At 48.0% G+C, this 72,089-nt stretch overlaps 1 protein-coding gene across 1 annotated transcript; it reads right to left on the bottom strand.

Moving 5' to 3' along the window:
• Positions 1-19,799: 19,799 nt before the first annotated feature.
• MAP6 (microtubule associated protein 6) lies at positions 19,800-67,356 on the bottom strand. Its single transcript, XM_054813315.1, has 4 exons — positions 66,565-67,356; positions 34,886-35,099; positions 33,040-33,236; positions 19,800-20,068 (listed from the first exon to the last, which is right to left on the bottom strand). The coding sequence occupies exons 1-4, from the start codon at positions 67,266-67,268 to the stop codon at positions 19,999-20,001; spliced, it is 1,185 nt and encodes a 394-aa protein (XP_054669290.1). The 5' UTR covers positions 67,269-67,356; the 3' UTR covers positions 19,800-19,998.
• Positions 67,357-72,089: the final 4,733 nt, after the last annotated feature.

Here is a 72,089-nt window from a genome sequence, read left to right as displayed (position 1 = left end):
TCAAACCCCACGTTCATTCTCATTTCCCAGACTGGAGTCACGGCGCGGGGCTGTGTCCATCTGCAGCAGGAGGCTTCATTAATGGTGGACTTGGCAGTGCTGGGTTAACGGTTGGACTTGATGATCTTAAAGGTCTTTTCCAACCAAAACTATTCTAGGATTCTGCGATTCTGTCTTGGCATGGACACGCAGCAGCAGGAAGGAGGCTGCAACCCACTCCCCGATGAACTTGGGCTTGGAGCAGTCTTGGGACAAACCCTGACCCTTCCTTGCTCGGTGCTCACATCTCCCTGTGACAGACATAAAGAAGGGAAGCCTCATTATCGCTTCGTCTTTAAACAATTTCTTAGTCTTTAAACATAGGAATCATAGAATCACAGACTGGTTTGGGTTGGAAGGGACCTCAAAGCCCACCTAGTTCCAACCCCTCTGCCATGGGCAGGGACACCCTCCACTAGCCCAGCTTGCCCAAAGCCCCATCCAACCTGGCCTTCAACACTGCCAGGGATGGGACATGTAGGCTGCTGGAGGAAATTTTGGCCCAGCATGCAGGACACCTGCTGTGCCCAAAGGCTGGGGCTGCAGGTCTGCAGAGGGGTTTTCCTCCATCTTCTCCTCCTCCATCCCATCCCCGGAGCGTGAGGGTATTTAACAGAATGAAGACATCCATCCCACTCGCTCACCAGGCATGATGTGCCCTTTGGGATGTCACCTCTCTGCACCCACCCACCTCCAGCAAAACCCTAAATACAAGGTGTGCTGGGCATCTCTGTGGAGCTGTGACACTGCTACAGCTGGGGTTTGGCCTCAGCATCTTCCCTCCGCACCCCATTAGCATCCCAAGGGACGGTGCATCGATTTGGAGAGGCACTGGCTGCAGGTCGAGCTGTTCAGCCCGGTAAGGTTAAGGCTGATGGTTTCTGAGCGGCAGCTCATGCTGGGTGACACATGGTGGTGTCAGATCCACCGGTGGAGAGAGAGAGACTGAGAAAATTGGAATGGATGACCCTTTCCAGAGTCTGCTTTTATTGCCTGCTGCTGCCTGTTCTTGGACAACTCACTGTTGCTGCATTTGAATTTAAAAGATGTTTTTTAAAATCATTAGGAAATGGCTAACTTGGCTTTGTTTTTTTTTTTTGTTTGTTTTGGGTTTTTTTTGTTTGTTTTGCTTTAAACAGAAGATATTAAATTTAGTTTGAATTTACCTGGCTCTCTGCAATCATTATCTGCTTTCCAGAACATGGCCGTGTTGCTAATGAGTATCAGGACCATCATTTTACTGATGGGGAAACTGAGGCACAGGCAGTGACTGTGACATTCCCCAGGGCATGGGAGAAGGTTTATTGCTGGGATCTTAAATCTCCCTGGCTGGTCCCTGTGCTGCAGCCCCAAGCCAGTTGCAGGGAAATTGCACTTCACAGATGCAGTCTTACTGATTGCCTTTGCACAATGCTCTGGAAATGGTTTTTATGAAGGCTAATTAGCATGGAAAAACAGTCACAGAAACCAGGAGGAGAGGTAATGATCCATGTGGCAAACCAGCACGCGCAGTGAATCTCGTTCTGACTGGTCGAGCAGAAACACAGCGCTTTTTGGACTGTTTTAGTAAGGGACCAGGCTGAAGGCATCAATCAAAATGTATGGATGTGGAAATCAGGAGGCTTTTCGGGAAAAGTCATGGAGAAATACATTTCCAGAGGCTCGAAACTGGAGTCAGAGGTGGCCAAACAAGGGTGGCCAGTTTTGCCCTGCAGAAGTCAGCAGGAAAAGTGAACAATGAGATGGCCAGATGTTACTCAGAAATTACCTGCCACAGAGCCCTTTCACATCCTTATGAGGTATTATTTTAGGGATGCGAGGTAGGACCAGTGATTCTTTTAGTGTTATTAGATACAGGAACAGCCTGAGGCTTGAATGGATAAGCTGAGGCATAGACAGTTTTGGTGACCTCCTCATGGCTGTAGAGACACTCTCTGCAAAGCCCTCACTAATGCTCTGCTCTCCACCATAACTGCAAGACCAACTTTCTGCCACCAGTCTGCAAAAGAAATCTCACGTGGGAATTAATTCACGTACTTCTTGCATCTGTGCCTTCCTACAGCCCGTACCTGTGTTTCAGCCTGTAGCGGGGCTGCTCTTGGGATTGAATTTAACTCAAGTCCTCACCGCTGTGGAAATGCAGGGCAAACTCTGCAGCAATGGAGCATACCCTCGAGCACATGCTGGTGGACATCTTAGGAGGCATCTGGACATCCTTCTCCAAAACCCAGCAAGCAGCAAGATGCTCTGACACCATCGCAAAGTGTCACAGATGAGAAATGTCCCCAGAGCAACACGAAGGTGTAGACTTGATGGCTGGGGTACATGGGACATCCAGGTCATCTCTGGCTCCAGAAAGGTTGAGAACAACTCCATCCTTTATTTTTTCAATCATCAGCCTGCCACATCAGTACACAAATGCAATCCAGTGCAGCAGAAATATTCTCAATGGCATCCAGCCACAGCAGAGTGATGTTGGTCTACTATAGTATACAATGGAGCAGAAATTAGTGTGTTGTCCTACTTCAGAGCGAGGTGTAACAAGGATTTGCCTCATTACTTTGCAGTTAGGGTGGCTATCTGTGATATAGTAACTCTATGCTTGCCCCTGCTGATGAGCTGGCCCCATGGTTGTGAGCTTTGGGTGCTCCTCACACATCTTGCTGCCCATGGCATGGACAAAAGCATCCACACTGTGCCCTGCAGGACCTGAGCTAATGCGTCTGCTGGCAGACTGCTCCAGATCAGCTCGTCCTGTAGCTCCTTCATCCAAAAAGGCTGCACAGTTATTGCATGTGTGAGGTGCTGCGTTGGGGGAAGGACAAATCTCCTTTATGGGGTACTAATTTAGCTAGACAAGTCCTTTTCAGAGAGCTCAGGGAGAGCTGGGATGGCATGGCATGGCATGGCATGGCATGGCATGGCATGGCATGGATGATTGGTTGTAATAAACCCAGAGCAAACCCCACCACACACTTATGCAGCTCCTGGGGTCCTTAAGTGCCTTCCCTCCCAGCCTATCTAAATCTTCTGTCTCCTTTCCAGTACTGAGCTCTGAAAGACAAGAGTGGCTCTGCCGTAATTAGAAGAGCATGGTCCAGTGAATTGGAAGGAGAAAGGCATCAGGCATAGCAGATGGCAACAGTGGGGTCTGCGCAAGTGAAGCATCTCCTTTAGGGAGTTCGGCTGTTCTCCAGGGTCACCTGAGTGGCTGGGAGGGTTGAGGGGCTTTTCAGATGTAGGCATCCTTCAGCTACTGCATGGACGTGTCTACTCCAATCCCCCCAAGAGCCCTCAGCTTTCAACAATAACTATGCACAATCAATTGTGAGCAACCCTATGGGCAAACATTCACATTTTGAGCATGGAGGAAGTTTGCAAATGCATCTGCACCAAAGACTCATGCAAATTAGGGTCAGAGAGATGAATGCATTCATTTGTGAAGTCAAGCCCAAGATTTGTCCTACAGGGATGAGTGGTAGATGCCTCTACCGGAGCTTAATAAATCTCGTAAATGAATAGGCTGAATGATCTAATAGCTCCTTTTTCATTTTGTAAGTACTGTGATTTTAGAGGATATTTAATGGCTTTGAATAATAAACAACAGCTCTCCAACTGGAAAAAAATTCTTATGCAAAATGGAAATGAAACCTCTTAAAATTTTTCATTGAAGGAAAAAGAGAGGAGAAGGAGAAGATCAGCTCGTCCTATATTTTTCCTCCCCATGAATAGCCACTTCTTACTAGATGGGAAGCATACCCAAAATGCTGGGTTCACATTGCTGCTGGACTCAGTAACTGAACCAGGAACTGATCGCACCCATCGGTATGGGTCTGAGAGGCTTCGATACTGCTTGGCCTTGGGCACATCCTTCTGGACTCTATAAAGGTGCTTTGGCTTTGGCGATGATTTTGAGGGCCTTTCTCTGTACCCCATTTTTGGTAGAAAAGTTGAGAATTTAGATGCCGGTGTGACTCCCTTTCCTGAATGGTGAAAGTCACCGTGACCCCAAAGCCTGTCCTAACCATTGCCGCAGAAGGTGCAATGGTGCCATTTTCAACCCACTCAGTCCTGTCTTATCTCCCACGTGACGTTGAGTTCACTCCATTGCACCTTAAGCTGCCTTTTCTCAGTGTGACATCACCGTGAGCTCACGGACCAGAGGTAAATTCCCATCTTTGTGCCAGCCGCCTGCAGCTCGTGGACATGGTGCAAAAGGGACAAAGCAGGCTCTAGATGGGCTAAGCTGTCCCCCCAAAACACCTCTGGAGGACACGTCCACCAGTCACAGTCCAGCCGTGCAGCCCCTTGCCCACCACGGGAAGAGCCATGGGCTGCCTCTTGCTTCCAGACGGGAGGCGAAGGAGAGGGAAGAGTTAACAGCCAGGCACTTTCTGCAGTAGATCACCTGCCTGCTGTGAATCAGCGAAACCTTCATCTCCATTCATCACAGCCAGAAAAGCTCCTGTCTGTCTGGCTCCGGCAATAGCCAAAAGGTTGAGCAGCTCGTTCTGCTCCACAGACAGGCTGGGTTGCCTCTTGTGCTTGTTCCATGCTTTAATTTTGATGAATAATTGCACAGTCCGTCTCCATCTCATCCCTGTCTCCTTACTGAGGTGTCATTCTGAGACCTTGTTTCCTAAAGCAAAGCTGGGTGGGAGCGGCCAAACTCTACAAAAGGCTCATGGGACAAAGGACCTCCGAACATCATTAGCCCAGCACTGGCTCGGAGCAGGATTAGCCCCAATGCTAGGCCAGGGCGGACATGTCTTTGTCTAGCCATGTCACTTGGTGGTGGTACCAAAAGGCAATGGACACCAACAGAAACACTCAAAATACCATTTAAACACAAGAAAAACCTTTTCCAGTGCATCAAACACTGGAATGGGTTGCCCAGAGAGTCTGGAGTTTCCATCCTTGGAGATATTTGAAATTCAATTGGACAATGACCTGATCAACCTTCTCCAGCTGACTCCGCTTTGAGCAGGAGGTTTGGACTAGATCATCTCCAGAGGTCCTGGCCCAACTCACCAATTTGGTGATTCTGTGATTTTTATGAAAGCTCACCCGTTTACAGTCTGGTGCTAAAAGTATTTGCCACGTGTGCTGGAAGAGGAAAAGTTCTTCTGGTTTTCAGGCATCTCAGAGTGATATATGGAACTGCCTACACTTCATAAGCTCTACGGAGAAATATGGGCTCCCTCAAATCTGAATCTCCCACAGCCGTGGTTTTATATGGCCCACTTTCCGGCAGCAATATTGGCTTAACATCATACCTCCTTCCTCTCCCAGCTGAGAAGAAGACTATGGAGGCCATCCACTTGTTTAACCTGACAGGGATTGGACTGTGAACTGGCAGAGTCAAGGGATGGGGACGATATTGCCACCGAAGACTTTGTGTTGCGGGACCTAAAGGACATTTAAACTTGGTGTCTCTTTGGGAGGGGGTGCAGGGTACATCTGTGGATGGGAAAGCAGGGCTTTTTGTCAGCAGCCTGGTGGGGGGGCTGGTGCTGCTGGCTAATTCCTGCAGCTGCATGCAATATTTTTTGTCATCATTTTAAATGAAATCTTCTCACAGACTCCAGGCAGCCTGATGCTGTGGTTTTCTCATGAATAACTCAGAATTATTATCAGTTTTAAACATTGACTAATCCTCATAACAACATCTCACAATAAAGGGGGGAAAAAAACCAAAGGAATTATGTATATGTATCACTATCGAAGTAAAATATCAGATAACACATCCAAGATGAGGCATGAAATGAATGGCAAAGCGAGGAACAGAGTTATGGGGTTTCTGGCTACCAGGTCATGCTTTGCATCATATTTATGGCATTGGTGTTTCTTCAGAGTTAGGGAAAAGAAAAAAAAAAAAAGTAGATTAATATGGGAGAAACAGAACTGCAAGAATAGGTGTTATTCTGGGAAGGAAGGGGGAAATGTAGAGAAGCCAGAGGAAGGGACCGTCTTCTGCATTTCTGGTCTGACTCGAGGCTGGAAGTGCTGGAAATATCACAGGTGGGCTCAGGCTGTGCCAGCATTTTCAGAAATCTGCTGCTACCTCAGGGACTGGGATCACAGAAGATTTTGGAAAAGAACCCAAATTATTATCAAATGAGACAGCTGACATTTTAGCCAAAAATGTCAAACCCACAATTTTCTGTTCCTTAATGGAGACAAATCTATTTCAGAGGGAAAAAAACAGTGTGCTTGATGGATAAGGGGGTGGTGAATGGAGGGAGAAAGACTCTGTTACCAATTCGAGAAATACAGTATTTTTTTAAAATCCTCTGTTCCTGGAGTCACGTGGGATGCCCATCTCCCATTTCTCATCATCCCACCCTGTGCACTTTTGTTTTTCGAGACAATCTTAAGCATTACATGGGAGGCTCCTGAAAGTTCCTATCAGCAACCCACACTTTCATGAGCAACAAAACCTCCAAAGCAGTAGTTTGTAAAGACAATGTCCTGACTCGGAGGGGACAAGGCTGTGCAGTTTTAGTTCATGACAAGCTGTTGGGAGGAGGAGACCAGGGCAGAGAGGAGGAAAGGATGGAGACCTGCTCCAGCATGGGGACGTGGGGATGTCTTGTCTGACCTGGCCAAGCGGGGTGCAGTGGGGACCTGCAGGCTGTCAGGAGCCAAACACTGGGAAGCTGTCCCTGTCCCTTTCCCTTGTGTCCTGGCAAAGACCCGCGGTGGGGAGATGTTCAGTGCCACTCCTTGGCAGTGATTCTGATGTCACCTCATTCCTTCACCCCCAGCCCGGACCTCTGGCAGAAAGCTTGTTTTCATAGAATCACAGACTGGTTTGGGTTGGAAGGGACCTCAAAGCCCATCTAGTTCCAGCCCCCTGCCATGGGCAGGGACACCCTCCACTAGCCCAGGTTGCCCAAAGCCCCATCCAACCTGGCCTTCAACACTGCCAGGGAGCCAGGGGCAGCCACAGCTTCTCGGGGCAACCTGTGCCAGGGCCTCAGCACCCTCACAGGGAAGAATTTCTGCCTCACATCTCATCTCCATCTCCCCTCCTGCAGCTTCAGGCCATTCCCCCTTGTCCTGTCCCTCCCTGCCCTTGTCACCAGCCCCTCTCCAGCTTTCCTGGAGCCCCTTTGGGGACTGGAAGGGGCTCTAAGGTCTCCCCGCAGCCTTCTCTTCTCCAGGCTGAACAAGCCCAACTCTCTCAGCCTGTCTCCATAGCAGAGGTGCTCCAGCCCTCGCATCATCTCCGTGGCCTCCTCTGGACTCGCTCCAACAGCTCCACGTCCTTCTTGTGCTGGGGACCCCTGAGCTGGATGCAGCACTGCAGGGGGGTCTCACCAGAGCGGAGTAGAGGGACAGAATCCCCTCCCTCGACCTGCTGGTCACGCTGCTGGTGATGCAGCCCAGGACACGGTTGGCTTTCTGGGCTGCAAGTGCACACTGCTGGTTCATGTCCAATTTTTCATCCACCAGTATCCCCAAGCCCTTCTCTGTTTTCACTTTTGTTTTGTTTTGTTTTGGTTTGGTTTGGTTTGGGTTGGGTTTTTTGCCAGCCTTCCCCTACTCTACATTTATAATCCAAACCTTTGCAGAAAAGAAACTTTCAGTGCAAAATTGCCTTTCCCCATATAGAAGGAAGAGGCAGGGAGACCATACAAGGGAGCATTTCTTGTGATTTAGAGCATTATTATAATAGTTTCACGTTTCCAAATGGACGCATCATTTGTGGCACGAGTAGGGTTGTTGTCTATTTAAAATGCTGCCCGAGGCAAAGGTGCATTTCTACGGCCATTTTTACAGAGCTCCTTGAAAGCACTGGAGACTGCACCAGCTGGTACCCACTCGTCCTGTGTTTGCTTCCATGATTAAATGTGGCAGGATGCTTTTTCCAAAGAGATCAGCCTCCATTGATTGCCTGATGTTTCAGAAGTGCCTGTGTCCCCACGACCTGTGTACTGGAAACAGCTCAGGAGCTAACCAGCTCTTCCAAAAATGAAGTCCTGTCTCCGTGAATGCACTCTTGGCTTGCTTCACATTAGCAATAAAGTGAAACCCAAACCACATCTTGTCGGGTGATTGAAGGACTCAGAGTTATAAATTGCAGCTCATATATTTTTAAGTACAGTAAGAACACTACATTCATCCTTCTGATTTCAAACAATTTGCCGCCTTTTTTTTTTTTTCCTTCTTGGCTTAGCAATGAATTGTTTGAGATGTTTCCTTCCTCTGCACAGAAAGAAAAGGCGGATGAGATGAACCAAGAGGGAAAATTCGGCCTGAGAAAACCCTTAGATGACATCTAGGAGCTTTTCAGAGAAAGCCAGTAAGATATCTAAAATATTTTGGTTTGTAACACAGAGGAAGACTACCCAGAGTCCACAATTAGAAATGCTAAAAAACAATGGCAAAAAGGAAAGCATGTAACTTCTATTATGCCTAGTGGAAAAGTAGCAGAAAAAAATGAGTAAGAGAAGCTGAAGGCTGCAAGGAAGAATACATGATGACTGGGGAAAAGATAGCAAAGAGGTGCTGCAATGGGAACCGAGGAAGCCTAGCAATGGGTGGGAGCTGTCACTAAACAGAGATAATCGAACTCTTAGAAATACATGTTGGATACTGTATTTCCCCAGCATGACAATGACCGAGTATTTCTATGTCATCAGCAACACCCAGAGATGTTAATCAATGATACAGGCACTCAACAGGTTTCAATCAGCAGATACCAGCTGGATGACATGGCTGGTTTGAAATCTGTGATTGCCTGTGGAGCTTTTGAGCAGAGATCCACAGAGAATGCTACAAGGCTTGATGCTCTTCAACATTTTCCTCAATGATCTGGAAATAAATATAAAATTATTGCTGACATAACTCACAGACAACACAAAGACAGCCAGCACAGAAAATGTGATGAGTCACACAGAGCAATCTGGATCGCTTGGGGCTGTACAACTAAAATGCATGTTAATAACACTAAAAGCTAAGCCAGAATCTGGGAAAATGCAGGAGGCTGTGGCTCGAGATCAGGAGATGATTTCTTGGGAAGAAGGGCTCTGAGTACGTTTTTGGGATCACTGAGAGCAGGCAGTCATTGTGATCTTTTGGGGAAAAAGGGCTAGTGCCATCCTTTGAAAGGGGAAAGCATTGCCATCGAGAGAAGCTCCTAGAGATTCAGTGGGGCTATTTGTTATCAGACATAATAAAGCAACGCATTTTTAAGCGTCAAGGGAGAAGACCTTAGTGAGGTAAGTGTTGGCTTCCCCAGCTCCTGGCGCATCAGATCAAGATGAGATGCCCTCCTGGACAAGAAGGATTAGCTCTGATCTCTGTTCAGAGGATAACTGGGAAGGGTGGAAAAGCCTTGGCTATCAATCTTGCCCAGAGAGGGACCATCTGGCCACACATGTGGATTGTAGGATCTTCCTATTCCTGCAAACCCACTAACCTACTTTTGGAAAGCCAAACCACAAGCACGGTTGCCCACACATCGCATTTCCTCCTTATGCAACTGTTCCAAAATCCAAGCTCCATTGCACAAAGCAAAGGAAGGCTTGCCTTCTCCTGCCAGATATGTCTCATACTACATATTGGGCAGGATGGAGGAGCTTTGCTTCTACTAGCCCAGAAAGGTGAGCTGAGGAACTGAACTGGTGTTAATTCAACTTTAATGAAGAAACTAAGACTTGGGGCTTTTTTGTTTTGTTTTGTTTTGTTTTTTGTTGTTGTTCTGTTTAATGGTTGGTCTGGGACACAACTGACATGGAGGCACATCAGCTATGTGGTGGCACCCATTTGCATAGAAGTGTGGACCATGCAGACCCCAGCTGGGTGTAAGGGCTTGCAGGACTGGGGCCTTCTGGATGACCGGACAGACAAGAAATGCTCCAAGACTGTTTGGAGGGGGGAATCCCTTCATGGGAGCCAATTCTAGCACTGAGGCTTTGCCGTTGTGGCCATTGCGCTTGCATCTAGGGGCTGTCATCTTGAGTGATGGAGTGCCACTACCTCAATGTCTCATTAGAGACAGTGGAAGACGCTAAGATGCTGTATTGGATAAAACTGGTCATCTCTCTAGTGTCCTGGTGCTAATGGGGCCAGCTCTGGAGGAATCAGAGGACAGGCAGCAAGAACAGTGAAAGAATAACAGCGACAACATAGGCTCACCGAACGCCTGGAGTTTCTTTCAGAGAATAACTATGTTGAACCCTTCCTCATCTTGTATTCTCCTACAGACAGGCTCAGTCTGTCCCTTAAGAAGGAATGTATGTCCATTTTCCTGCACTGCCAGCCAGTACGTCCTGCAGCAGAAGTCTGATCAGGTGACAGAAATGTGGGTCATGGTGGAGATAGAAAGCAAGTGGTATGTTTTAGTGTACTTAAGTCTCAGAATCAGCACAGCAGGGAGTTAATTCTGCATGTAGAGCAATTTTAATGATCTGGAGAAGGCCAGAACCTCAGGGTTCAAATTCAGTAATGGAGACACCAACTCAACCATAGACATTGGCAACTCAGCAGTGGCCAGGTGTGTTGGGTTTGCATGGCAAGGTTTTGGTAGCGGGGGGGGCTACAGGGGTGGCTTCTGTGAGAAGCTGCTAGAAGCTTCCCCTGTGTCTGACAGGGCCAATGCCAGCCGGCTCCAAGACGGGCCCGCCGCTGGCCAAGGCCAAGCCAATCAGCACCTCTGTGATAACATATTTAAGAAGAAGAAAACACTTAGAGAGAGCTTTTGCAGATGGAGAGAGGAGTGAGAAGATGTAAGAAACTCTGCAGACACCAAGGTCAGTGCAGATGGAGGGGCAGGAGGTGCTCCAGGCACCGGAGCAGAGATCCCCCTGCAGCCTGTGGTGAAGGCCATGGTGAAGCAGGCTGTCCCCCTGCAGCCCATGGAGGAAGGATGAGGGGGTGTAGAGATTCCACCTGCAGCCCGTGGAGGACCCCACGCCGGAGCAGGTGGAGGCACCTGAAGGAGGCTGCGGCCCGTGGGAAGCCCATGCTGGAGCAAGCTCCTGGCAGGACCTGTGGCCCCGTGGAGAGAGGAGCCCACGCCAGAGCAGGTTTGCTGGCAGGACTTGTGACCTCGTGGGGGACCCCACGCTGGAGCAGTTTGCTCCTGAAGGTCTGCACCCTGTGGAAGAGACCACGCTGGAGAAGTTGGTGAAGGACTGTCTCCCATGAGAGGGACTCCATGCTGGAGCAGGGGAACAATGAGAGGAGTCCTGCCCTTGAGGATGAAGCGGCAGAAACACCATGTGATGAACTGACCATAACCCCCATTCCCCGTCCCCCTGTGCCGCTGCGGGGGGAAGGTTTGAAGCCGGGAGTGAAGTCGAGCCTGGGAAGGTGGGAGGGGTGGGGGGAGGGGTTTTAAGAGTTGATTTTCTCATTCCTCTGCTCTGTTTTGCTTAGTAATAAATTAGATGAATTCCCTCTCTCAGTTCAGTCTGTTTTGCTCATGATGATAATTAGTGAGTGATCTCTCCCTGTCCTTATCTCGACCCATAAGCTTTTCGTTGTACTTTTCTCCCCTGTCTAGTGAAGGATGGACAGTGATAGAGCGGCTCTGGTGGGCACCTGGCCCCCCAGCCAGGGTCAACCCACCACACCAGGCCCATAACAAGCACTGCCTCACAGAAATGATTGATGAATGCACAAAGTTGGATGTCTGCACGAGTGCAGAGACATTATAAGGAGATAGATTTTTTTTTTTTTTTTTGCCAATGATGTTGCTCACTTTGCATGTATATCTGACATTATCTCACTACAGGAGAAAGCTGGGGAGACTCCTTCTACCGTGCATAACATGAAGTGACTCCAACATCTGAAGCATGCGAGTAGGATGCTCAAATGTTGTCGATGAGCAGGGCTCTGCTGAAATTCAAGTGAGCATGGACGAGGATCTTCTTCCCTCACCCTTTCAATCCAAAATCCAGACAACTACGCTGAGTATAAGGAAATTTATATGGATATAAACAACAGGCAGGTTGGTTATTTCCCCCCCACTGGAAATCTAGCATCCTATTTATCTTTTGTTTTTAAGTAAAAACTATGAGAGATTTCAGGCAGTTAGAAGTCCAGCAGTAAAGAACCGGATTTTTTACTCTGGAAGAGAAGGTATTGCCCCTACTGTGTGTTATAACACCCTTAATGATTGATGTCTGCTATTTCAGAGAAAACTGAAGGAAAACAGTCTAGAAGGAACATTTCCAGAATAGCCTATGGTGAGGGGAAGTGGCTTTCCAACTTCCATCCCAAAACCTTTAAACACGGTCTTTCCAAATAAAAAGCCTATCCTAATTAAAGTTAGAACACATATTTTTCACGTCCATACAGATATCTGTGAGGACTTCGAAGGTTTTGACCCCAAATTCAGCCTGGGAAAAGTGGTGGACATGGTGGAAAGGGTGGATAGATAAGGAGCACCAAGCTCTTCTCAAATCTCTCAGTGACGCTTTGAAGTACAGTTTCAGTTCAACCTTTTTCTTGCACTTTTCACTGGGAAATCCAGCACATCATTAGCATTATGCCATGCAAATTAAGACAAATGAAAATGTCACTGAAATAATTATGAATAATATGTGTGCATATAAACAGAAGCAGGAAATCCATTAGTAACCCATTTCTGAGCTGCTGGGTTGCTTTCAGGAGGGAGAAAACTGCACGTTTCTGAAGACAGTGCTTACAAAAAGTATTTCTTGAGATAAGACTAATGCTGGACTGACATTCGGAAACATGTTATAGTTGCACTCGACAGCTCGGGAAAGCGATTAAATTCTTTGCGCTTCAGTTTTTTACTTCCAAACAAGCCAAAAAAGTATTTTGCTTTTCTACAACATCAGGGCAGATGATCCAATATTGTATTAACAGCTGCAGTCCTAGCATTGTTTGAGGCCGGTGTGTGCATGAATTAAATTTAGACGCAAAGAATCCACACGGCTTTTTTCTCCATTTTTGTGCACTCATTGATGCAACACAAACTTCACATAGGATATTACCAGACTTTTGCGTGTGCTTCTCTGGGGCACAGGATGCCAAGATTGGAGATTCAATTCCCTGGACATCAGACATTTAAACATAAATTTAAATATTTGAGATGGTCATCCTTGGCTCGGCTCTCTGCAACGTGATTCATCCAAGCTATTTTTACCATTTCCCTTAGGATGAGATGTGTTGTCTCCTGGAGGTGCCTGTTTCTCTCCTTTGGCTGTGAAAGCAACTGGAGTGTGAACATCTCAGATGGTGAGGGCTCATGTGCTTGGATAAATCCCTCCTTGCAATTTCAAGTCTTCTGCCCTTCCCTTCTGCCGCCTGTTTCCCAGGTCACTGCCTGGACCAGTGCCTGCTGTGCTGTCTGTATGTCTTTCCACCTCCTCCTAGGAGAAAGCTGGATCAGTCTTCCTTTCAGGATGTCCCCAGTAATGCTAATTCCAAGTGAGGTTCAACAGAGGCATTTGCTGTAAACCTAGAAGAAGAATCTGAATAAAACATGGCTTTTGGTCATGCATCTACTCATGCATGGAGGATGGAGACCAAAGCCCGTGCATAAGTGGGGAAATGTGGTATAGAGGGTAGTGTGGATGGGAAAAAGGCCATTTAAACACTTCCCTGAGGATGATTTTCAAAACTTCTTTAGGAGCTTACATGCCCCAGAAAATAGTGGGATTAACACCTGAAGACCAATGGAGATTTTAGCTCTGTTCATATGACTTTGTCCCAGAAAAGACAATTTTGTGTCATACATGTCTCCCATGAAAACCCATGAGGATTGTTACAGTTAAGCCGGATTTCTGGAGAACCTCGTTCTCCTCCTAAAATGCACCCAGCCTAAACACCTCGCCATGAGTTTGCTAGCATTTTGCTAGTTTGCCTTGTTTTGAGAAGCTTTCTGTTTTGTTACTGCTTTGGGTTTTGTTTCCTGGGTGGAATAGCTGGTTTATCATATTTCTGCTCGATGTGAATGAATAACTGAGTTCTTCTGTAGTGATGCTAACTCCTACTGGACAATAACGGCTTTTGTCAGTGCCCTGTGAAACACATTAATGCTTAATACAAAAATAGCTCACCCTTCAAAAATGTGTTGTTCTGGGAGTTGTGACTGTGCAGATTCATAAATATATATTCATCTTTCTTCCCGAGGAAATATAAACAAGGAATAGTTAATCAGAAATGAGCTACACAGAGGACAGAGGAAAATCAATTATGTTTTCTTGAGCTGTTTTATTTAATGACTTCTGTGAAGTTTTATATATTCACACGATAAATACTGAGGAACCAGGCAAAAAATAATCGTTCCTTTCATGTTTACTTCCATGCAAAAAGATTCCTTTATGTTTTTCTCTTAGGGCAAGTTAGGAAATGATTTTTAAAGGAACATTTATTTTTGCAACTGCTAGATGCAGTTGGATTGGTAAATACCTCTGCTTCCATTGTTTTTTTTTTTAAAAAAATGATTACACAGAAAAGCTTAAAGCAATGACTGGAGAATAAAGGATTAAACCACAAAAAAATAAGCCAATATCAGCTTTAATTTAATTATTTTTTAATCACTTGTGAACTCTGCGTGCATGAGAGAAAATGTTTAAATACTTGGGGATTTGGTACTTTGAATGAGGGTCTCTTGAGGGTTGGGCTCCAGCTGCCCAGCCTGGATCCAAGGCTACGTTATTCCATTGGTCAGGAGCACTGGGATCTGGCAGTTTGGTTTTGCTGAATGTCAGGAAGGAACAGGCTGCATCCTTTGGATCCTAGGTTTGACATGCCCAGATCCTCTGCTGATTTAAGTCTTCTGCATTCCTCCAAAGCCAAAGTTCAAAGCAATGTAACGGTGCTGTTTTACACCAGGATTTGGCTCACGCACTTTCCTGTCATCTGAAAATTTAAGAGGATTTTGGTTGTACCTTTTAATTGATTATGCCTATTAAATACTGCACGTGTGCATTTGACTCCTTGATGAACCCATCTTAGGGCACTGCAAGGATCTGGACCAACAGCCTCAGCTCAACTTGGTGCAGCAGCTGTGGTCCTGAGAAAAATGTCCTCTCAAACCCTTGTTCCTCATCCAATAAAAGGTAACACAGTACCAACCTTGCCTCACAGGTATCCCTAGATCACCAGGACAGCAGCAGCTCTCCCACCACCATGAATTCATGATATGGTGAGGGACATAAGCCTCAGTTACATCTTGTGATCCATTTTGGACCAGCGTGGGGAAGTTTGCAGCTCAGGGAAGGTAAGTAATGGAGTGGTTTTGGCATCCCAAGATACGTGACTATGATTTTATGGGAAGAATATTTTGGGTCTTGCTATTTTTGGTGGTTTATCTCCATGCGGGTTAGCTCTGAGCCAAAGGCCACCAGTGAGACCATCACGATGGTTCATGTGACTCCTGACGTTTTGCGCTACAGGCAAAGTAAAGGCAGGTCCATTCCTTTCTTTTCTGATCCAGACCCCAAACAATAGCATCTTCTCAGCTATTTCAGCTTTCTCCTTCCCCTGAAACCTGTGGCTTGTCTTGCACCAAAATACCATCTGGGGATAGTACCTTCCAGCCCATCTCTGTTCCATTACCTCAACATGGAAAAGCCATTTCAGGATGGTGATTTCATTATACATCATTGATGGGGGAATAAATTATTGAAACAGATTCATAAAAAATGAAAGACATTTTACACAGAAAAGGAGTCCTGACAGTAACCTAGATATGTCACAAAAACTGATTGCCACCAAACAGGAAAGCCTGCCCCTTGCCAGAGCAAAGAGGGGTAAACTATGAAAGATGCATGAGGGTAGAAGGAGAAATGAAGTGACTGGAATGACAGAGTGGGAGATAAACACATCGAGGTAAAGGAAACAAAAGAGAAAAGACAATGGAGGAAAGGGGGAGTGAATAGAGGTTAAATAATTCAGGTCAGGATTTTTAAGAGCCTTGAAGAAACAAGAGAGCATAAGTTATTTAGGAATCATAGGCAGGGGGAAGGGACCCAACCAAGCCCAACATGTTAGTCACAGCATTAAATAAAGCTGCTGGATGTTCTGTGCTATTTGAACAGATCTTGGCTGATGTAAATCAGCAAGGAGTCAGTCCAGTTGGGGGTATTTACACCCTTCTGAGGAGGTGGCCCGTAAATCAGAAGGGCAAATCCAACAGATGCAATTCCAGCAGTTTTGGACACTTTACACCACGGATGCTGTTGGCCTCAAATCTGAATTGAATCCCCTCCCTGGTTCTGCCCTGGTCCTCAATGGATCTGTCTGGGAGGTCTCTGCAGCCACCGAGCTCCTTCGGTCACTGCCTCATTAAATGGAAATAACCATCAGATAAGGACTTCTGCAGCATTAATCCATGTTCATGCTGCCAGTGCCGCTGGTGGGCAAAGCATCTCCTGTGAACTTCACACATCTGCCCTGGGCAATGATTTTCCCTGAAAATCAGCAAAAGTCCTCAAAGCTGTGAAGCCCGGGACCTACAAAGGGTGAAATCCAGTCTGAAACACTCTCCTGAACATATTCCTTTTTTTCCAGTGCTGTTGCTCCTTTTCTCTAGGGGATACATCCTCCCTGAACCAGTTTTATTACCCAGTTCCTGGAGGGGGCAACAGAAAACTGCCTCCTACCCCTACATCCCTTCATTGTATTTAATTTCTGATTTGGAAATATTTCTTTCTTTCTTTGCTGTAATTTCTGGTCTCTTGTGTTGCTCCTATTTTAGCCTTGGCTTTGCTTGCTTGGGGGAATCCCTTCTCAAAGCCTTACAGATTTGTACCGCTGCTGATTCAAAGCACAGCCAAGGCTGTAAGGATGTACCAAGTACGCTACAGATAAAAGCAGTCATGCAAAATTCAGCTGCATTGAATTAATCTTGCTGGTGGGAGGATAATTCCTATTAATCACATCTATTACAGTAATACCTCAGGATAAGCGCAAGACAGGCAGACCACAAAATGAGGGAAACTCCCAGCCAGAAATACTTTGCAATCTAAAAAGAGAAGCATGATAGGAAATTATATAAGATGTGCTGGGTGGGCAATACAACAGTTGGTAACATGATTATTTTTGAGAGTGGGAGGAATCTGAGTGGGACATATTATGTAGGGGAAGAAAAGCCAAATGGAAAAAGAAGTGGAAAGAAGCAAGTCTGAGGATAGCAGTTGACAGCAGGAGGAAGGGGAGGGAAATATTAGCAATGGAGAACAGAATCTGTCAGGATATAGAAAATATTCGCGTTTCTCAACAAACAGTAAATATTCCAGCTTGTGGAAAAAAGAAAATTTCACGATGAGAAAGAGGAGATGCTGAGTTAAATCAGAACACTGCATTTCTATATGAAATTAAATTTGAATTTATTTTTTGGGGGGGGGGGTGGGGTTGGGGTGTCAGTCTGAAATATTGTGTCCAGTCTGGTGGAAAACAAAAAAAAAAGGTGGTTATTTAGGTTATTTATAAGCTACATAAATGTTTTCTAAAGTGGGCATCTTCTGCATTGATTTGGGTCATCATTTAAATCAATTCCACCATTTCCAAACCTACCTCTGTGAAATTTCATCTTCTTCCTTCGGACACACTTCCCCACAGTTTCCACTGGTGAAATGAAAATTGGTGGCCACTTGTTTCTGCTCACCCCTTGTGCTGAGCTGCTTCAGGGAGCTGATGTGGCAGAAAAGATGTCCATATTTTGGTGTATCTTAGGGTTGGATTTTCTGCCCCTCCAAGCCAGCTCCCTGAAGATCAGACACTGATGGGAGAACAAGCCTTTTTTTCTCATGTTTTTCCATATGGATGTCTGGGTTACTGCAAATAATACTGTACAGATAAGATGCTTGGCTGATGGGATCCATGGTGCCTTTTTTCCTTGGATGCATCTGACTCAGAGACAAGTGATGGGCCCCAAGACATCAGAGAGCAGCAGCCAGACTCCTGCAAAGTCCTGCTTCCCTGGGACGCCTGCAGCTCCAGGAAACTGGAGGAAAATCTCCTGCAGGCCACCAACGTCTGGTGCTGGAGCTTTGGACTGGGCTCCTTTCTAATAATTGTGCAATCGTGGTAATTATACACAAAAAAAGTTAATTATTTAATCATGTGTAACAAGGACCCTTCAGCTACTGAGGCACATGCTCAGCGCAATTATTCACAGGCATGTAATCTACTTCCCTTTGTATTGAATATTTCATTAGTTACTATTCACATCTTCTCAGAGGTGCTTTGCAATGGTTCAGTGATTGGATTTACTCTAATTTCTTCTTGGCTTGTACAAATGCTGTCGCTACAAACAGTCCTCTGTATTTTATCCCTTTAACAAGGAGGTTCTTTCCAACCTTCCTGTTGCCAAAGAGAACTCACCACGATGTGAACATCAGGAGCTTGAGGCAATTTTAGGTTTCTCCTCTGCCTTCAAGGTCCTTTGAGTGGATCCCCATTTGTCCTGTGTCTGTACAGCTCTTGGCATTTTGGCCATCACAGGGTGCCTCAGCAGTGGTACAATGTGAATAACAAACAGCAGTAGTAAACAAGAGTCTCTGCAAGTGAAGGAGATTGGATGTCCTAAAACATGCATTGATTTCAAAGTTCATAGAATCATAGACTCTTTAAGGTTGGAAAAGACCTCTAAGATCATCAAGTCCAACCATCAACCCAACACCACCATGTCTACTAAACCATGTCCCAAAGTGCCATATCTACAAGTTTTTTGAGCACCTCCAGGGATGGTGACTCCGCCACAGTTGATCCAGCCATGTCTGGAATCACTATTTACTCCTGCACAGAACAGGAGTCTGTATAGGAGGATTACTTATATAGAAAGAGGAGGAGGCGTATCATGGACTTCCATTTCTACTTTGAAATACTTGAATGACTTCTCCAAGCCCAAGGCAGTTTCCTTCTCAACTAGACCCAGCAAACCAGACCCTCTGGTTTGGACGGCTTTGGAGCTGCCATGCTCCATGGAAGCCGCCCAGCTCTCCCTGCCTCTGATGAAGCAGCTGCCTTGAATAATCAATTTGGAAAAGAAGAGCAGGCTTCTGCTTAAAGTTAGCACTTGCGGAAAGTAAAGCAAATCCCAGCTCTAACTGTTAGAACATTTCAGCCTAACCCTAGAAGTATTTATTGGAGTGTGCTGGGCCAGTACCTTGCTGGAACTGCAGTCTGGGTTCTTCATGCACTTAGCCATCTATAGGGGACAGGCTGTAGGGCTGGGCTACATCTCCCATCATGTGCTGAATGCATCTTATGGACATAGGGAGCTTCACCCAGAAAAGATGGGCATACAGAACAACCAGACCTGCTAATCTCATGAACCAGCTACATTTCTCCTACAACATCAGCAGTTTGTACTTTACAATTTTTCGATGAAACATTTGTGGAAAATATGCTGAGAAGAAATACTAATTTGCCAGCAAGTTTTGGTGTCTTGTCCAGCATTTGCCCTAAATGGCAAATTGAACAAATCAAATGTTAACAGCCACAGAAGAAGGTCTGAGATGTTCTTGGCTACAACACAACAACAAGGGGATCTGGCTGATGTCGCACAAGGCGTGCTTCACCTGGCGATATCTGGCAGGTCCTCTTGTTATTATGAGTTCTTGACAGCGGTTAAGAATTTATGGTGCATTAAATCTTCCAAGGATATTTGAAAAGAAGATCTGAAATCCAGTACGATACTTCCATGAGCTATGGATGTGAATCTGATCTCTCTGTTGCCCACGTAAACTAGAGACACCATTGAAACCAGTGCTGTTTCACAGCTATGAATAAAGGGAGAATTGGACCCATTTTTCTTTCTCTGACTTTACTGAATATAAATCAAGGCACAGACATGCTAACTGCATTACACAGATCCTGGTGACAGTAACTTCTCAGTGTCTGAGAGACAAGAGAAATTGTCATTCAACTCTGATCATCAGCTTTATTGTATGCCAGCCAGACGATACACATTTCATGCAGACTATACGTTTGCTCCAGTTGCCGCTTAGAAGAAAGCGCTCGACTTCATGTGCATTGGTCCTGCACTAAGGTACTTGGTTCTTGATCCGTAGCACCAGGTTTTTTTTCAGGAGTCCTGGAAGCAGAGAAAGAGCATCATTGCAAAGCTGTCAGAGCAATCAGCTGGTGCGTGACAACAAAACACCACCCCTGAGTTGGAATTTGCCTTGTGACAAGTGGCTCTGCAGAGTGCTCCCCAAACGGCCCGCACGTGTTTGGTATGTCCTCAGGTTGGTTGGTGAGCCTGGTCCTGGTCCCTACAAGGAATTGGTCCAAAACCCATAGATGTCCACAAAATTGGGACAGCTGGAGCTCTTGACTTTTTGACCAGCCCCTGGTTCAACTGTGACCAGGATCAGGCCCACCCGCCAGCTATGAAAAATGCTTGCCAATTGATTATAACCTGCATTGAACGAGCACCTCACTGTAAAATTGTCTCACAAAGAAGCAGTTTCCCTCAAGGCAGATGGTGAAAGCCCTGTAACACACGGGAGATGAGCTCCTGCGCTGCGCAGGAAGCACCCGGTGCCTGTTAAAACCACTGACAGGAAAGCAAGCCCTGCTAACACATGATTTGAGAGGACCTGTCCTCCTCAGTGTCCCAAGGAGACACCAGGAGGTGATGGTGGCTCCAAGGTGTTGGATGCCTGTTAGGATCAGCTCCGGGGCCAGCTCTATACCTGGGGTAGTCTTGGGTGGGAGCATAAGAAAACCAAGCCTGGGAGTTAGGGTAGATACTGTCAGGAGAAGCTCTGGACGGGTGCTGGAGGGAAGGTCAGGTCTTGTTGAAGTGCCGAGGGAGAGATGGGGAGGGAAAGACCTCTAGGGAATGAGGGAATCAATCTTCATTAGGACAGAGGAAGAGAAGGAGGATCTCCAGGGATGAGGACAGATGTGTGATGGATAGGAAGGGATCTGTGAGGCTGCAGAAAGTAGATGGAGAGTCAGGAGAAACCTGCTTAGCTTTAAAGTGGGCAGCTTTGCATGTCAGTTGCATTAAGGGACTGTGGAGATCCCCCTTTGTCCACCAGCCTGACGTTGGCTTTGTGTAGGGAACGGTTCCAGCCTGTAGGTTAAAGGAGGGAAGGAGAGGGCCAGGAGAACAAGTGCTAGTTACCACCTCCTCGGCCCATGAAACCAGCCCAACCTGGACACGTGAGACTAACCATCCCTGCGTGAGCGGCTCACGGGGCAGAACCACGTGGAGATGCCTGGCAGGACAGCTCTGGCTCAAATACTCACCCTCATCCTGCCCTTCGTGCTTACAGTGCAGAGACATTTGCCACCAGAGGCTGTTGGCAGAGGTCGGCATGGCCTTTCCCCTGCGTCCCCAGCGTAGGAAAACTGCTGAGTCCTTCCAGTTTACCAGTTCCTACGGGAATGAGGTGAGCCCAGTGTCGTAAGTCCAGGGATTAGGGGAAAACGCAGGGCAGCTCCCCTTTGGAAAGCTGCCCCACTGTCAGGACAGACCACAGACATCTGCTAGGACAGGACACACTGCCTGGTCTTTGGAGAAGGCTGGAGATGCCCGCACATACTTGCCAGTGGAGAGTGTGCCCAAGGGCACTTGCGCGTGCAAGCTGGGTGGGTTGAAGGCTGCCAGCAGCTACTCCAGATGCCAAGCACATCTGAGCACATCTTCAGACCTGATCTAGTAAGGGACGATGTAGTAACTGGGGTTCCTGTGCCACTGAGTATGTGATGATCCAGGTTGTAGGTTGGTCAACACCAGACTAATCCCACCTCTTCCTTGATGTCCAACCCCACTCTTACTGCTACCCTGAATTTCAGAATAGAGCTTGAAAGCCAAACGTCAGCTCTCCCTGAAGCAACATAAATTCCATCAACATTTCCCTTAGCCCCTGCTACAGTCACCAGGGGAGTTTACCCTTCTCAGGAGCCTTGATGTGGCACCTATCTGATGAGGCAAGCACAGAAAGCTGGTGCATGCAGTGCATGTCTGTATGGAGGATACTTCTCCATTTTAATCTGTTGGCTCTTTTCTCATGAGTGTGTGCATCCTTTGGCCATGTACCACAGGCTGGCTAAGACCCAACCTCCTGGAGCAGAAAGAGGCTGTGTCCCATCCCCATGCCCTGGCTTCCTCTTTGTTTGCATCGAATACAGATAATTGTGTGACTGTCCTTCCCAGTAAAGCTCATTCAGAACCTGTTTTAAATTGGAAGGGGTGCGGGGGGAGGGCAGGTAATTACATTATTTTCCTCAGGGACTGGTATCCAGGGTCAACACAGCATTGCACAGCCTCTCGCCAGGAGGAGAACAGCCCTGGTTGCTCTCTGGGGGGATGCACAGCGAGGTCTGGCCTGGGTTAGCAGCTTTGGGAAGAGTGAGCAGGGAGGATGCAAATTGGAGGGTTGACAGGAAAGCCTGATCCTGAAAAGTGACGAGACCTAACACACACGCAGAAACACTTATGAATGATCTTTGTCTTAGCCAAGCAAGGAAAGAGTTTGGAGATCTTTGCTGTCATGAGGGCTGCCGGTGGCAAACCATTGTCTGGTGAAATCCTTGCGTGTAGGAGAGGTTAATTATGTGACGTGACAAGGTGAGAAATGGAGAGGACACAGATTGGAGGTGACAGATCATTACTCAGGTTATGGCTGAGAGAAAGATGCAGAAAGAGTACGAAATTCAGCAGGGGTTCATTTCCAGAGGCAGCACCTGGTGTCTGGAAAAAAACAATGGGTGACCACCACGAGCACACGTAGCACGGTCTCCTTTTCGCTTGTTCTGGTCTAAAAGCAGGGAACACACCAGGATCACCAGCCAGTTCAGCGCAGTGACGATGCAAGGACTTTGCTCTTGTGACTTGGGATCTAAACTTGCCTCTGACGGTGACGGGCTCTGGCAGCATTATCCTGTTCTTCACAGAAGTGGAGCACCTGGACATGGTTTGCCTCTGTTCCTCTGTGCATTCAGGTCTTGGTGTTTTGGTGGCCTCGTATCAAAACAAAGCTGATGACGTTTTTCCTCCTCTGCAAAATTATCTTCATGGAAAGCAGTTGAACTGTCTGGGAGCTGTTATGAGTCTGTATAGAGAGCGCCAACTCCAGGCACATGGAAAATTAAAAGCTGACTTCAAGAGCAACTAGAAGCACCAGGAATCCTCTCCTGGTGGCTCAGGAACAGCAACACAACCCCAGGCACATACAGCTGTGAAGTTTGGCACCGAAGAGCTATTTTTTCCAAGGAACCATGAAATATGGTCTGTGTTTCCCAATATTTCAGGTGATGTGACAGCTCTTCCCTGTGGAGGAACTTTTGGTTAAAGATCTCACCCAGGAAGACAGTGGCAGGTTCATGTTCCTCAGAAAATACAAAGGCGTAGATTCCTTGGGCAAATGCAATTAACAACTAGGTTATAGGATATGGCGAGTCACTTCTCTCTTCTGAATGCTTTATGGCCCTTTGAGCACTGAAGTTTGCTGTCTGCGATACCAGCGACAAAAATTCAAGTCGTCTTTGTCTTGGAAAATGGTCTTAACATTGTACTCGATATCTGGTCTCGGCTACATTCCTTGGAAAAGGCAACAGCATCAAATAGTGAGGCTAAAGCTTTAAGTCACAGCAGGGAAACGACAAATTTCAGCCTGGGTCTGTATCTAAGCAAGCAGAGGGGCTGCTATCGCTTGCACGGGTTGGGTGTGCCCTGGAAACGTGCACCAGTTTGGGGTCAGCAAGGGCTGAAGGAGAAGAAGGGTCTGGCTGTGAAATCTGACCTGATGTCGGTGTGACATGAGCAACAAGGAGCTCAGCACTTCAGAGTTTAAACAACTGTCCACCTGCAAAGCAGCAGATACACAAACACTCACAAAGCTCTGCTGGCAGGAACTGAGATGTTAGAGGACTTCAGTGTGCCCCCAAGGTCAGATAGGGACCTCAGTGGCATGCAGGAATATTGTCCTAAATACCATTCAGTCCCTAAAACTGTGCAGCTGAGGTTTTTGGCTGCTGTTTTAGGGTGTTCTAGATCTTTTTCACTCTTGTAGTCTAGAGTTTGGAGGAGGAGGTGGCAGCACTGTGAAAGCATGGCAGGTGGGCCATGGCGACACACGGGAAAGGATGCAGGGCATTACCTACACCAAGGGATCCTCTTTCCCACTGCCTCTTTCCAGTATCTACATGGAAATCCCTAGAGCCTGGAGATGTCAAGCACAACCCAGCTGCGGGTCTTGCTTGTCCTAGATGAAATCTCCAGGCTCCTCACTGAGGAGGATTGGACCTCTCCACATTTAACCTCTTCTGTCTGCTCTTGCATAGCATCACTGAGGGAAACCCAGCAGACTGAGCACTGCTTGATCCTTCTCCCATCCATGTCCACCAACCAGCTTCAGTTTGGCCTTGAGTTAGGTCTGCACACCTAACTTCAGCAGACGGCCCATGACGCCAGTCTGATGACCATGCTGCAAGCTCACCTCCTCATTCAGCACAATAAGCACTCTCCTTTGCTTTCTTGCAGGGTGGTGTCACGCTACCAGCAATGAAAGTCACAGTAAGGGTAGAGGAACTGAGCTGCTCCTGCATCTTTCCACGTGTGTGGAGCAGCTAGGAAGAAGCACCATCTCCACTTGCACTGATAGCTCCAGCCAGCATAGACCAAACGAGCATGTTCAGGCAATAAGTTAGGACAAGGAGGGAGCAAGGAGCCACCTGGGACTTAGTCACAATTGGGTCCCTGCTGTACTCACAGGTTGAAGGCACCACGGGCAGGTCTAGTCCTAGCCTGGAATGGAGGAAGCAGATGGTCAGGGCACCTTCTGAACCATAAGAAGCCTCCTGGGCATCCATCTCTGAAACACGTCCTGCTGCTAAGCCAGCTTCTGCTTCTTCCCCTGAGAGGTGCATCTGCTTGGATTTCCACTGACACAGTTCTGCCCACTGTTTTCTGTAATGCGCTGGGAAATGCAGATCCTTTAACATTGGCTGCTTCTGCTCTGGGCTACAAGATTTCTCCTTCATTCTCCTCAGTTGCTGCATTTGTCGAGCCACCTGCCAGCCTAGGACATCTCTGCACAAAGCTGGAGAAAGGCCAACCTCTTTATCAGATGCAGCAGAATTGCAAAGGACAGAAGGTCATGCAGCTCTGAATATGCTGGGCTCCAAGACAGGCAACAAAGCTTGTCTCTGTGGCTGTAAAAAAGAAAGGAAGGTACCGGGGAACAAAAACACGAGCAGAGCCATCCCAAAAGACTATGGATAGAGCTGTGGTAGCAAGACTGACTGCTGAACTGGCCACGAGGACAGACACACACTGCATTTACAGACACATCTACTGAAGCCACACCAAGAAACGAGAGAGAGAAAGGGCAGTCGGTAGGTGAGGTATCGTTTATTCTAAGCAGTGAGTGTTATCACACAGTACAGGCAAAGAAAAAAGTTTACAGTCCAAGAGAGACAAGACCGGACATGAGACAGTAACTCGGGGAGGATGAGGAGGAGAAGGTCCCTGGTAGAGTTGGGTATTTAGGATGACCTGGAGGAAAAAGGTGCTGGAGGGGGAGAGGTGGGAGAAAGCAAAGGGTTGGAGAAGCAGCTGTAGGAAAGACACTGGAAAGTTGGCGGGGAAGACAGAGGGAAAAAGATTTTGAAGGCAAGAAGGAATAGCAGTGTGGCGGGTAGATGGGGTCTGGTGGGGTGGTGAGGGCATTGAAGACTGCATGGGAAGGAGCCAACAGGGACCGAGAAATCTGATCAGCAAAGAGACTTGGGGAGAGGGGAGGGAGCAGGGGCAACGGAGGCAAGGACATCCACTGCCCTGCGACTCCAAAGCACTATCTATTTCATTAAATTAGAAGAGCCTTGCTGGCTCATGTCCCTGCTGATACATCTCTTGGCTCCAAACAAGGTGGCCACAGCTGAACTGGTCCTCAGTTGGGTACTAAATCCTGAACCAGGCCAAGGAGCAGGTCAGTCCAATGACCCAGGATTTCCCTATCTTGACCATCGAGTAATGGCACCATCAAGTGCTCCTAGGTACTGTTTAGTGGAATGAGGACAGACCCATCCACCACAGCCGTTGTGTGGTGAGCCCCCCTCCACCATGCACTGTGGAGGGTGCTCCTCACCCTCTGCTGTGACCCAGCTCTCCAGACCTCTCTCAGAGCGGGGCAGGGCATGCAGGTCTCTGGTTCCCCAAGACAGAAGACTCAGCTTTGCTCAGGGGCTTGAGGCTTGCATGTCTCAGGCTAGGTTAGGGTGGGAGGCGGGCAGATGACAACAAGGGGGTTTCAGAAACGTTTCCCCCTTTCCATCTCTCACACCATTGAACTGCCGACATTGACGGAACGGCTTTTATTGCTCAGTGCTCTCACGTATCCCTAAGATCTGTCACTACTCCTCATCCATCATTTTTCTGGCGGCTGGTCCTTGCTGTTCGTTTCCGTGGAGCAGACTCCCTGCAGGGAAAGCTGGCATTTTAGAAAGCATAAAGATGCCTTCAATCCATTAGCAGGCTTTTCTTTTATCCTTGGCCTCACATCTCCTCCACGTGACAGCCATGATTAGGGAGCTGTTTCCAAGGCACCCTGCAACAGAAATTAAGACTGTTTACAAGCAATCCATAGTTCATGATAAACCACCAGTCCTGAAGTACTCAGAGCTGTGTTACCCCTCACCGTAGACCTCTGAGCTTGTGAGTAGACCCAGTGGCATTAGCGGAATTGCTCTCAAACCAGAAAGCTCACGTGAATAAGGGCAAATAGAAGTGGGCTGCCAAATCCCCGACTGGATCAAACTTACCATGACACTGCTGGAAACAGGGAGAGCTGAAGCCCATGTCTGAACACCACATTATTTTCCGACTGTGCAAAAGATCCCGTTCTTAGTGCTGAGCATGGCCATGTCATCACGTGCATTCTAGGGAATTTCTTCTTCCTGTACAGCTCCTCTTCTTTATTTGATGTTGGTGTTGCTGTTGGGGATGGTGGTTATTCCTTGGATGTTGGGAGGTACCGGCTATGACAAAGACATCTTCTTAAAAAGTCCCTTTCTCTCCTGCACTGGCACATCTCTAAATAAACCCTAAATCCAAAGGATATTGTGACACAAGAGGCTGCATTTGTATAAGGGCTGACAAGTCAGCTGATGAAATATCCGTACTCATCCTTCGACCTTGCTTTACCAGTCAGGGATGTAATAGTGATAACTGAGGTTTTCAAAGGAAGCTCAGAGATTTGCAAGTGGTAAAATCAGTAAATCTCAGTCCTGTGCCCAAGGCACTTAAGCTCCTGACTGATGCAGAGAACGAGATGGAGGGATGGAGAGTATCTGGCAGGAACCTCTCCATCCACCCATGCACAAGTCTTCGCGGGTGTGTGCTGAATAAAGCCCTCAGCACACTATTTGAAAGCAACTGATTAGAATTGGAAACATGCCGGCCATCCCTCCTGGGGCTGCTCACACCCTGTGCAGTAAAACGACATCTCTGCAAAGCTGCACTCCGTTATTCAGTGTGAGAAGCAGACTTGACTCTTTAAATTCAACATGACAATATTTTCTCTTTCCTTGTCCCCTCACCGGACACCAATGCTGACAATTAGGACTATTTTTACTCCAGCCAGCACCTCCACACTAAATGCTCTTACAAGACAAAAGCATTTAATTTTTAGTAACCTGCCTCCAGTGCTTTGCACAGACATCGTTTCCACCCCTGGAGAAAGGTGGGCAGTGCCAGCCACTAATGACTTGGCAAAGATTAAGGAGTGAGTCAGCATCAGCGGGTTCAGTGATGGCTAAAGACCAGAGAGCCCAGGTCCCCGTGCCTATCATCAGCCCAGTATATCCTACTGTCTCTTAGAAACGCATCCTGCCCCTTTGGGTGTTCAGGCTTTGCAATGCTGAGCAAGTTCAGAGAGCAATAGGACAGCAAGGGCATGTTTTCCAGCACTGAGTGTAAGCAGCTGGGTGGGATCAGAGGGATCGTCCATCCATGGTGCAGCATGGAACAGACCCCATAGCTTTGTGTCACGAGAGAAACATTTTGTTGGCCAACATGGATTGTCACAGATAAGCCCCATCAACGACCGGTCCTTTAACAATGAGCATTTTCTCCAAAACCAGCTGTGGAGGGGTGAAATGATAAATCTCTGGACCTACAGCTCAGCTGAAACACTTTAAAGATCATATAGTTATGCGTGATCGATGAATGGATGAAGCTGGTGGGGAAGGGAGAGGGAAGGCAGGGTGACATGGCAGGACGTGAGAAAGCAGCGCTGTTATTAGCATGTAGTCACAGATGGGATAAATTCAGAAAGTGATTTGTAAACCAGGCAGGGATGAGAAATAGCACCCTGAAACGGTAAGGCAGAAAGGGTCGGTGCTCCATGGAAGTCAGCAGAGCTACGTTGGAGGAGAGATTTCAAAATAAAACCCCAGTCCAGGGGCTGGGGATGGTATTGGAATATCCATTAAAAGAGAAAACATGATTAAAAATAAAAATTGCAGGTAGGGGTTTACAGTCTAATTAAAAAAAAAAAAAAGAGATGGAAGTAAGATGAGGGTTCACCATTTAAAATAAAATGATGCCCTCAGCCCTGCTTTCTTCTCAACCATCATTTTCTCCAGATAGCAAATGCTTTCATTAACAGAAAAATCAGTGCTTTGCACTGCCACAGACACTGCCAAATGCCAGTTCAACAGTGGCTAGGCTTGCAGCACGCTGAAAGCGCTCAACCCAAGAATTTTCCACCTCCTTCCAATGAGGATTTATAACCTCATGGGCTTTTCAGGTGGTTTTGGGCCAAAGCAAAAGCTGTAGGCCGTCGAAAAAGGGTATGTAATCAAGCGACCTCATCCACAGCACCTCCCCTCCCTCCAGCTCTTGACGGGGCTGGGTTTCTGCTCCCTCATCCAGCGCAACGTGGACAGGAGCTCACCGCACCACCCCTCTGCTCAAGGCGCTTGCGTACGTAGGAAACAAAAGCAAACTACCTGCTCCGTCCACATGACTTCACTGTCCGTCTTCACATTTGCAAACGCTTAGCTCTCACGTCAGGCTAGTCTGAGGTCGGCAGCCGTCTAAAGGGAGTCAGACTGCGACAGCTCAGTTGTCCCTACGGCAGGCATGGAAGTGGCGGCTCTAAGCAACACAAACCTGATTACGGTTGGAAGGGTGCTTCTTTCACTTAACTGTGCTTCTTATCGAGAAAACAAGATCAAGGAGGTGGTATTCGTCTTTAGCATTTATTTATCATTGGAAAAAAAACCCCTTTGAGCAAGCAAAGATCACAAGCACGTCACAATCAATTGGCTATACATTAATTCGTGTGTGTGTCTGTGTTTGTGTGTGTCATTCTCATTAGAACAGCAAGAATGAAAAAGCACCACGAGGAGGTGTGCTTAACACATTACAAGAGACAATTTGTGATACGCAACCAAACCCAGGCCACAAAATATTAATTAGACACTTCTTATCTGCCTCCAAGAGGCAAGAGTTTGTGGAATTCATGGGAGCCATGTTTTTACACCGGACGCGTTGCAAATGAAGAAGCAGGTGATCGGTGTGCAAAGCAGTCAGAAAACAGGAGCTCAGTCAGCAATTAGCACCATTTTGCAGAAAGGAGTAACAGTACAATACAGTGAAAATGAGAAAGCAAGCAATAGACAGCATAGGAACTTTCACAGGGTAAAAAGCAAAACATTTTTTTTTTTCTTTTTACAAGGAAAGCAAAACATATTAAAAATTAGCGGTGAAACAGAATCAGCATTGTGGTAGCTGGAAACACAGAACAGCAGAGCACTCTTTCCCAGTGGGATCGACAAGCTCAGAGTCCAAAGTGAACTTGAAACGGCAGAGATTTGGTCTCCTTTCTGATAAACCTGAGTGGGTCAGATGGGCATAAAGTCTGCGGAAGGTAGAGCAATGCAGGATTTCACCCTGAGGCCTGACTCTGCTGCAGTTCCTGGCATTCAATGCAATGCTAAACTGTGTGCTTGGATGTATGCTGAGGACCTGGTGCACATGGAGCAAAGGCCAGGACATAGGATTTATATCCCTATTTTGCTGCTGTCTGAGAGGGAGGTCCCCAGGCCCTACCAGTCTCCCAAGATCTTTTTGCAAAGGTTGAAACCTTCCAAGGATCATTCATCCCACCCAAAGAGAGGTGTCCAAAATAGGTAGCTCAATGACCCTGGGAAAGTTCCTTCACTAGAGAGGGAATTTAGACCACTGGCTAGCACTTATACCTAGCTTTGTAGTTAGATGCTGCCAAAAACTTTGTGTATTAAGGAAACATAAGGCCATATTCTGACCACTCACTGTGCATGTTTCATTCAAACACCGTGATGGATGCTCTTCATTGAGAAGAAGCAACCCTGAAGCCCTGGATGATGAGCGGTTGATCCACAGTCATGGAGATGCTTGGATTAGGTGGTCTGAGCATCTTAATGATGTTCCTTGGGCAAAATTTGGTTACCCTTGAAGTCAAGGGCCAAAGTCTCATCGAATTCAAGGTGAAATGGAGGCAAGTGTGCTGTCTCTTTGAATGTGAAGCTTCGGGCCAAAGCATAATTGGGAGAATCGTTTGGCATGGTCTTTCCTTATGTACAGTGAGATCGGTGTGTTGGGGGCTATTGGTAACTGTCTACGTGCCTTCCTGACATATTCTGCCTGCTGTGACACGTCATCTTCACGCTGTTGCTATATCCTGTGATAGGAAAGGACGTTACTGAGGAGTGTGAAGATGGACGAAGCATCTAAATGCCAAGGAATCACACCAAGTCTCGGAAGCTCAGGCTTCTCTGGCCAGTTGTCCCTTGTGCGATGGGGTGGGAAGAGCTGTGAGTGGCACTTCTCTCCACCTGCTCCATGCAAGCCTTTCGCTGAGCTGCTCTGGAGACAGAGCTGAGCTTTGCACTCGAGCGGTGCTGCAGGGGCTTCTGAGCACTCAGAAAAGCAATGGTCAATATGGACAGGTCAGCGTCTCCATGGAGCATGCACATCAAAAATGTACTACATTCGCAAAGATTTCCACAGTTTTACTTCCTGGAGGATTTCCCTGGTTTCCTCCTAAACATCGGAGGTTTAAATATATATATTTCTATATATGAATATATATTTTCCACATACACAACCTGACTAGCTCATAGCACACAGTTCTAACACAGCTAAGCTTGGAAATACACCACTGAATTCAGAACACTACACTTACTTATACTCAAAGCTTTAGGCTGTTAGCACAAGGCAAACAGGACACATCACACAATACACTGAACTTGGCATTTATTCATTACTAAGGCCAGCAAATGTCACTATCTGTATACCACAGAGCTGTCCTCCTCTTTGGAAACGTTCTCTCAGCCTTGTAGCCCACCACTGATGTATGTTTCCAAAAAACCCAACTCTAATGGGGTGAGACACCAAAAACGGGACTCCTCACCCTCCCGGCCCATCCCTTTTTCTGTTAAATAGTTTCACATCTCTAAAATACCCTAGCAGCAAGACTTTCCTCAGTCACACACCTCTACAGCAACACAGTTCTGATACTCTCCTCTTACACCATCTCCTTACTCTATTTCCCATCTCTCCCTCTTCGTTCTTCCCAATTGTCTGTTCTCTGAAAGTCTCAAGCTGGACCGCGTGTTAGGATAGAAATATTGAGCTGCAAAAATAAAGAAGAACCCTGCATCTCGCCTTGCAGCTACTCTGCTACAGGAGAGTTTCACAGCTCAGTTTGGTGGGGTCAAGATTAACCCTTACGTATTTAGGACCCAATCCAGGAGTCAGGCACGTAAATTTGGATTGGGACCATACCTCTCCCAGCTCTCATCATTGACTCAACAACCCAAATTTTGGGGTATGCAATGCCAGTCTGTTGGGCCAGTTCATACTCGCTGACAAATGGTCCCGCTGTGTTTACAGCTTCCAAACTGGTCTTGCTGGGCACGGGGATTTTCTAGAGTAAGAGCACAGTAAATAGGATTGAAACCCTGAGATCTTCCCTGGAGGGAGTCTGGGGATCCCAGCAACTGGTTTATGGCCCTCTTAGGATGCTTACAAGCCAACATGAACGCCAACAGCTGGTAGAGTCAAAACAACGGGGGCTGACAGCTCTAGCCAACCTTGGTGACTTATTTCTACCCCTTGGAAGGCCACGTCTGCAAACTAAACCTCTTTCTGAAATCTAGCTCTGGCACCCCAGAAGTGAAGAAAGCAGACCAAGATTCAAAACAAACCAGGAATAACTAAAAAGATCCATAATCAAGGGAAAACAATAGGGAAGAACAGCCTGCCGATAACCTAGTCTGACCTGCCACATGCTTGGGAAGTCTTCACTGCTCTCTGCGCCTTCCCTCACTCCTTATTATTTATTTTTTTTTAAATCAAGTCTTTTGAGTGGTGTTGGTGGGTGAAGCTGCCTTGATGCAGCTAGAACTATCCCCCAGCTATTCTGGGGGGAAGATTTGGCCCTTTATTTGCACAGGATCTCCTTCCCTGTTGCTTCTTGGAGTAAAATTCTCACCAGTGTCACCAGGGGAAATTGCTCTTGGCCACACCAATGGCAGATCCATGGCACCACGAATGAACCTCTGATCCTCCCTGCCTCCAAAACCTTTCACCTGCTGACACCAGTGGGAGATGACCAAACAACGGCCAACCCCAAAAGGGCCTTCACGGGATGAGAGCACAGGCCCTCCATGGCTCAATGGGCACTTCCACGCCGTCAAAGCGTTGAAGGACCAAGCCCGAGGAAAGAGACAGGCTGTTGGACGCAATCACGGTTGATCCATCACCTTCATCTCCTACGACCCCGCTTGTGCATTCCTACGTCCCTCACTCTGTGCAGAGCCGTGTTGTGCAGGCAAAGCAGAACAACCTGATCTCAGAAACAAGGATTCCCTAATCCTCCTTGGAAATAAACCAGAAAAGCTTCTAATACAATCAGAACAAAAAGCAGATTAGAAGCCTCTAATTAATTTTGTGGCCTTTATTTAATCAAAGGAAAAAAAAAGGAAGGAAGGAAGAAAAGAAAGAAAGAAAGAAAAGGGGGGAAAAAAAGGAGAAAGAAAGGAAAGTGCAGTGACATTTACTCTTTTGCCTCAGCCAGTTTATTGTTCATCTCTTTACTTTTCTCCTTGTCCTCTGGCTTTGCTGTGTTGGAGGTCTCGGCGCTCTTTTTCTTGGCAGCCCGGCCAGATGTAATCTGCTTGTCTTTGGCCTTTTTCAGGGGTTTATGGCTTGTTGCGGTCTTTTTTGGTTTGGAAGGCTTTACGCTAGGCTTTTCCACCTGCATGGAGGGCAACATGCAAAATGACAACACAGAGATGGAGAGAGAGAGAGAGAGAGAAGGACAGGTGGGAAACAGGATTTAGATCAGAAACAGCATGAATGTTACTTATCTACTCAGCTATGCCCTGCCATCTGACTTCAAGAGGGGTTTTGCAAGCCCAGAGGGGATTGTTTCTGGATTTGAAGCAAAGAAATGATGCTCAGGACAACGAGGCTGGTACGAATCCCCACATTTCTTGCAGGACATGATTCCTCAGTCTGCTTGTCCCCCATGGATTGCTACAATAGATTGCTTGGGGTAGCTGGGGCACAGGACACTGAGTTGCACCTCAGCAAAGTCCACAACAGTGCCTTGCGTACACCTAGTTTCTACAGCCCCCAAAGTAGGGAAGGTAGCTTCAAAATTAAGGAGGAACAGCAGTCTTCAGCTCCTCCATGCTGGCCCTGCTATCCCTTTGAGACCTCACAAATCTAAGGGCTTACAAACTCTGGGAAGGTCTAAAACTCCACAGATTGACTCCATTTTATATGCAGATCTTCCACTGCTCCTACAAAACAAGGTTGGAAGACATTTCAGCCCAGGTCCTTCTCGGCACATGTCCTCCATCCGAGCAAAGCCAAAAGCGCTTACTGTCAAAATCTGTGGAGCACACTGAATTAATTGCAGATGAAGATCTGGCTCTTATCATGTATAAATGTTGTATCATGTAATGTTGGGTGCCTATAGTTTTGAAGGGAGAAAGAGAAAGCTGTCTAGGTAATACCTGGGAAATGACAACACAAAAACCTTTTCATCTGGGCCCTACGCTCACTTCTTTACAGTTTGACATAGGGCAGTATTGTCTCCAAAATGCATCAACCTGTACTAGAGCCTATAGAATCATAGAATGGTTTGGGTTGGAAGGGACCTTAAAGATCATCTAGTTCCACCCTCCACTAGCCCAGCTTGCCCAAAGCCCCATCCAACCCGGCCTTCAACACTGCCAGGGAGCCAGGGGCAGCCACAGCTTCTCGGGGCAACCTGGGCCAGGGCCTCAGCACCCTCACAGGGAAGGATTTCTGCCTCACATCTCATCTCCATCTCCCCTCCTGCAGCTTCAGGCCATTCCCCTTGGCCTGTCACTCCCTGCCCTTGTCACCAGCCCCTCTTCAGCTTTCCTGGAGCCCCTTTGGGGACCGGAAGGGGCTCTAAGGTCTCCCCGCAGCCTTCTCTTCTCCAGGCTGAACAAGCCCAACCCTCTCAGCCTGTCTCCAGAGCAGAGGTGCTCCAGCCCTCGCATCATCTCCGTGGCCTCCTCTGGACTCGCTCCAACAGCTCCATGTCCTTCTTGTGCTGGGGACCCCCGAGCTGGACGCAGCACTGCAGGGGGGTCTCACCAGAGCGCAGTAGAGGGGCAGAATCCCCTCCCTCGACCTGCTGGTCACACTGCTGGGGGTGCAGCCCAGGACATGGTGGGTTTCTGGGCTGCAAGCACACTTGCTGGGTCATACTCGGTTTTTCATCCACCAGTATCTCCAAGGTGGTTGGAAATGAAGATGCCGCATAGAGGGAATGACAGCAGGCAATGTTCAGCCCAGCCTTACTGTGTTGGACATGTCCCACCAGGAGCAGTGATGGCCCTGGGTCCCTTCCACCACATTTCTCACCTTTGGCGGTTCTTTGTAGGGTTCACTGTAGAGAGTGCGTATCCTTCTGCGCTCCAGGAATTTGTTATCGGCTGGAGCAGGCTTACTGGTTTCCCCCTTGAATTGAGCGCTGTAACTGGTTTCATGGGTCATTTTCTCCTCTGGTGGCTTGTACTGGGCCTTCGCTTTTATAGCTTTCACAGGCTTGACATCTACCCAGGGTCTGAACTCGTTTCTGAAGATCAAAAAAGAAAGGCGTTCAGGAATTAAACCAACAGGTGGTAATGTAGGAATGAAATCCCTCATTTCTCAGTGAGGTCTACTTGGAAAGAGTTTTGCCTCTATCCAGTCAGGTTTAGAAAGAAACTGACTCCCAACAGCTAATTTTGACCTCATCAAAACCCACTGACACATTAAGAGAAGCTGAAATGAAATTTGGTCTATTAAAATCAGGCAGTCCTGGGAACCAGAGAACTTGCTACTTGTGTGACAATGGTCAGGTACCCTCTGAAAAGCTGCCCTCAGACATGGCTGTGATCCCTTTTTGAAAACATAGATGCTTTTTTGTCTCTACAGCTTCACCTCTGCACTGACGCTACCTGCAAGCAGCTCCTGACTCTTGCAGTTAGGGTGGAAAAGAACATTTAGAAAGGAACATCAAAACTCATGTTCTGCAACTCAACACAGGAGACACACTTCTCAGCAAACTTCCCTGCAAACAAGCTAGCTGGGTGATTCAGAAATGTAAGGAGCCAAGATTTTCTATAGATGTCCCTTACCCATGCCTGTAAGTAGCGAGTTGTATCATTTTGCCTATATCGCACCAAATTATGCACAACGGCTTTTGTTAATTCCATAAAGGAATAGTTCAAGATAAAGCTGTCTTAGATGTAAAGTCAAGCAGAGTAGGAAACGCACAGTTTATCAGGTATTGTGAGCTATGGCTTCTCTTTATTAGCTGATGGGGAATTTCCGAGTTACTTGAAAAAATAACACTATCTTTCATTTCTTTTGAACGGAGCTGTGACTTTTTGAGAGAAAAACCCAAACACATTTCAAAGATATTTTAGCATCTGCTGCACACATTCTGGTTCCCATCCACAGCCTCCTTCTCATGCATTTTTTAGTTCTTCCCAATGGAGCACCAACATCTTTCTAATTTTGAAGCAAACCATTTCATTTTCTCTCTAAAAATTGCCATTCATCTGAGAAGGGGGGTGGAGAATCCCCAAGTATGTTGCTACCTTAGATGGGTCGTGCTCAGACACAGTCCCAGGCAGTGTTTAGATCCTTAAGACTCCAGTGCAAGCCAGGAGCTCTCCTAACGGTGGTGATACAAGCCCTCCGCAAAGGGGTGAATCTTCCTTGGAAATCAAAGCCCTCGGCTTAATTTCGGGACCTCTGAGGCAATGGTACCTCAAAGTTGCAGACCCTGTCCCTCCTGCCCTGTTCCACTCAACCATCTTTGGGTTGTGTTATTTGTTTTCAGCCTGGTTTATTAGGGAAATGAACTCTGTGTGGGCATTGCCAGTCAATCCCTTCCCATAATAGCTTTGAATATCTTAATCAGCTTCAACCAAATTTGACAAATGGTCATGGAGATATACAGCTTTTACTTTTATGAAGATAAGCAGTTGGACAGAGGCTCAGGAAAGCTTCAGTATGGACATGCACACTTCATCGGTCATCAGAGGACCCACTTAGACAGGGATCAGTGCAGCTCCCTGCCCACCCAATACTACATTTCCCATTCACATAATCCCACTGCAAAACCAGAAAAAACCCTTCTCTTCCAAGATAACTACTGGTGGCAATAATCTCCTAGGTGTGTTTCTCCTCCTAGGACACCTATGTTAAGGTCTCACCACATCTGCAGGGTGACTGTGTCCTTGTTGCAGATGATGCAGACTGGTCAACACAGCCAGTAGAGCCCTTCCCTATACCAAAGATGGGTGACTGCTGTAGGATGAGCTGAATGCCTCTTGGGGATCTGTCAACTGACTAGATCTCCACTGATGGGAGAGCACATCTAGCACACATGAAGACACTCACACATACACCCCTAAGTGTAGGTATCTTCATCTATGAGCCAAATCCCATCTCCAACTCTCCATTCTTTCTTAGTGTTGATTCTACCTACATCTACTTTTTACTTTCCCTGTATTTCTTCATTTCCCTCCCCCTCTTTTACTATTCAGCCCTCCTTGTGCTTGGATAATACTGCCAAAGGCCCAGGGATGCTGCCTGTTTGAAGGATGCTATTCTTCATGATACTGTTTCACTGAACGAGCAATATATGAATGGGCTCATCTGTGTCTCCTTTGTTCCTGTTCAGCGAACGTCACCCATTTGTCCACAGATATTTCTCTGCAGACGACTGCTAAAATATCCCTTCTGCATGAAGACATGAGACAAAGGAAGAGGAAGAATCTTTAAAGAACTGGATTAAAGATGTGAATGCATTACTGACAAACTCAAAGTTCATCCTAAATTCCTCAGAAGAGGCTTCATCCTAGGATCCACTTTTGGTCCATAAGTAGACTCTATGTTTTTAACTGCTTTCCAGAGGAAACAAAATCATGCACTAATTCTCTCTGTCCATGTCTGTCTGTCACTCAGATCCCTCCCTAGCAACTTCTGAACCCATTATCTACTTTCTATCATATTTGTGGCAGATGTAGAAGTCTCAGAGGTGAAAATTACAAGGTTTCCTCAAAATCTGTGAGTGGGCAAAGAAGGAACATCCAAACGGTGTTCTTCAACTGAGGCAAAGACAAGTAAAGTTCATTTTCTTACTTATTGTAAGGCCAGCTGGCCAACGAGCCCACATGGGCCACCAGGTCAATCAGCAAACCTAAGCACAGCTTGCATCTACAGAACCAGAGACAAAGGATGGAGGCTGTAGTAGCATGCACGCAGGGGCTGGACTTTAAAGATGGAACACAAACCAGGATTTATTCACTCTGCTGCTCATAAAATGCTGGTTAACATGGAGGTGAGCTTTGAAGCAGCGTGATTGTATTTGTTACCACAGTGCCTGGCAACCTCATTATGCACTGCATTACGCAAACACGTATAAAGAGATGGGCTGCTCCCTGAAAAGCCTGTGATCTCTGTAGACAAGACAGACTCAGGAGGTGGGGAAAAGGGAGAGAAAAGCCTCGTGCTGCCTGTGGGTTGGCAGGGAATGCATTTCTGTACTCCCATGTGCTGGTTGCTGAAATGCTAAAGCAAGAGATCATGCAATAAAGCTGGGCTGTTGATGCAAAACCCAATCATCTCATCTGACTGTTAAAAATGAGCATGAATTCCTCCACCCTTCTTCATCCTTGCTTTGCTGGTCTTAAGGCAGATCTAACACCAGCTCTGCTGAATTTGGTGGCGAGACCTTTGACTACCCTACATCTCCTAAGATGAGCCTGGGTTTGCAGGCAAAGGATAGACCAATAGCTGTTCTTAGGTGGATGCATGCTGATGGACTATGTCCCCCAGCTCTGAAATAGCTCAGCCAGGATCTTCTCTGGAAGTGGAGGATAGAAGGCTATTGATCTTGAAATATTTTACAGCGTTTACAAAGAAGTTGTAAACACCAGGTATGTCAGATGGATTCAGTGCACATCTAAAAATAACAGCTTACCCAGAGAGGAGGTAGATGCCTCATCCCTGGAAACATTCAAGGCCAAGTTGGACAGGGCTCTGAGCAACCTAGTCTAGTCAAAGATGTCCTTGGTCATTGTAGGGGAGTTGGACTAGAGGACCTTTAAAGGTCCCTTCCAACCCAAACAATTCTGAGATTCTATGATTCTATTCTAAATCATTTTCAGCCAACTGTGCATGATTTCACATCACCAGCTATTACACTACAGCCGGTCCCTTCAGGCATGAGAGAGAGCAGGGGTCACGTTTGTATGGAGTCCTACCACACCTGGGATGGACCTGCTACTCCCTGCTGTGACCATGCTCAAGCACCCAGTGTGCCCAATTCTGCACATCCGCTATCCAGAACTTGCAGAGGCAGTGGAAGGAGGAAAGAAACTCAGAGCATTTACTCTGGTAAATTTACGCCTGGTGCAGCAAGCTGATCTCAGTGCCTATTTTTGATATTCCGGCAACACATAAACTGTAAAAAAGTGTTACTAGAATAGACACAGGCTATTCTGTGCTGGTTGCGTCAGTGCCCAGAAACTCAGCTTACCACGGTTAATTATCACAGAAATACAAATTCCTAAATCTCTCTGTCTCCATCACAGATGAGTGAGGGAAAACAGCCCGTGGGGAACTGCCCTTGGAATATGCCAGCTCCTGAACCCAGCCCAACAATTGCTTGGAAAAGTACTAGTTACCCTGGGCCAAAACCGTAGGCAGGGGTGTGTTAGCAACTTCACAGCCAGGATCACCACTTTTTAGTGCCAGGCACAATGAATTTACTAATGTAAAGGTACGAATGAGGAGACAGGTGCCCTGCTTGGGGTCTGCATCTCTACCGCTTGTAGGGATGGGGGGACGTCTCAGGAAGGTGACCTAAATCTCCTCTCTAGGTCTGGTGACTTTCCATCAAATGTCTGTCTGATACGGTCCTATGTCACCATGAGCTCATAGTGTCCAAACAGCGCACGGCACAGCTACAACCTCTTAGGGCAGTTGCACTCTGTTATCTGGAACTGGCCTGATGCTCCAGGATATTTACGTCACTCGGAGATGCTTTCTGAATTTATATACTCCTTATATGCAGCAAATAAGTGAGAGGAAAAGCAGCAGCTTGGAAGAGTTGATTTTTTTTTTTTTTTTTGTATTCTGGGAATAGTAAATATACCTGTTCTCTTAGGTATCGTATCGGTTGCTCATGTAACACTAAAATTAACCCTGACCTGGGGAAAGCCCCTGCAGTTCTGAGACCTCCTTCATTACTATTTAACATCCCAAGGTCAATTTGAGGGGAAGGTGCCCAAAAGTTACAAATTCCAGCTGAAATCTGAAATGAGTCCTGAAAATGTTATTTCTCCCTGCTTTGAGAACAGCCGGTCATAGTGGCGTCTGGACCACCACAGACCGCTCCCCACAAAATTAACTCTGGAAGTATTTCAGGAGCATGCTAGACCTCATCCTAAAAGAGCTCAGCCTGAAAGCTCACCTAAAACCTGACCAAAAGCCTTCGCTCACGCTGCACGAATGAGTCACGAGCACAGATTAGCACCAATATGGACATATCAAACAGGCACAGCTTAGTCCAGCTCTGTAATTCTTCATCTGAGGTGTTTTCATTGCTCCTACTTTTGCTGAGGAAGATTTTAAGAATTGCTAGCTTGGCGCAAAAGGGAGGGCTTGAACTGAAATAGCAAATTACATGTCTCCTAATTTTCTGCCTAGCTCTGGTCCCAGCCTTACAAAGAATAAATAGAATCAATTGGGAATCCAACGCTGACCTGCAACAGAAATCGAAATGAAACTCAACAAAAAGGAGTATACGAGGCATCAGACGACGTTTTGCAAGCCAAGTCCAATAGGAAAAATTCCCAGTGAAGATAAAGGGAGTTTAGCTGTATACAGACCTGATGAGAACACAGGGCTGCATAGGATGGGGCAGACATCTTGCAAATTAATAGGCAGCAAATCTTCTTATAAGATGACAATAGCCTGGGGACATGGTGGCCTGATCTAAATCCATTAAAGCCAAGAGTTGCTCTCCACGTACATCAGTGGATACCTCACTGCTCTTGCATGGGGCTTCAACCACCCTAGTTATTTTATTTTAATTGCATTTTCCTCTTGGCTGACGATTGCTAAAGGTGGTTGCATGTGAAGGTGACCTCAACATCTTCCTCCACCCCAGCCAGGGGACATGGGGTTGATGTGAACTATGGCATGCAGTCATCTCTGGAGATGCTCACCAATGCTCATGTAGGCATTGAATGCCTTTGTCTGTTGATGCCAGAGCAAAACCAAGAGGAGGAAGAAGGGGAAGATGGGGCCAGGTTTAACCACTTCAAAGCTTCCACCTACTTTGAAGGACTTTAAAGAGAGGTTACGTTTGTTCAGAATCAGCACAGGATGTTAAATGTATTCTGCTGACAGCAGTTTTACCAGCACTGAGCCAGCCCAATTCCCTCATCCTGATGTGCACGTATGAAATAATGAATGGTGCAGGAAAGGGAGACTGGGAACTTCATGGTGGAGTGCTGCACTGAAGGGATATTCCTTGCTTAATTTGAAAAACTATGGCTCAACCAAAAATGAAAAATATTCAGATTTTTCACTGGGGAAGAAAAAAGTTCTTTACAAAATGTTTGGCCTGAAATGTTTCATGCATTCTGAAAATAAAATTTAACTTTCCTTTTCAGTTTCCTTAATTCTTTTCCATCTCATTTTTTTCCCTTATTCTACTCAGGACAACACGAAAGGACTATGAATCCCCTTATGAAGCAAAACATCAAACCGCTTCACAAGGAATATTTCAGAACATCACATTTCTCCTTAATATTCCTCTAAACAAAGCAGCAATGAAAAAATATACATTTTTGCCAAACTAAGTAGCAAATTTGCCTGAGATTTTCAAGTCATTTTGCCTTTCTGGTATAGAGTATCATTTGCTCCCAAATATTCTTCAGCTCCCTGTTCCTTCTTAATGCAGGAAAAGAGATGTTCAGTGAAATGAAACAGTGGGAAACCCAAAATCAATGATAATGCCTAGTCGAACTCTGCAACTCAATGCCAAAGGAGGTCACTGAATTCCACCATTTAATAAGATTTTAATTAAACTATGTCTGTTTAGATGGATTTTGAGAGTATTGAGAGTTACCCATGGAAATTTCAGCAACACATCCTCGAGATGATCATTAAAACCACTCTTCAGCATTTACCTGTCCTCTACAAACTCTGGGCTGAAGCAGGAGCTCTTCCATGCTCTATGAACCTTCTCTAATCTCCCTCCATTGTCTGGTCCTGGCCACAATCAGCCAGGAGATACAGGACTAGCTGGAGTGCAAGCAAATACTGCTCGCAAAGTATTGCTCATATGAGGAGCGTGCATCCTCAAGCTGTATTCTTTTCTAATGCGAACAGAAAAATTCCATTTGGGCTGAATATAAACAGGCTGTGTGTCCTCCTGCAAACACAATTAATTTTGAAGATAAGCCTGATCAATGGTTACCGTTCTGCAAGAGCCAAAACATGACTGCTAACACATTTTCAGCAATGAAGGGACACTGCCCCATGCTGAGGTCCCTCATGCAATGGTAAACAGCGCAACATGTTCTTGCCTCCCAGAGAAACAAGTCTAAAATCCCTGACCTGGATGATTCCTTGGTGCTTCTGACAGCCTGACACATTACTGCAACACAGTGTGCCCTCTGCACACCAAGATGCTGACTTCAACCATTTCATCCCGTCTCCCATCCCAGCCCCCTTCGGTTTAAAGGTCATTTCCAACCAACTCCTGGTCTTGTCAACATAGAAAATTTGCCACTGCAAGTGCAAGAACTACCCCCTCGTTGTGTGCTGCATCAAGTGCCCTGTCTCCACCTCTGACGTGGATGCTTAATGACAGCTTTATCCTCTGATGCCCATGCTATTATCTTGCACACAATAATTTACTGTAAAGCTGCACTGAGACTGTGAATGGTATAATGAAGCTCCTGGTGCCTAAGATTTTTTTTTTCCCCAAACATTAATAATCAACCTCTATGACATGCACACACACACACATATATATAGATGTACACAGAGCAAGTCAGTTTGGACAAGCCAATATCTAATTGTGCAGAAAGACTAAAACAATGTGATATATTAATGTATGAATTTGAAACTTGGACAATGCACAATGGAGTAAGTGTGAGCGGGCTGGGAAGGACCGGTATCTGTGGACATCCCTGGTGTAGGGTCTGTCAAGTAGAGCACTGGCATAGAAGAGGAGGAAAGTGCTGAGACTTCAACAGGGCAACTTTAGCACTGGCTGAAGCAGGCTATAAGCAAGATATGAGTAATGTACTGGAAAGGATGAAGTCAAGTTATTTGGCAGAGCAGAATGATGCTGCGATCCGTTTATAAAAGTTGCTTGAGTCAGCAGCCCGCAAATCATGGATATTGCATTGCCCGAGGGCCACGGAGCATGGCCTTCCAAGGAGGCAGAATTATTGCCCGTGCTGCCATGTCTACAACATCACAAATAGAGGACTGATGGTGATGGTGAACACTGCAGAGGGCCAAGGAGCTGAGAGAGCAATGTAGTTGTGGGAGAGTAACTCCAAGAGTAACAGCCCTGCCATGGCTCACGTCTCAGCACAGAGAAATAGGAGAGTTGAGGACCATCCATGAGGAACAGCCAGCCACTGGGATACTAGCAGCGTGGAGAGGTCCACGTATGATAGGAAAGGGTGAGATAAACCCCCACACTCAGACTAGGTGGCACATCTGGGCACCTTTGACACACAACATCCACTTTGTGGACCTCAAGGTAAACACCAGCACCCCATGATCATCTCCTTCCTTCCAATGCTGCCTTCACCGTAGCTCCGCTCCTCAGGCTGCAGCATTCACCCAAGCCCCTGTGCTCAGCCAGCCATGGGGAAAGCAGAGTCCGAGCCAGATAAAGAATATCCATCAGCATCTGCTACAGCCCAGCAGCCCAAGGCCCTCCTGGGAGCTAAACACTCACCAAAAGGTAAAATGTGGACTCTTGGGAAGATAACACCAGGAGATCCCACTGCAGAAATGCCAGAAATCATGGAAATGTCCATCTGGAGATCTGGAGAGAGGTTAAACCCAACGACAGTGAGACCTCAGGAAACCTCCTGGTGTGAATCACAACCCCGTGGAGATTTGCCAGTTTATACCTCTCTGAATGTCCCTTGCTGCTTTAAGCTCATGTGGCCTGCTGAGGAAGGGACACGTTGGCCATTCCATACAGGAGCTGCTGTGCTGTCTTCGTACGTACTCAAGTCTGTGAAGTTGGTGAGTTCAGTGCTGGTGTCACCCGTGAAGCCAGCCAATGCAGCCTGCTAGGAAAGCTCCCAGGGTGATCGCAGCCTGACATTTCTGAGCTTGCTTGCAGAAACAACCCATCTGTAAATGTCATGTTCACCCCTGGAAAATGGGTCAGGGTCAGGTCAAAGCTCTGCTTACATCCCATTTAATGGCCTACATGTCTATTCTCCAGTTGGCTGGAGCAAGAGCAATGTCTCATCCCTCTTGTCCTCCAAATGGGCAGATGACTAAAATTTGCCACAAGGTTAAACAAACAAAGCAGCTCATGGCACAGATGCTTTGACACCAAAGCATCTTTATTGACAGCGTGCTGTAGCAAGATTAGGATTAAGAAAAGTGTTGCCACAGGCAGATCTGGATGGGCTGCAGAAACCTGAACGGGGCTAGGAGAGCCAAAGTGCTCCTGTGAGAGTTTGCTGGGTCAAAGAGCATCACGTGTCTGACTCCCTCGCAAGACAACGTGCACAACCACACGGCTACCGTCAAGGTATGGACACATGCATTAAGAAGGTTCACCCTTGGTAAGGTCCCAGAGGAAAAAAAAAAAAAACTTGAGAAGAAACCTTCAGATTAGGAAAAGCGGAAAAACTTGCAAAGACATCACAGCATTGCAAATTCTGCTCTTCTTCAAGTGCAAAGATTTTTCAGTGTAATTCATGCTGAGTGCGATGAACTCATTCAAATATCTGATGGGACACAGAGAAACCGGCAGCTGCCTGCGGCGACACTGCACGCTGGGTCTGTCTCCAGCTAAAGCCTGTCTGCCTCTGCCCATCCCTGTGCAAACTGGCACACCGAAGCTGTGCTCACGTGGTGGCCTCGTGAGCCTTTGGCTCCAGTGGGATTCTTGGTGGAGAGACATTTTCAGCACCTCGTTTCAAGTGTCTGAAGACACAAACAAGAGACAAATTAAAAATGCAGTATTTCAGTGCAGCAAAACACTTTGGCACATGCACAGTGGCTCTCAGCTGCTCCTTACATGTAAGTATGGACATAACTGACTTTCTGAAACAGAGCTTGCTGGACCACACTGCAAAAGCTCTATGTGAATCCACGATGTGACTTGTAAGAGGGGGATCTGGTGTAGCAAGGCGTGCTAAGGAAGGCTGGGGAAAATTAAGCTTTGTAGGTCAAATGAAGCAATTACATTTCACAAACTCATAGTATGATCAGGCCACCCCAGAGATCCAGGGTGGGGAGGGAATCCAAAGGCATCACCTTTCAGCAACGACAGGCCAGGCTCTTACAGAAATGAAGAGCTGCTGCCCAAGGAGATGAAGGACAGTGCATCTCACTGACCAACGCTGCCGACAACAGCTCTGCTCCAAAATTGCTCCATTCACGCTGCTGTAGTAGCGGAGGTTTTCATGAAGACCCTCATAGTGCTGGGCAGGGACTGCAACAGAAAACCACCCGTCCTGACTTTCCTGAAAGCTCTGGTGTGAAGCTGCTTGAGCTCATCGCCAGCTCCTGTTCCCTAGATCCTGGCTCTCTTCCAGCCTGGGGATGCTCTAGTGATACCGCAGTTCAGCTGCATAGAAGACGCAAGGTTTGCCCTTGAGGTAAAAGATGGAGATGGGTGGTGCTGAGGACGACAGGTAAGATTTTGTCTGAATTTGTTCAAATTATCCAAATCACAGATGCAGAAGGATGGGTCTCTCCAAAGGAAGGTCAGGAAATAGCTATTAGACATGAAACAGAAGCTCTTCTGTGTTATTCGACTAGCTGTATTTTTCTGCTCCCTTCAGGGAATCATTACTTCCCTTCTTTCTGTGTTTCTAATGCAGGTCAAAATTAGCGTTGCTCTTTGATTTAATTTCTAGTCTGCATGACAGTGTAATCGCTCATCCTGGCACGGGAGTAGAAATACATTCAGCAGTAAAGGGGGTGAAGGAGGGGGATGGAGAAACTTAAGTCACAGCTATTGTTTTGCCACTGCATTGATGACTCGGGGCATTATTATTTGCTCCTCACCATAGCAGTTACTACATGACTGTATCTGAATACCCTTCGTAGGCTGATTGGGCACCAGGTGTCCTAAAACTTAATCGTACACGTGAAAAATGAAGAAACTAGTTAGTCACAGTCTGAGTTTCAGTTAATATATGAAAGCAATTCTGGTGTGGGCTTTAATAGAAGACCTAGTCACCTGATTTCAAAAGGTTTACATGTCCAAGATGGCAACAAGGCAAATGTTAGGAAAAGGGAGATCATGGATCAGGATCTCCATGAACATTCATGGAGGATGCATTGAGGAACACGGACCTTGACCACTAAGTAGAAGAGCAGTAAACCAAGCCCCATGGCAAATTTAGTGCCCAGAATATGTGGTATGCAAGTTTTTCCTTGCACTGGGCTGGAGCAGTAACATGCTGCTGAAAGCCCAATGCAAAGAAAATCATGAATAACACATATTTCTTCTGTACATACTGCCCATGGCAGGTAAACACAGGGTCTAACGCTATCGTCTCCTGGCAGCATCCCCCTTCTCCCTTCAATGCTTCTGCATTCAGGTACCACGCTGATGGAATGCTGATGCAAGGTCACAGCCTCAGTTGCTGCTCACACCCATGGATACACCTCCTAGATGCCTGCAAGACAGAGCAGCCTGCAGGCCAGCTTAGAGACCAAGCTGTAACCAGGGTGGCCTCTTATCTTCTGTTAGACCACTGAAATCTGAGTGTAGGTACAGCCAAATACCTCCTAAGAGATCTTACACTTCAACAACTCAGAGCCTCCAAGCTAAAATACCGTCTGCGAAAGCAAAGCACACACATATGCTTAGGCTCCAAAGACACCCAATTTTATCCTATTTTAGTCTACAGAGTAAAATATGGAAAATAACATGTAATCCAAATGTCCTATATACATGCTTTGGATGCATAATATCTTATTCTCAGAAAAGGAAAGAGAATTCATACCCACGACCTTTTATACATCATCCATCCGCAAGGCATTCCTGCGAGTGGCATCCCCACCGCACACAGGTTTGTGGTTTCCCACTGACCGGCGCAGATATTTTTTGCAAGAACTACTCTGGCAGAAATCCCTTGAATCCATCAGCTGGGGTACCAGATCCAACACGATGAATATTTCACAGCAAACGGCTCTGTAGCTTGATGAGCCACATTTCCACCGTGCCCCAAGCGTGTAACACAAGCAGGTGAAGTCAGGCATAGGGAGACGTGCTACACATGACATATGCAGTGTGACAACCACACAGCCTCGAATAATGCAATACAGAACGTGGATGAATGCAAGATTAACCCACATTTGGTCCGATCACCTGCCTCTGCTGTGCCTATGTGTGTGCATGCGTTTGAGCTTGTGCTATTTCTTTACAAGATTTTATATATATACGTAACGAATCTAAAGTACTTTTCTAGCACACAGAAGTGACTAGCCAACGGCTGGCTTTGACATAGAGGGCTGAATTCTGCCTTCCATTTTACGCCTTCCTCTGCAATGTACACATCGAATATTTCTTTAATTGAAATTAAGAGGTCATAATTCTTTTTAACTGGAAGAATCATCATAGAGCTGGGTGTGAACTAAGCAGATGAAACAAGAGAGCTGAGGCTTGAGCGAGGATCTTAAGACAAAGGATTACTGAGCTAAGGGAAATCAATGAAGAGCTGAGTCGGATTTTCCTCCCGTCTTTACCCTTAATACTGTTTTATTTCAGGGGCTGCAAAATCTAGATGTAAACTTGATTTGTGCTGTGGACGGTAAGGTGCAGAGCTCCTGCTCCAGAGTTTGCACGAGCTACCTAGAACTACCACGGAGGAAACACGAGGAGATTACACTGAAATTGCTGTGGGGAAGGTTGCTTTCAAAGCACCATGGAAAGTCTAAACTGGGCTCAGCCAGGGGCAGACAGGTGAGGGGACAGCATGGGAGCACTAGGAAGGCTTCTTTGGGAAGAGGACAAAGCTTAATACACCCATGCATTTTTTTTTTTTTTTAGGAAACCATAAAACAACCACTGCAAGTCACTGGGACCGCATGGGTGTAACGGGGAGCAGAATTAGGTGCATTAAAGAGTATCACTTCTAGCAGTGTAATACTCAAGTCCATGCTGCTTCGAGTTGACCTGTCTTTCTTTAGAAGCTATCCCTGCCTGCAGGAAGCACAAAAGTAGATGAATTGTAGGAAATGAGAAAATGAGTGTAGAAAACGCTCTCCGTTCCCCCACACTCCCCTCTGCAAGCTTGGGAAACCATCAGCATCACTTGTGCATCAATAACGACGTAACGGGGAGGACCCGATGACTCCAGCTCCCCAACAACTGGATTAGTCCCGTGGTACCGAATCAGTAAATATTGGGACCATCGCAGCTCTCTTGGGGGAGTCTGGGAAGGAGACAGCACAAGGCACTGGAGCAGATGGCTGTATTGTGAAATCTCCTCCTAATTGGGTAAAACAAGGACTGATGCGAGTGCACGAAGCAATTACTGGTCACTGTTGGTACCACGCTGCACGCTCGAAAGCTGTCAGGAAATAAAAGAGGATAAGGACGACTGTCGGAAAGCTCTATATGGGAAATGGTGAGAAAGTAGGTTCTGGAAGAAGGTTATTTTATAATTAATTGGGTGTTTTCAAGGACTTTTCCAGTGTTTGCAAGGAGTGGAAAGCCCTGAAAGCGAAGCACAGACAAAATGGGTTGTGTCTTTACTCGAAGGTGCTCACATTCAGAGGCTCCTCTCAGCGCTTAATCAAAAACGTCGCTCCGAGCACACTGAAACAACCGGGGAAACACACCGTTCACGCGCACGTGACGATGGCCCCGTGCTACCAAGGCTGGTGCTCTGCTCCGAAGGAGAGGCGTGAAGCCAAAAGGAGCCCTGAAATCAGTGTCTGGAAACGAGAGGCATGGTACTCAGCAATAAGCAGCAAGCCGAGTGTAGGATTTATTCCCTTCGGAGGAAAAAGTGGAGACGTGGTTTTCTGTTTCCAGACGCAAGGAGCCTGTGTGTAATGTGCTCTGGGGAGCTAAAACCAAGAAGAGATGAAAGAAAATCCCAGGGCATGTGCATGGCTGCCTGTGCCAGCAAAGGGGGATTTAGAAATGCTGCGTGCAGAAAACAAAGCCTGAAGAGCTGCACAGGCTGGGACAAAACCCCAGAAAACTGGGAGACTCAGAGACCATTCCCATTTTCAGGAGCATCTTGCATCAGCACGGTTTGGGAAGCCGATGCGATGTTACCAGCCAGGGGTGTGATGTCCTGGGGTCTTTTGGCACCTCCAGACCCAGCCTGGAGCATCTGGAGAAGGTTGCAAACAGGCCACTTGCTTTGACACAAGCGCTGCAAGATGCTCATGTGTCCAGAGACGCCCGATGCCATCGTAATGCGGCCGTGCAGCTCCCAGAACCGCCCGGTCTCATGTCCGCTTGGTTAAGATAACCTTAAAAATACATTTGGATCATGGAAAGCCGCTTCCCAAAAAGGATATTGTTAATGTGGGACTGAATATAAAAACATCCCCTGCCACTGCACGCTCTCTGCATGCATCTGCAACCACAGACCTACCTGCCAAAACCCAAACCCAGCTGCCGGCGCACCCAAGTGTGCGCTGCGATCCCTTTCCTAAAACAAAAAAACCAAACCAAACCAAAGAAACAAAAAAACCAACCAACCAAAACAAAAAAACAAAAAACAACCCCCCAAAAAAAGGTCCCAGGCAGTAAATTTGGGAACTAAAAATTAAAAGCACCAGTTTTATGACTCTCCTGCAAAGAACTGGAAGTCACGTTATTACTAAGCACTTTTGTGCACGCAGTGAAAGTTTACAGCCCGAGCCATTTGTATCTATTGGGTAAATAATATGCATTTGGAAATGAAACAATCCGCAAATACTTCTTCTTTTGGAGCTGTTCCAAGCTTAATTGAGAAATAAAACATGCTAGAGACAAATGTATTAAGCAGGTACTTAATTGAGAGATGAGACGGGAGAAGGCGGCACTGTTCTTGTCTCCCAGGCAGAGCACGCATGTTTTAAACACGCTCCTAGATTGATATTTATTGCAACTGACAGAGCAGAAAGGCTCAGAAAAAGCACTCCTTCCCCTCCCATAAATAATTCACCCCTTGTAACAGTTCATAAAATGTTTATATTAAGTAATAATTAAATATTGCATTAGAAAAAATAACTAACATTCCAGCCAAGAGAAAAATCAACCCGAAGGAGGGCAGGGAAAATGATTGCCTTGTAGCTGTCGCGTTGGGTTTTCTCTGCTAGAGAGCGAAGCTAAAGCGGTTAAAAGGGACGATTCCTGGCTTCGCTTGATGCTGCCTCTGCTCTCTCAGATCAACTCCTGATCCTGCCCTGAATGACAGGGCTTTTTCCATCGATCTCGGTGATATCCACACGGAGCCTGCTCTGATGCCCATGCGAGCTCTCGCCACGCGGCAGCTTTCAGGCAGGGCAGGGTCGGCAGTCCCATATTAACCTCCGCCATCGAGCAACGATGCTTTTGACTTCAAATCACCAGCTATGCACGCGTGTTAGGAGGCTTTGAGCCCGCTAACGGGTTGTTGGGTCTCGGTCGCAAAGACACACAAACTTCAATATGGGATGAGACTCCAACAGTCGGATCCCAACGTGGGGGAAAGGTCTGGGAGCATGGCAGGGAGGAGAGAGGGTAGTGGGGTAATGATTGAGGATTAGCAGAAGCCATCAAGATAATATGAATCAAATGTCATCACGCATACAGCCAGGCACCTTTTATTAAAACTATAATTGCTTGATCCAACCTGTGCCCTGGGGAGCATAAAGAAAAGCAAGCAGCACCAAGGTCACCGCAGACAGAAAATCAATGCAGGGAATGAATGGTAATGACTTTTTTTTTTCCTGGTTTCAAAGAGAGGGACTGTGGAGATATCCTGCTGGCATCTCCAGAGATGCACAATATCCCTCGGACTTGCTCCAGCAAAGCACTTAGTATATTTTTAACTTTCATCATCCAAGTCTTGCTCCTCTTGACTGTGACTACAGCGGGTCCGAGCATCCCCATGGACCATTATATTTCATGTATGCAAAGACAATTATCCATTTCTCTGTGGTGCTCTATTCTCTATCCAAACCCATTCAACACTTTCCAGCTTTCTGCAATGACCACATCTTCTGCGCTCCTGACCTCTCTAATGGGCATCCTCAGGACTTTCTCTGGTCCACAGTTATGCTGAAGTATATAATAAAAGTCTACCTGAGGCTTTACTAATGTGGAATGATGTCACATCTTACACATCAAATTCCTCTACATACGTCTCAGTACATTACTTGCCCAGAAGTCTTTTTTTTTAAATTTTGAGTACTGCTGATGATTTCTACCTCACCTCTCCTGAACTGCTTCTTATTTATTTCAGGCTATTACTCCAATATGTCAAGATCTCTTTGAATTCCAATTCCAGCACGCAAAACGATTTAGCCAAACACAAGCGAAGGACTCGGCACAAGATTACATGGATGAAATACGGCGCTGTACAGGCACTCAGACGGGATGGTCCTAACATCCCTTTCTGCCCTTAAAAATCTCTCGCCTGCAATAAGGTATCAGTTACAACTACGGGAGGACAGTAGTGCTGTGAATTTATATTGCCTGTGGGATATTTAAGGCAGGTTGCGTCCTATATAGAAGGGATGAAAGAGCTCCTTCTCTCCACTGTGCTGCGAGCTTGGGCAGACCTCAGCCCTTCTCCGACGTGGCAATGCTGGGTCCATGTGATGTAGGAGTGAGTAGCATTGCTAGCTGAAACTGTGATGTTCATGCAGAAAGGAATCCATGCTCCAAGCTGTGTATAGGGTAGGTTTGGTTTTTTTCCACTGACTCCCCTGAGATTTGGATCAAGCTCCTGGGAGAGTTCTAGAGCTGCAGAGAGCCCTATCGAGGCTGATGCTGAGATTAGTAACCCCTAAGTGATGTAAAACATCTCTCCAAAAATGAGTTTGTAGTCACCAGCGAAGAAAAAGCCAAGAGGTTAAATGAGAACTCAAAGGCTGGTGTCCCTTAGCTATGTGCTGCCCATCAGTGATCCTGGCCAGACCACCTGATCATGGACATCTCGGTACCTGTGAGTATGAGGTGAGTGTAAATGAATGAAATCTGTGAAAGAAAGGGGAAAAAAAAACTTATTTATATATTTTGTAAATAAATATCTTCTCCTTCCATATGGTCTTACACTGAACATTATATACTAATTTCCTATGGTAATGTATTTTGTGAGTGTATGATCACCTGGGCATGTTTCAAGCCACATGGTTGCAGCACAACAACTCTTCTTTTGCCCCGTGGTGCAGTGAGGCGTGTTTATTTGTCTCTGCAGAAGCTCTGAACACATCTGCAGCACCTCTGCATCTTCCTGAGGAACGTCTCCACATCTGCAAACGCAGCAGAGGGATGGAACGTGCACAGCAATCAGAGCCACGGTGATTCCCCTCATTTCCCCTTCTCTATAACACATCCATGCAGCTTCTATACCAGGGGCAGAGCCCCAAACCTGGACACTACCAGACTCTTGCACTGACCAATACTCATATGGGCTGGAACATGGTGTCTGCTGAAATCCAGAACGGGGACCAGGTTAAATCAGTCAGAATTGTTTGCAAGCATTTTGAGAGCTTAAAATAAAATACATCCTCTCTGTATTTCAGTGCTTATATCTCCCCCTGACATTAGAGCAAAGAAGCTATGAAAGTAGCCTGTACACCAGCATACCACCTTCAGATCTCCTAGCCCTTTCCATGCCTTAATAACGATGCAAGCCTCTCTTTCCCCCTGTTTTGCATCATGTCAAAAGTCTCATGTGAAAGCACCATGTCCCCACTCCCTTCCAATTTTACACATCATCCAGTTTGACTTCCCACCCAATTTCGATTTCAAACATCAGTGTGACATGGTCAAAAACCTGGTTTCCAGATCCCAGCATTAAATTCTGGGAGCATCCCTCCTCCCCAACAGGGTGCAAAAAGGATGGTGATGTGTATGTGACCACTCAAACGCTACTGGACATGCCTGAAGAGCCGCTGGAAGACCAAACGCTGAGATAGGAAGGGCTGAACAGATGCACCTGGCTGCAACTCACAGCAACGGTACATTGAATTTAAAGAAACATCTTCCATTTATTCTCTACTAGCTTGTACATCACACCACCCTGCAAGACCCTTGGTCTAGACTGAAGCTGAGGGCCTACCACAACCACAGAATCCCAGACTGGTAGGGGTTGGAAGGGACCTCTGGAGATCATCTAGTCCAACCCCCTGCCAAAGCAGGGTCACCCAGAGCAGGTTGCACAGGATGGCGTCCAGGCGGGTTTGGAATCTCTCCAGAGAAGGAGACTCCACAACCTCTCTGGGCAGCCTGTCCCAGGGCTCGGTCACCCGCAGAGGGAAGAAGTTTTTCCTCATGCTCAGGTGGAACTTCCTGTGTTCCAGTTGGTGCCCGTTGCCCCTTGTCCTGTCGCTGGGCACCACTGAGAAGAGTCTGGCCCCTTCCTCTTGACACCCACCCTTTAGATATTGATAAGTGTTGATCAGATCCCCTCTCAGGCTTCTCTTCTCCAGGCTAAACAGCCCCAGCTCTCTCAGCCTTCCCTCACACCAGAGATGCTCCAGGCCCCTCCTCATCCTCGCAGCCCTCCGCTGGACTCTCCCCAGTACTTCCCTGTCTGTCTGGAACTGGGGAGCCCAGACCTGGACACAGAACTCCAGCTGTGGCCTCACCAGGGCAGAGCAGAGCAGAGGGGGAGGAGAACCTCCCTCGACCTGCTGGCCATGCTCTTCTCTATGCACCCCAGGGCACCATTGGCCTTCTTGGCCACGAGGGCACACTGCTGGTCATGGAGAGCTTGTCCACCAGGACTCCCAGGTCCTTCTCTGCAGTGCTGCTTCCCAGCAGATCAACCCCTGACCTGTACTGGTGCCTGGGGTTGTTCCTCCCTGGGTGCAGGACCTTGTTGAATTTCATTCGGTTCCTCTCTGCCCAACTCTCCAGCCTGTCCAGATCTCCCTGAATGGCAGCACAGCCTCCTGGTGTGTCAGCCACTCCTCCCAGTTCTGTATGGTCAGCAAACTCGCTGAGGGTACACTCTGTCAACCACTTAACTCCAGGAGCTAGGCTGTGCAAAAGCTGGCCAAAAGTGCTACCAAGACTTCAGATGTGTCTAGAGGTACCAGCAGAAGCCCAACCAGAAAACCATCTGTGAAGCCAACAGACATGCCTGTGTTTTCTGAGGGTTTCCAGCTCTCAGAGCGGCCAGGGAGAGACAAATTGGAACTGGTCATAAAAGAGAAACCTCTTTTTCCTCCATGGACAGGGACCAGCATGTTAGCTAGCAGCCCTAGAACAAACAAGAAAGGGAATAATGGCAAATGGGGCTGAGGAAGATCTCAAAAACCATCCAATTCAGCCCATGCTCTGGGGCAGGATCAGCCTTTGCACCTCCTCTGAGGGCTGGCTGGCTTTCTGGAGACACTACAGCCAGTCAAATAACCTGTTCTGTGTCATCCCAGAAATCAGACCAGCGGAACACAGCAGACCCCTCCAGCCTTGTGGGTTTATCCAGAGCCGTGGGAGCATTTCCACGAGACACAACAAAATCGCCTCTCCCCTCATCACATCCTGCACCGAGCTTTGCTCCACCACCACTGCAATGCCGCAGCACCGTGTCCAACGCTGCCAGAGGCTTTTACCCCACCGATGGAGGAAAAACACCGCAACTTTCAACAGCAGCATCTCCCTGGCTCTCTGCACGACGATGCTGCCGAAGCCCATCCCCGCTCCCCGGAGGGAACACGTGGTTTTCCCTGTGTCCTCCCTCCGCTGGGCTGCTTGCCAATGCATCCCTCTCCGGGAATCCTCCGCGCGAGTTGCCATAGTTACTGGCCAACGCAATGACAAGCTCTGCCGCTCAGCTGAGACCGATGCGTTCGTCCCCTGGATGCACAGGGTACCTGGTTGGAAGCTGTCACCCAGCCACGGCACATCAGCCCCATGCAAACCCAAACCTTCAGAGGATCTTCCCTGTCTTCCCCCATCTCAGACCTTCTGCACACCCATTTTATATCCGAATAACGAGAGCGCAAAGCACGGTCAAAGTCCTGATCTGCAACCCAGCACGCTGGTCTCCACTAATCCAGCAAAGTAGAAGAATCAGACCTTTGCATCTAAGTCCCCCGCTTTAGGTTTAGTAACTCCACCGACAGAGAGTTCGCTCTGTTGCACTGGTTGTAAAGTGCGGCTCAGGCTGCAAAAGAGTTTGGAAGATGCTGAGCACCCTTTGAACCTCCCGCTGGGGCTCATGTTGATGGAACTCCACAATCAAAGTGGATGTGAGAAGGGAAAGAGACCCCCCCTGCCTTTTGCAGCAAAATGGCACCCTGAGGGCACCTGGAGCTTCTCCTCGAAGGTCTCAGTCAGTAAACCACCCATCAGCCTTACTGCTGCCCAAATCTGGGAATGGGACCAGCCAGGGTTCACATCCCTGCCTGTGTTTCCAGCCCATCAGAGCGTGATGCACTGATTTCTTTCAGGCAAAGCTGCCTGCCTGAGAGCAGATGCACAGCCTGCTCCAAGGTGAAAGGCAAAGGGAAATGTGGGAGGAAGCCTGAAGCTCAGCAATCAGGGCTGATCCTGAAGGATTTCCTCCTCCTGCATCTGGATAACCTCTCCCCTTGCCATTCACCCAGCACTCGGACACGAAATGGAGGTTTCTTTACCGCAATCCACTGGCCTGGCCAGCTCCAACCTTCCCAAAGCCAAGTTTTTAGCTGGTCTAACTGGATTTCTGGAAAACCCAAACTGTCCAACTCCCCATAAATGTGTGCTTTATGTCTGCTCATCTTTGCTTTGGAAGAAATAGATTGGATCCCCTTCTTTGGGAGATGACCTTTCTGCCCATCTTCCCTCCTACCTATGTGGCCACGATAGCTTCTGTAGCTGATTTAATGGGAAGGAATCGGGAGAAAAAGAACAAAATGGAAGAAAACATTAACTAATTCACCTAATAGTTAATTGCACATAAGCATCATTTAACTGACAGCTAGCCCTTACACACAGGAGTCCCCCAAACGGCATTGTTGTTCATAACTTGTACAAGGGGAGCAAGACTGGGATGAGCGTGGAGAAGGAAATCTGGGATATCAACACCAGGGCATGAGGTTTTAATCCTACAGGAAAGCAGAGATCCTGCAAGAGGAGATGCTGGTCCTGCAGGGCTTTGGGGAGAGAAAGGAGTTCCAGTCTGGGCTGTGGGCTAAGTTAAGACCCCAGTGCCAACGCTGGCATGCTTGGAAATAGCCCCAGTGATTTCTACGAGCAGAATAACCTTGCCATTTGCAATTAATACACAGCTCCGCTCCAGAAGGCCACTAGTTTCTTTAAACATAATCTTTTTTTTTCCCCCCTTTCTGAGCTAGATAAGCAGCAGAGCACCTGCACAGCCCCACACACCTTCAACCCTTTTAAAGAACAAGAAAAGAAAAGCAGCAGCCAAGCAACATTAGCAGGGCACCGCCGACCTTGCAAAGTATTTCAGTGAGAAATCTCTGGCCACTTTCCAAGACAGCACCTGCAAGGCTGGGCGGATAAACGCGGTGCAAGAGCTAAATGACATGGGGAGGATGTTGCCACGCAGGAGAAACCTGTCTGCAGTCAGTGGGAGTCCTACGGATGGATGTGGGGCTGCCGGGAGCCAGCCCGTGGCTCACAACAGCCTGGATTTCCTTGCCCATCCGGTGGAGATGGAGTAACTGGTGCTGAAACGGTTTGTTTACAGCTCTGTGGTGGTAGTTTTAGAGTTAAAACCAGACGAATGTAAAGCCTGGTGTTAAGCAACCATGCACCAGCCAAAGAGCAAGGTTTTACAAATCTGCTGGCAGCAAGGACATGCCGGGTGATGCTTGCACGATAATAAAAAAATAAATAAAAATCCCCGCCGGGGATATACTTTTGTGCTCCTGAATTGCAGCCTGGAAGAGGGACTACGGTGAGTCTTTGCAGATGGAGATGGATGGGGATGCCGGGGTCTCCAGGCTGTACCCCAATGCCAGCCCGTCCCTGCACAGGGCACGCTGCTCACCACCTGCTTTGCACCACGCAGCACCATCCCCAGCTGCACATCCCGGGCGGGCTGCGAAGCAGAATATTTGCTTCCCTGTTCCACTGCACGGCAGTGTAAAGTGCTTTCTGAAACAAGCTGCTCCCCTACGACCGCTGGTTAAATTCCCCTCTTCAAGGTGTCTTTTTGAGCAGCTGGCATCTTCTCGGACAGGGGCAGCTGCCCGAGGGCCGTATCCTCATCCCCAGGTAATTCTGCTTGTGTTACAGAAGCTGCAGTGATTTTTACCGCTGGAGCCAGCCCCCTTCTTTCCAGGCATGAGCAGCACATCATTTCAGACAACCCACCCATAAACCTGAGAACATCCCTCAAATGCATCCTCCTCGGCAAAACTGAATTACAGCTCCACCAAAAATTTTAAAAAAACCCCTAAAACTTCTAAAAAATTAGGAAAAAAAGCAGCCATCCCCACCTTCCCAGCACCAAAACACCCTGTTTTGTAGTCTCAACAGCACAGCTTGCAGCCAGGTCCCCAACGCAGCAGGAGTCTCGCCGTACGCACGCCGCGTTCGCAAAGTGCCGCGGGGTCCTTTCAGGTGAAGGCACCGTTTGAGCACGAGGAGTTATTAATAGAAAGCAAAATGTGTTCGCTACATAACACCCGCAACGTTGGACTTGGGGAGGAGAGATGAGTTGGAGGTTAAAGCAGTAACTTGGTGAACAGCTTGGTTTGTGTATGTACATATGTGTGTGTATATATACATATATATATATATAAAAATAAAATATAAAGGACGTTGGAAGGATATAGAGAATGCTGAGTTACGAATCAAGAGAAATAAAATTTCCATCCTATAAAAGTCGCCTAAAACTGCCTTTTCCCTCCTGGTTGGTGCTGATGGTCATGCTAGGAGAGCATCCATGCTTTTGCCCTGGCACGGCAAGGTTTATTTGAAGATATCAGCATTAGTGCTGTGGATATATTCAGCTAAGAGCAAAGAAAAATACGATTTTTCTAGAACAGAGTGCAGGAGTACTTAGAAAGTGAAGGCTTGTTCAGCCGGTAGAAGACAGGAAAAGCAAAGGTCATGCTCTAAATGTGAGAGAAGACAAATTTACAATGCCTGATCGTGATTTATTTGGCAAAGGAAGAACAGGGAAAGTCCTTTATTAGCTGATCCCTCTTCTCTTTATACATTGTTCATGTTACAGCGGTAGCTTGAAGCCACCAAGTGAAAGTGGGATCTGTTCTACAGCATCTGCTCCTGCATCCAGGAGAAGCTGGTGGTCTACACAGACACAGGAGTGACCGGAATGAGAGAGGGAGAGATGTTTGACATGTCCTTTGATACGATAACTGACTTAGGAGACAAAAGAAATGTGAAAATCTCTCTGGTTTCAGTAAAGCATTTAATACAGGGCCATGTGGGAAATTATTAATTAAGCCAGTGAACAAGAACATCAGCAGAACGGGGAAACTGGGCAAGGGAAATGACGAGTGTTGGAAGGCTGAGCTGCAGCCTGGAAGGAGGTTAGCAGTGTTTAACATTTTTAAGGTTGACTTTGGCACAAAAAAGTAGGACAACACTGATGAGACCTCCTAATGGCACAATACTGTAGGCAGCACCAATACGAAGGAGGATAGGGATGTCAGAGAGGAAGAAAGGGATTGACCTTGACTGCTGTGTCCAATATGGGATGAAAATTATTAGTACTAAATTTTAGGCATGGTACTAATCACCAGGATTTTTTTTGCTGTGGGATGGGAGCTCCAAGGCTGGAACTGCCTAAGCAGAACAACGACGTGGAAGTCCTGGTTATAAAAGGGTAAGGGAGGGATTTATAATGCATCTGTGATGCCCACAAACATGACATGAGAGTCTCGGTAGATGGGGACCTCATCTTCAAAGGGCAACAGTCTACATCTGTGTTTAAGAAACAGTGATTTCATCTAGGAAAAGCTGGAGAGAAATGGTTGATACAGGGAATAAAATCTTTGACTTGCCAGCTACAGAGTCAAAAAACCAATGTGGATACTGTACTTGGAGACACTGAGCAGTGACCTCCAGATAAGAGAAGAGAGAAAGTAACCCAGACAACACAACAGCAAACTATAACCTGTCCATTGACCCAGACTGGAACAGAGATGATGGTTGCAAACCACCAGAGACTGAGGTCTTGGCACACCCTTCCAGCTGGCATCGTGCAACTAAAAAGACTAAATAATGGGGTACTTTTGATTGGACTTAATGGTTCAGAGGGTCCCATCCAGTCTCGTGTGCCTAAAGCAGGCTGAGCAGGAGCAGAGGAAAAATTGCTCAAGTACATTGACTCCATCACCTGAATGCCACCTCCACCTCTTCTTCCAGCTCAACCCCGTCCTATGGCACACACAGCCCGGCTCCACCTTCCACACAGTCAAAGCAGCAAAATTCAGTATTGCCTACACTGCTGAGCAGATCCCAGTTGGTTTTAGGGCTGGATATTGTCCACCTTAATGTGATTGCAGGGAATACATTGGCAAATACTCCAACCTGGAGATACTACCAAGAGCCTTTCTCAGATGGTTCACTGTAGCACACAATCGTAGCATGGTTTGGGTTGGAAGGGACCTCAAAGCCCATCTAGTTCCAACCCCCTGCCATGGGCAGGGACACCCTCCACTAGCCCAGCTTGCCCAAAGCCCCATCCAACCTGGCCTTCAACACTGCCAGGGAGCCAGGGGCAGCCACAGCTTCTCGGGGCAACCTGTGCCAGGGCCTCAGCACCCTCACAGGGAAGAATTTCTGCCTCACATCCCATCTCCATCTCCCCTCCTGCAGCTTCAGGCCATTCCCCCTTGGCCTGTCACTCCCTGCCCTTGGCACCAGTCCCTCTCCAGCCTTCAAATATCCACAAATGTCCAGAGGAGATCAAGACGCAGAGCGTGGCAGGATAGCTGCCCATCTGCAACACCCATCTGCACCCTCTTTGTGACTTAGTAAATACAAGAGCTTCCTCCATGCATGGTTATTACATATTCATACGACTGGTCCTTGTGGTATCAGCAGACGTTGCATCTCCTGCTACTAAAGGTACGTATCAAGTAACTGCTGAGCCAGAGCTCAGCCTTAGCCAAAGATGCCAACCATCTCTTTGAACAGCTTTTTCCGGATGGAAGAAAACATCCTGGCCCTTCCCTTCCAGCTGAGAGCAAAATTGGATCCATTTGCCCATATGGGTTACTTTAATGGCACTCTCATTCAAACTGGGACTTCGTAGCTGAAATGACACTGGGAAATGAAATCTGCCCAGGAATGTTCTCTGGCCCTGAAGTCTGGGACAGCCCACACTTGCACTATTAGACCCCTTTAACCCCCAAAACAAGGTGGTTGCACTCAAGCTGCTCATTGGGATCAGTTCTTTGCTGTTACCCACTCCCAAACAAGCCTGTGGAGAGTGCTAGGGACTGTTTCAACAACTGAAGAATGTAGATGGTCATGTCCCCATGCCCAGGGACATGTCCTGGAACTGTTTAATTTACCAGTACAGACCCAGCCTATGGATCTGATCAGGAATTTCAGAATGCAATGGAAAATTTCCCACCAAGTTTGGCACACCTGACAGCACGAGTGGTGTTACTGAGTGTCTCACCAAGATGGGACATGTCCTTCACTGGAGATTTTCAAGAACGGGTTAGAGAAAATCAACCTGGTGTGGTCTAGATATATCATCCCCTTCCCCAGAAATGAGATGTGGACCAGATGATCTTGGGAGGTCCTTCCAGCCCTACATTTCCACAATGATAATGACAGATTATGAATCCCCCGCCCTCATGTAGCTTGCTCCAGCCCTCCTACGTGGACATCCCTCCCTAAATTAGCTTCTCTGTTTCTCAGAAAAATACACAGCAAGTCTCCAGCACTGACTCATTCATCTCTATAGCTACTACAAACTCTCATTTGCTCCACATCTTTAGCACCTCCAGGGCTTGAGATGAATGACAGTAACATTAGCAACAGGCAATTCATTAATACTAGAGGCAGTCCAAAATTTTCCATTGAAGCCTTTCTTGTTTTGTTTCCTCTGGTAGGAAAGGAAATTGGTGGGGGAAAAAAATAATTGCTTTGGTAAAAGAAAAAAAAAGATCTCTTCTTGGTGAAGAACTTGAAACCTAGGTTTTGCAATATTACTTCTCTGGGGAAAATTCATTGCCTTACTACTCATTTCAACAACCTGTAAAGGTGATGAAATTTCCCCTCTCCTTTTTATATCTTTTTTTCTTTGGTGAAAAAGGGTAACAAAAGGAGAAGAATACAAGAAATGCAAGACAAAGGAGAAGGGAAAAAAACACCCAGGAAGCACCTAGTTCTAACATTTTTCCTTTCATTTTCAAACAAAAAAACAGAAAACATTCCTTCCTTCTTGCATTTTTGCCAAATGTGCTTCTAACGGTTCAACTTCCACCAGGAAATGCCACTGTCTGCACATTTTATGACCTACTCTCTTTGGTCCCAGACCCCCAGAGTCAACAGCAGCCCACTCCATCCTTTGGTCCTCCCTTGGTCCCTCAGGGTCCACAGGCCACCACGAGAAGCAGAACTGCAGAGAAGAAGGGGGTGAAGGGAAGTGCAACCTGCCCCTGTAGTGCTGCTTGGGCAGCACATGCTTTGGGGAGGGAAACTGAGACAAGAAGCACCTTGGTGCTGGAACCTGTGTCACGCAAAAGCACACCTGGTCACAGTTGGTGGCTTCCAGCACCTCAACCCCAGAAGAACAACAGCAAAGAGGAGAATGATGCCCTGGAGCTGCACCCAGCCCTGATGCACTGTGTGGGCTCAGGTAGGTCACACAGCACCTCTGCCTCAGTTTCCCCACAGCCAAAGACGAACAGTCATAGGGCACCATTTGGCAAGCAGATGCCATCATGCACAACATGATCACCTTCAAAACTACTTGCTACTGATGGCTTCAAAACAGACATTGGCCCAGGAGTCACTTAACTTTTGGAGAGCATTAGGAACGAGCATGTCCTCCCAAGGACGTCCTTGGTTTGCCAAGGGAATTTATTTGGGCATAAGTACATAAATCCTATACATAAATGGATGTTGAATAAATACACACAATATAGATATAAATAATAGAAATACTATGAATAATATAAATAAATAATTTCAATAATATAAATAAATCAAGTGGTCAGGCCCAGTCAGCATGGGTTTATGAAAGACAGGTCCTGCTTGACCAACCTGGTCTCCTTCTATGAGAAGGTGACCCGCTCAGTGGATGAGGGAAAGGCTGCGGATGCTGTCTACCTGGACTTCAGTAAAGCCTTTGACACTGTTTCCCACAGCATTCTGCTGGAGAAACTGGCTGCTCGTTGCTTGGATGTGTGTACTCTTCATCAGGTAAAAAACTGGCTGGGTGGCCAGGCCCAAAGAGTTGTGGGGAATGGAGTCGCACCCAGTTGGTGGCCAGTCACCAGTGGTGTTCCCCAGGGCTCAGTACCGGGCCAGTTCTCTTTAATCTCTTTATCTGAGATCTGGACGAGGGGATCGAGGGCACCCTCAGTAAGTTCACAGACAACATCAACTTGGGTGGGAGTGTTGATCTGCGGGAGGGCAGGAAGGCTCTACAGAGGGATCTGGACAGGCTGGATCCATGGGCCGAGACAACCGTGTGAGGTTCAACAAGGCTCAGTGCCGGGTCCTGCCCTTGGGGCACAACAACCCCAGGCACCGCTACAGGCTTGGGGCAGAGTGGCTGGAGCCGGCAGTGTGCCCAGGTGGCCAAGGCGGCCAACAGCATCCTGGCTTGGATCAGCCATGGTGCGGCCAGCAGGACCAGGGCAGCGATCGTCCCCCTGTACTGGGCCCTGGTGAGGCTGCACCTCCAGTGCTGGGTTCAGTTTTGGGCCCCTCACTCCAGGAAGGACATTGAGGTGCTGGAGCGTGTCCAGAGAAGGGCAACGGAGTGGGGAAGGGTCTGGAGCACAAGTCTGATGAGGAGCGGCTGAGGGAACTGGGGGTGTTGAGCCTGGAGAAGAGGAGGCTGAGGGGAGACCTGATGGCTCTCTACAACTCCCTGAAAGGAGGCTGTAGCCAGGTGGGGGTCGGTCTCTTCTCCCAAGTAACAAGTGACAGGGTTTAGCTGGCAGTTATGTTTTAGCATAGAGGTTGGTCCGACATTGCCCAAGTGGCAGCTTATGGCCACAAGTAATTTACAGAACGTATATTGCATAGAAACGTTACAGCCACATAAATAGCTCATAGCGATTCTAGCATTTTCTAAGGCAACCTTGAGAATAATTTATTGGGAACCCACTTGGTGTTTCCTATTAAACGTCATAAAATATTACCTGTCCCTTCTGGTAAAACTCACCACAAGCTTTCCTGGGATGTGCTCCCATCCCTCCCCTGAAGACTATGACATACCTTTTGGGGGCCTTGCTTTGAATCTCATCCAGAAGCCCTTAAATCACAAGTTAAGCTCTGAGATTAGCCATAAAATAACTCCCTGCAGGTCCTCTGCATCATTTTGTGCCATGCCTTTGAGCAAAGAAACTCAATGGCACTAGGACGCACGCAAGGTGGACTTACTCTGATGGACAGGACAAGAGGAAATGGCCTCCAGTGGTGCCAGGGGAGGTTTAGGTTGGAGATCAGGAGATATTTCTTCACCGCAAGGGTTGTCAGTCACTGGAACAGGCTGCCCAGGGCAGTGGTGGAGTCCCCATCCCTGGAGGGATTTAAAAGCCGTGTAGATGTGGTGCTTGGGGACATGGTTTAGTGGTGGCCTTGGCAGTGCTGGGTTAACAGTTGGACTTGATGATCTTAAAGTTCTTTTCCAACCTAAATGATTCTGTGATTCTACGTATTCTGTAGGATCTCTGGGCACAGGCAGTCTCTTGCAGACGTGGACAGCCCTGCTGTAGCTGCTCTGGCCTCACTGAAGGCTTCTGGGCTGAAATGCTAATGCAAACAAATCATCCATCCCGCGGGCTGGGAGTCACCTCCATGCCCTGTGGCCATCACCGCTGGGCATCGCCTCTGCTCTGTAGGAGCAGGTCACAGGTACACGGTCTCTGCAATATTCATTTATCTTGGTGTAAAGAGTTTAGCAAAGGGAATTCCTCCCCGTAGCATGGATTTCCCCGATGACCTTGGGCTGGTTGCTTACTCTATCCCAAGCTCTGTTCCCTCACCTGGAAATAATACTCATGGGGACAGAGCGAGTTTAAAAACCATTACCGATGTGCTCTTTGGTTTCATCAAGGAACTGTTTGCCAGCCTTGGAGCGTCACATTATGCTGATTTGCAGTGGTGGCAGAGGACTGTAAGGAAATCTCCCCCTGCTCTCCGTTGCTGGGCAGCCTTCAACCATGCACAAGCACAGCAAAGGCCACAGAAGACAAGCCCCACATGAGACATCCTTGCTCCTCCCTAGCAAAAGGTCACTAGGAGATAATTTTGGCTGTTGGGTGGCCCAAAAGGTCGCCCAAATAGTCTCCATCCTTGGAGGTGTGTGAAACCTACCCAGCAGGGACTCCTGTGAGCAGCAAGGTCCTTGATAGTAATAGGGATTTGGAGAATTTGGCTTTTAAAAAGAACCCAAACAATAAACAACACTTAAAAGATGCCTAATTTGAACAGAAAATGAGAACAATTAGCCACAACATCACTTATGCATTAATGAAGAGGCGCTTATGTTCCAGGGCTGAGCGTCAGAGCAAACACTTCTCTTGCAATATGCTGCAAGCAAGAAAAATGTGGGAGACCAGATGAGGACCCCGGGGGAAAGAGAAGCCCTAGAGGCATCCTGAAAGATGACGAGCAACACAAGGAGGGCTGAAGCGGTCAAGTTCCTCTTGGGTTCAACATCTGAGCTGACCCAACCCCTTTGCGTGGGGAGGAAACACAGCCCAGCCCGCGCTGCTGCAACGGCGGCCGTATGAATTTGCTGGAGCAGACAGGAGGGATAATACGCGAAGGGATGGGAGGGTGAGCAATCCGCATTTAAATACGCAAGTAAATAAGCCTAATTATCCTTTGAACCAGTGGAAGAGAGCAACACCACAGCTCTCCAGCTCTAGGACAGCTTTCTGCTTTAGTCCTGCCATCACCAACAGGAGCCCAGACCTCGGAAGGTGATCAGACAAAAAGCTGAGTCAAAAATCACGGCTGATCAAAACAGACTAAAGGACTGTGTCACTTCTGGAAAACCCTTTCCCCACACTCTCCAAAAAATCCCTGGCCATTTTCTCACGTTGCAGCCGACCACCGCTGTCACACCTGGATGCACCTGAGCCCACGGCATCACTCGCGTCCCCAGCAAGAGCCAGAGCTGACGCCGAAGTACAGCAAAAATCAAAATCTCGCTGCTTGAACCGTTTCCCACCCGGGGACGTGGGAAAGACGACGATTGCCAGGTCTGCCGTGCCACACGGTCACCAGTGGGACAGAGGAGTCAAAACCCAGCTTCATTTTAAATCTGCGTGAATTCACTACCTGTTTGATGGCAGGGTATCACCTCTAAACCCCCCTGGGGAAGAAAATCAGTCATTCGTGTAATGGCATAAACACCTTGGCGTTCACATGGCTACGAGGAGAAGCCAAAAGGCTGCGATTACACTTTTGTCACAACAACCCCCAGCTTTGCTCTTCGCTACCTCCGCCCCGGCGGTGGTGGGCTCTGCCAGAGAAAGCTCTGGAAAACACAATCGCAGCAAATCCTCCTTTCAAATGTACGCGCAGGGCAGCCACCCCATCACTTTTGTTTTGCATTCCCAACACATCCAACCCCTTCACCCGGAGAGAAATAACAACAGCATCTCGCGGCAAGGAGTTTCACGCTCCGAATCCCAAATAGGGTCTCTTCCTGGGGTGAAATCAGGGCAACTCTTTTGAGCCTGGGGTGGGGGAACGATGGGGGGGGGGGGGGGGGAGGAGGGGAGGGGTGGGCAGACACGACAGAGGGATGTGCCACCCCCCGCCGCGCTGCGTTAAACATGGCAGCATCTGAAGGCTGCCCCACCCAAGCGGCCTAGGACGCGCGTCACCCGCATCCCACCGTGTCCCCGGGATGCTTTGTCTAGGGGATGCTACCGCTCTGGGGTGCTACGTGGGACCCTCCCGCGCGTGGGGCGCCCCGCTCGTGCGTGGGACCCCCATCTGCGCGTGGGACCCTCGGGATGCAGCGATGCGATGGGGATGCTGGTCCTTCGGGTTCGTTGCGCCGCGGGAGGGTTTCTGGGCTGTCAGGGACACGCTTGTGGCAAGGACCGGGCAGCGACTTGCACATCCCAGGGAAGCGACCCGAACCTCCCGCTGCCGAAAGGCAAGCCGGTGGGGGGGGGGGTGTCTCTGAATTTTGGGATGCGGGGGGGGGGGGGGGGGGGGGGAACACGGACACCCAAACCTGCTCCAAACCCACCCGGCAAAAAGGACCCGCGGATTCACCACCCGCACAGCACCTACCCACGCCCCACCAACGACACCCAGAGAGGTGGGGGATTTTAAGGACACCTCACCCCCCCCCCCCCCCAGGAGACCCAGCAAACCCCTTGAAACGCTTCAGAGCCGCATTCCCCCACCTCCCAGGGTGGCACATCCCTCCCGGGGATGGGCAAGAGGAGACCGGAGCCGGCGGGTTGGGGTTCGGGATGGAGGGGGGGGGGTGGGGTGTTACCTGTAGGACGAGCTGACCCCCGCCGCCACCTCCTCCTTGATCTGCCTGTTGAGAGCATCGGCGGCCGCCCTGCCCCCGCCCGCCTCCTCCGCCTTCTTCCGACCCTTCTCTCTCCCATCCCCGGCCCGCAGCGCTTTGGGCTGCTCATCCTCCACCTCGGGGTCTTCCTCCTTCTTCTCGGGACCGGGGAGCACCTTCCGTCGTTTCTCCTGAGCTGGTTTCTCCGGGGAACCGCGGTCCAAGGCGAGGACGGGGGAAGGTCCCGGTTTGGGGATCCAGGGATGGTCACCCCGCTTGGGGATGGGCCAGGCACGGAAATCCTTCTGGTACTGCGTCTCCTTCTCGAAGGGGGTATCCGAGGGCTGGTACTCGCTCTTGGGTTTGCAACTCGGCTCCGGTCGCTGCACCTTCCAGGGTTTGTAGTCGTGTCGCATCACCGAATCGGCCGGGGGAGAGGCGTGCGGAGCCGGGCCGGGGCGGGTAGGACCGAGAGCCGGCTCCCCCGCAGCCGCCGCCGCCGCCGCCTCGCCGCCGGGCTGGGTATCGATGGGGGCGGCGGGGCGCGGGGGAGGCGCGGGGGCGGCGGGATGTTCGGTGGCCTCCGAGTATTTGGTAAAAACGAGAGGGACGGCGATGTCCGCCTTGTCCAGCTGGTTCCAGAACCGAGCGATGCAGCACGCGCGGGTGATGCAGGGCCACGCCATGGCGGCCCCGCGCGAGGAGCGCACCCGCTCCCGCCGCACCGGCACGCGCGGCCGCACGCAGAGATGGGGCGGCCCAGGGGAAGGGGCGGGGCTAGAACGGCGCCCCGCCCCCTCAGCCGCACCGGAGGGGGCGTGGCCTCGCGCGGGGTGGGGGCGGGGCTGGCACGGCACGGGCGGGGGCGCCCAGGTGGGAGCGCACACCTGCACGCGGCACGCCCGGGCACCTGCACACGCGCCTGTGCGCAGACACGCACGCGCGCGTGCAAGACACGCCCATGCGTGCATTCACACACGTGCACAGCCACACACGCGTGCAAGACGCGCCCATGCAAGTGTTCACGCACACAGTCACGTACATGCACACGCACGTGCAAGACGCGCCCTGCCTGTAGTCACATGCTTGCACACACGTGTGCAAGACACGTCGCACACGTGCGAGACACAGCGTGCATGTATTCGCACACGTGCCCAGTCACACACATGCACACACACGTGCAAGATACACCCATGCATGCATTAACACACAAATGCACACACACATGCACACCCCATGCATGCATTCACACGCATGCCCAGTCACACACATGCACACACACGTGCACGATATGCCCATGCATGCATTCACACTCATGCATTCACACCCATGTACAACATGCCCATATATGTATCCACACACACGCACACACACGTGCAAGATACGCCCATGCATGCATTCACACACATGCAGTCACACACACGCACACACGCACACATGCAAGACACACCCACCCATGCAGTCACACACATGCAATCACACACATGTGCCTGCAATGCAGATTTGCACACGCGTGCACACACGTGTACAATTGCATTCATGCACCGACGTGCAGAAATACGTGCACATACGCAGGCACATATAGGTGCATGCACACAGACATACACACATGGATACAAATGCATGCCATCGCATGTGAACACACATGTCCACACACATATAAATGCACACACATTCACACACCTGCACAGGGCTATGCACACATGCACGCACACGTGGCTGCGCAAACATGGATGTACGTGGTCACACACATACCTGCACATCTATATGCAATACACATGCAAAGACACATGTGAACAGACACATGCATGCACGTATGTGCACATGCACATTCACATGCATGTATGCACATTCACGCCTGCACACGTATGCAAGACACAACTGTGTGCACACACCTGCACACATATATGTGCACATGCACACGTGTACACTCACAGAGGTACACACACCACACATGCGTGCGCGTACATTTGCACACAGACACATGCACATACACAAACAGATGCACAAACTTACGTTCACACATGCATGCACTCACGTGTACATGCAGATGCACCCTCACACTTGCACATGCACCTGCATACAGATATGCACACACATGCATGCACACACATGAATGCACATGTGTGCACATGCAAACTGTGCATGTACACACACATGCACAAACCCATGCAGAATCACAAGAATGCACCCACATGCACACATGTGCGCACACACATGCGTGCACATATGCAAGCACCTATGTGCACAGAGATGCATGCATGCAGACATGCACACAAACATAAATACAAATATGTGCACACACACAAACACACGCACATCTGGACATGGCTTTCCACACACATGGATGCACACACAGAGCTGTGCTTACATTTGCACACATGTGTACACACTGCACATGCACACATGCACACACAAACACATGCACACTTATATGTGCATATGCATGTGCACAATTCTGCAAGCACATTCACCTGTGCACACATCTCCATACATGTGCACATGCACACACAAACATGCATACACACATGCATGCTGCACACACATGTGAACACATGAACATATGCACACATGCATGCACATATGCACATGCACATACACTCTCACCTGCATGCAGACATGCACACACATGTGCACACATGGTCACACACAGATACATGGATAATCACACATATGCACATACATATGCACAAATGTGGGCACACACGCGTACACAAATGTATGCATGCAAATGCACACATGTACATATGAATGCACACACATGCACACAGAGCTGCATACCTTCACACACATGCACAGACAATCGCCTGCACACACAGATTCACGCACATACATGTGCACACCCACATGCACACCAATATGTTCACACATGCACAGACTCACAGACACACATGTGCATACACATTTTCACACACATGCACTCACACGTGCAAACAGGAACACAAGCAGGCACGTTGACACATTCACATGTACACCAGCACACACACATGTGCAACATACCCATGCAGACACAGAGACGCTCATGTGCACACACAAACACACCCTTGAGCATGCACACACACATGCACACACATACCTGCATACAGATGTGCCCTCAGATGCACATACACACACAGACACATGCATACACATGCTTGCACACAGATGGACATACATGCACACCCACATCCAAAGATACTTGCACACACATACGTTTACACGCATGCACACACATGCATTCTTGCATGCACATTTATGCCTACACATAAGCACATGCATGGAGATGTTTGCACACACATAGATGTGCACATACACACTTGTGTGCACGTATATACACACATACAGATATGCAAGCACACACGTGCACACAGACCTACACACCCCAACCCATACACGCGTGTGCACACACAAACACACGCACAGATCATTCATGACGTTGCTGAACCGATTTCCCCTCCCTGGGGAAATTTTTATGGATAAAGCCACACACACACACACGTGTGTGCGCAGGTGCACACACACACACTTTATTATTTTATTTCGGCTGTTTTTTTCATATTTCGTTGCAGACTGGCGGCTGCAAAACCGAACCGAACCAAACCCCACTTCTGCTGCAAGGTCGGCCTCTTAACTCTTCTTCCCCAAATCCCACCCCGGACTCCATTCCCCACCCTCCTTTCCAGCCTCGCCTCCACCTCCTTCACCCCATCCCTCCATCCCTGGCAGTGTTGAAGGCCAGGTTGGATGGGGCTTTGGGCAAGCTGGGCTGGTGGAGGGTGTCCCTGCCCATGGCAGGGGGTTGGAACTGGATGGGCTGTGAGGTCCCTTCCCACCCAAACCAGTCTGGGATTCTGGGATTCTGTGATCCCTCGATCCCTCCATCCCCTACTGACTCTTGGGCCCTGAGGTTTTTTAACAGATTCACAGAATCCCAGACTGGTAGGGGCTGGAAGGGACCTCTGGAGATCATCTAGTCCAACCCCCTGCCAAAGCAGGATCACCCAGAGCAGGTTGCACAGGATGGCGTCCAGGCGGGTTTGGAATCTCTCCAGAGAAGGAGACTCCACAACCTCTCTGGGCAGCCTGTCCCAGGGCTCGGTCACCCGCAGAGGGAAGAAGTTTTTCCTCATGCTCAGGTGGAACTTCCTGTGTTCCAGTTGGTGCCCGTTGCCCCTTGTCCTGTCGCTGGGCACCACTGAGAAGAGTCTGGCCCCTTCCTCTTGACACCCACCCTTTAGATATTGATAAGTGTTGATCAGATCCCCTCTCAGGCTTCTCTTCTCCAGGCTAAACAGCCCCAGCTCTCTCAGCCTTTCCTCACACCAGAGATGCTCCAGGCCCCTCCTCATCCTCGCAGCCCTCCGCTGGACTCTCCCCAGTAGTTCCCTGTCTGTCTGGAACTGGGGAGCCCAGACCTGGACACAGAACTCCAGCTGTGGCCTCACCAGGGCAGAGCAGAGCAGAGGGGGAGGAGAACCTCCCTCGACCTGCTGGCCACGCTCTTCTCCATGCACCCCAGGACACCATTGGCCTTCTTGGCCACGAGGGCACACTGATGGTCATGGAGAGCTGCTTGTCCACCAGCACTCCCAGCTTGTCTTTGCCTTGCTTTGGTTAATTTCGGTCTTGCCTGTAGGTAAATTGTGGAACCCCACCGTAGAGGTGGGATTGGAGCCCTCGCTGATAGGGATGGCTGAATGAAAGAGCCGCCTCGGGGGGGGAAAAAAAAAATTAAATAAATTACAAACAGAGGTGTCTATACACAGGCATTGCTTTGTCCACAAGGATTATATCACCCTCGCTTTTGCATCCAGTGCAATTAAAAGCGGTGATTACAATTAAAGATTTAGGAAGCTCCTCAGCATCTACCATGTTGGGACAGAGCCACGGTTTTCTGGGGCACCAGTGCACTGTGTATTGCTTTTATAAGTAGGATGGGTGCTCCTTTGCACCCACGATAGACACGCTCGTCACTTTTTAGGTTGATTTTTACCTTTGCAACCAATACTGTAAAGGCACGTGGCTCTTGCTGCACGGCACTTTCCATTTGCAGAAGACGAAACTACCGGCTCATCCAGGTCATGCAGCAAAGGTGGGAGAGTTGTCCTGAAACTGCTGCTGACAGACCCCAGCCCTGCGTTTCCATGCACGCTGCTTTCTGCACGGGATGATGGCAAGCAGCTTTCTGCAGCCAATGGACTGTGGTATGAAAAAAAATATAAATAAATAGATGGGAACAGCAATGAGGAAAACTGGAAAAGCATCGCACTACGATGGTGACCCAAGGTCTGCGAGGAAGACGTGCAATCAAAAGATTGCAACGGGATCGAGCTTGTCGGCTGGTGAACCTCAAGGATGAGTTTATTTTTAAATACTTTCTGTAATTTCATTTATCTCAAAGCTGCCACAGTGATTTCTGAGGGTCTGAACCATCTTGGTCTGAGATCTGATGCCCGCAGAGGCCCTGCACGTGCTCGGGTGCTTCCTGCAAAGAACATTTTGAATTGCATCCATGTTACTGCTTTGGG

The sequence above is a fragment of the Grus americana genome, chromosome 1, assembly GCF_028858705.1.
Source record: "Grus americana isolate bGruAme1 chromosome 1, bGruAme1.mat, whole genome shotgun sequence".
NCBI classification, from domain to species: Eukaryota; Metazoa; Chordata; class Aves; order Gruiformes; family Gruidae; genus Grus; species Grus americana.
The sequence above is the reverse complement of the archived record's forward strand: the minus strand, read 5'-3'. Positions and strand labels throughout refer to the sequence as shown.

What these genes read in the sequence shown, in the direction of transcription:
- MAP6 (XM_054813315.1), bottom strand. Translation starts at nt 67,268, where the DNA reads ATGGCGTGGCCCTGCATCACCCGCGCGTGCTGCATCGCTCGGTTCTGG. An exon ending in GGGGTCAGCTCGTCCTACAG is followed by an intron (nt 35,100 to 66,564) that starts GTAACACCCCAC and finishes TTTGATCTTCAG; the next exon opens with AAACGAGTTCAGACCCTGGG. An exon ending in AAACTGGCTGAGGCAAAAGA is followed by an intron (nt 20,069 to 33,039) that starts GTAAATGTCACT and finishes CTCTGCTTCCAG; the next exon opens with GACTCCTGAAAAAAAACCTG.